Genomic DNA, 72,089 nt, shown 5'->3' with positions numbered 1-72,089 from the left:
ATAAGGCTGACGCTAACCCTAACCCAAACATTAATTAGAGAATCATGGAATCGGAAGGTTGGAAAAGACCTCTGAGATCATCAAGTCCAACCGTTGACCCGACACCACCATGTCTACTAAACCATGTCCCAAAGTGCCACGTCTACGCGTCTTTTGAACGCCTCCAGGGATGGTGACTCCAGCACCTCTCTGGGCAGCCTGTTCCAACGCCTGACCACTCTGTCGGTGAAGAAATTTTTCCTCATAGCCAATCTAAACCTCCCCTGACGCAACTTGAGACCGTTTTCTCTTGTCCGTTTGCTAGTTAGTTGGGTGAAGAGACCAACGCCCACCTCACTACCACCTCCTTTGAGGGAGCTGTAGAGAGCCATCAGGTCTCCCCTCAGCCTCCTCTTCTCCGGGCTAAACAACCCCAGTTCCCTCAGCCGCTCCTCATCAGACTTCTTCTCTAGACCCTTCACCCGCTGCATTGCCCTTCTCTGGACGTGCTCCAGCACCTCCATGTCGTTCTTCTAGCAAGGGGCCCAAAACTGAACACAGGTGTTCTCGAGGTGCGGCCTCACCAGTGCCGAGTACGGGGGGACGATCACTGCCCTAGTCCCGCTGGCCACACGATTTCTGCTACAAGCCAGGGTGCTGTTGGCCACCTTGGCCACCTGGGCACGCTGCTGGCTCATCCTCAGCCGGCGCTCGACCAACAGCCCCAGGTCCTTTTCCGCCAGGCAGCTTTCCAGCCGCTCTTCTTTCCCAAGCCTGTAGCGTTGCCTGGGGTTGCTGTGAGCCAAGTGCAGGACCCGGCACTGAGCCTTGGTAAACCTCATAGAGCTGGTCTCAGCCCATCGATCCAGCCTGTGCAGATCCCTCTGCAGACCCTTCCTACCTTTCAGCAGATCAACACTCCCACACAACTTGGTGTCGTCTGCGAACTTACTGAGGGCACACTCGAGCCCCTCGTCCAGATCATTGATAAAGATATTAAGGAGACCTGGCCCCAGTACTGAGCCCTGGGAAACACCGCTTCTGGGACTGGCCACCAAATGGATTCAAGTCCATTCACCAGAACTCTTTGGACCCGCCCATCCAGACCGTTGGGTTTTGGGGTTTTTTGGGTTTTGGTTTTTTTTTTACACAACCTGGTTTCTTGGGTATGTAGAATTTCCACTGACATTGTGTTGGAAGTATTTGATCTTTCAGCTGATGAAAAGGCAGTCCTTTTTTTCAAATATTAAAAATATCTTAGGTTTTCAGGCAGAGTTCCTCTGTCTGACCGTAACCCCCAGTGCCACCCCGAGAACTTCACCTGAGGTACTTGCCTGGGACTGCCAGCCATCGGCTAGGACCTGCAGGGAGAACAGAGTCCTTCAGGAGCTGCAGATGGAGCCCGAGCAGAGGGACGAGGGCACCGAAACTGCAATCAGATGTCTTGGGTCCCTGTAGTAACAAAACATAACCTGAGCCTAACCAAAACCTCAATCTTACAAACCATAGGGTCAAAGAGAAAATACCCTAAGCCTGACACTCAACCTAATCCCAACCCTAAACTTACAACCCTTACAGTCCAAGCAAAAATACCCAAAGCCTGACCCTAATCCTAACCCTAAGATTAACCCTAACCCTGAACAGAACCCAAATGGATTCCTAGCCCAAACATTAACCTAGAGAGTAAACCTAACCCAAACCCTGACCCTAATCCCAACCCTAACCCTAACCCTGACCCTTACTCTAAACCCGACTCGGATCCTAATCCTAACCCCCAACCCCAACAAAAATGCTAACCTTAACAGGAAATCTAACCCTAGCCCGAAACCTATCCTAAGCCTAATCTTAACCCTAACCCTAAGCCTAAATTTACAATCCTTATGGCCCAATCAATCAAAAATACCGTCAAACTGAACCTCACCCTAAGCCTAACACTAACCATAAGGCTGACCCTAACCATAACCCAAGACCTAACCCTGACCCTAAAACCAACCCGAAATCCAATCCTAAACCTAACCCCAACACTAACCATACCCTGACCCTAACCCTGCGCCTAAACCTGATCCTTGCCCTAACTCTAACCATTACCCTAAACCTAACCCTAACCCTTGACCTAACCCTACCCTGACCCTAACCCGAACCCTAACCCTAAATTTACAAACTTGATGGTCTCATCAAAAATACCCTAAGCCTGACTCTAATCCTAATCCGAACCATAACCCAAACCCTAGGCATAACCCGAACCCACGTCCTAACCTTATCCTGACCCTAAACCCAAACCATGACCTAATGAAAAAGAGCCTGAAAAAGACTTGAGCCTTACCCCATTCTAACCAAAACCCTAACCCCTAACCACAACCGTGACGCTAAAACTAAACCAAACCCTCAACTTACAACCTTTATGGTGCAATCAAAAATACCCGAAGCCTGACCCTGACCCTGACCCTAACCCTAACCCTAAACCTGGCCCTAACCCTAACCCTAAACCGGAACCTAATCCTTATCCTAACCCTAACCTTAAACTTACAAGCCTTACGGTCCAATCAAAAATACCCTAAGCCTGACCCTAACCCTAACCCTAGCCATAATCCTACCCTGACTCTAAACCTAGCTCTAACCCTAACCCTAACTGTAAGACTGACCCTAAAATTTCAACCATTCCAGTCCAATCACAAATAGCCGAAGCCTAACCCTGATCCTAACCCTGAAGCCTACACTAACCCTAACCCTCACAGTTTAAGTAAAAATAACCTAAGCCTGACCCTAACTGTGACCCTGGGCCTAACCCTAACCATAAGCCTGACCCTAACCTTAACACTAACCTTAAGCCTGAAACCTAACCCGGCCCTAACCCCAACCCTAAAGCTAACCCTAACCCTAAGTCTAACCCAAAGGCTGATCCAAACACTAATCCGAGGCCTAACCTGAACCCTAACGCTTACGATACTTACGGTCAACCAAAGATAGCCTAAGCGTCCCCCTGACTGCTACCCTGGGCCTGACCCTAACCCTAATCCGAACCAGAAGGCTTACCCTTAAACTAACCCGAACCTTAAGGCTGACCCTAACCATAATCAAACCCTAACCTATAACCCAAACCCCAAGCTGACCCTTACCCAAACCTGAGGCCAAATCCGAAGCCTCACCATTAAAAACCTAACAGTCAGCCAAAAATAGCCTAAGTCTGACCATAACCCTAGCCCTAACTCCGACCCTCACCCTAACAAGATCCCTGACCCTAACCCAAATGCTAACCACAATCCTGACCATAACCCTAAGACTAACTCCATGAAAAATAGACTAAGATTTAACCGGAGGCTGACCCCATTCCTAACCTCTAACCCTAACGCTGACACTGAACTTAACCCCAACCATGAACCTAACCCTAACCCTAATCCTAACCCTAACCCTAAACTTACAACGCTTATGGGCCAATCAAAAATACCCTAAACCTGACCCTAACCCGAATCCTAATGCTAACCCTAACACAGAGACTCAACGTAACCCCAGGCCAAACCCCAACCCCTAACCCTGACACTAAACCTGACCCCAATGCTGAACCGAATCCAAACCCTAATCATTACACTAGCCCTAAATTTACAAACCTTACGGTCCAATCAAAAACACCCAAAACCTTACCCTAACAGTCCAATCAAAAACAGCCGAAGCCTGACCCTAACCTTAACCATAAGGCTGACGCTAACCCTAACCCAAACATTAATTAGAGAATCATGGAATCGGAAGGTTGGAAAAGACCTCTGAGATCATCAAGTCCAACCGTTGACCCGACACCACCATGTCTACTAAACCACGTCCCAAAGTGCCACGTCTATGCGTCTTTTGAACGCCTCCAGGGATGGTGACTCCAGCACCTCTCTGGGCAGCCTGTTCCAACGCCTGACCACTCTGTCGGTGAAGAAATTTTTCCTCATAGCCAATCTAAACCTCCCCTGACGCAACTTGAGACCGTTTTCTCTTGTCCGTTTGCTAGTTAGTTGGGTGAAGAGACCAACGCCCACCTCACTACCACCTCCTTTGAGGGAGCTGTAGAGAGCCATCAGGTCTCCCCTCAGCCTCCTCTTCTCCGGGCTAAACAACCCCAGTTCCCTCAGCCGCTCCTCATCAGACTTCTTCTCTAGACCCTTCACCCGCTGCATTGCCCTTCTCTGGACGTGCTCCAGCACCTCCATGTCGTTCTTCTAGCAAGGGGCCCAAAACTGAACACAGGTGTTCTCGAGGTGCGGCCTCACCAGTGCCGACTACGGGGGGACGATCACTGCCCTAGTCCCGCTGGCCACACGATTTCTGCTACAAGCCAGGGTGCTGTTGGCCACCTTGGCCACCTGGGCACGCTGCTGGCTCATCCTCAGCCGGCGCTCGACCAACAGCCCCAGGTCCTTTTCCGCCAGGCAGCTTTCCAGCCGCTCTTCTTTCCCAAGCCTGTAGCGTTGCCTGGGGTTGCTGTGAGCCAAGTGCAGGACCCGGCACTGAGCCTTGGTAAACCTCATAGAGCTGGTCTCAGCCCATCGATCCAGCCTGTGCAGATCCCTCTGCAGACCCTTCCTACCTTTCAGCAGATCAACACTCCCACACAACTTGGTGTCGTCTGCGAACTTACTGAGGGCACACTCGAGCCCCTCGTCCAGATCATTGATAAAGATATTAAGGAGACCTGGCCCCAGTACTGAGCCCTGGGAAACACCGCTTCTGGGACTGGCCACCAAATGGATTCAAGTCCATTCACCAGAACTCTTTGGACCCGCCCATCCAGACCGTTGGGTTTTGGGTTTTTTTGGGTTTTGGTTTTTTTTTTTACACAACCTGGTTTCTTGGGTATGTAGAATTTCCACTGACATTGTGTTGGAAGTATTTGATCTTTCAGCTGATGAAAAGGCAGTCCTTTTTTTCAAATATTAAAAATATCTTAGGTTTTCAGGCAGAGTTCCTCTGTCTGACCGTAACCCCCAGTGCCACCCCGAGAACTTCACCTGAGGTACTTGCCTGGGACTGCCAGCCATCGGCTAGGACCTGCAGGGAGAACAGAGTCCTTCAGGAGCTGCAGATGGAGCCCGAGCAGAGGGACGAGGGCACCGAAACTGCAATCAGATGTCTTGGGTCCCTGTAGTAACAAAACATAACCTGAGCCTAACCAAAACCTCAATCTTACAAACCATAGGGTCAAAGAGAAAATACCCTAAGCCTGACACTCAACCTAATCCCAACCCTAAACTTACAACCCTTACAGTCCAAGCAAAAATACCCAAAGCCTGACCCTAATCCTAACCCTAAGATTAACCCTAACCCTGAACAGAACCCAAATGGATTCCTAGCCCAAACATTAACCTAGAGAGTAAACCTAACCCAAACCCTGACCCTAATCCCAACCCTAACCCTAACCCTGACCCTTACTCTAAACCCGACTCGGATCCTAATCCTAACCCCCAACCCCAACAAAAATGCTAACCTTAACAGGAAATCTAACCCTAGCCCGAAACCTATCCTAAGCCTAATCTTAACCCTAACCCTAAGCCTAAATTTACAATCCTTATGGCCCAATCAATCAAAAATACCGTCAAACTGAACCTCACCCTAAGCCTAACACTAACCATAAGGCTGACCCTAACCATAACCCAAGACCTAACCCTGACCCTAAAACCAACCCGAAATCCAATCCTAAACCTAACCCCAACACTAACCATACCCTGACCCTAACCCTGCGCCTAAACCTGATCCTTGCCCTAACTCTAACCATTACCCTAAACCTAACCCTAACCCTTGACCTAACCCTACCCTGACCCTAACCCGAACCCTAACCCTAAATTTACAAACTTGATGGTCTCATCAAAAATACCCTAAGCCTGACTCTAATCCTAATCCGAACCATAACCCAAACCCTAGGCATAACCCGAACCCACGTCCTAACCTTATCCTGACCCTAAACCCAAACCATGACCTAATGAAAAAGAGCCTGAAAAAGACTTGAGCCTTACCCCATTCTAACCAAAACCCTAACCCCTAACCACAACCGTGACGCTAAAACTAAACCAAACCCTCAACTTACAACCTTTATGGTGCAATCAAAAATACCCGAAGCCTGACCCTGACCCTGACCCTAACCCTAACCCTAAACCTGGCCCTAACCCTAAACCTAAACCGGAACCTAATCCTTATCCTAACCCTAACCTTAAACTTACAAGCCTTACGGTCCAATCAAAAATACCCTAAGCCTGACCCTAACCCTAACCCTAGCCATAATCCTACCCTGACTCTAAACCTAGCTCTAACCCTAACCCTAACTGTAAGACTGACCCTAAAATTTCAACCATTCCAGTCCAATCACAAATAGCCGAAGCCTAACCCTGATCCTAACCCTGAAGCCTACACTAACCCTAACCCTCACAGTTTAAGTAAAAATAACCTAAGCCTGACCCTAACTGTGACCCTGGGCCTAACCCTAACCATAAGCCTGACCCTAACCTTAACACTAACCTTAAGCCTGAAACCTAACCCGGCCCTAACCCCAACCCTAAAGCTAACCCTAACCCTAAGTCTAACCCAAAGGCTGATCCAAACACTAATCCGAGGCCTAACCTGAACCCTAACGCTTACGATACTTACGGTCAACCAAAGATAGCCTAAGCGTCCCCCTGACTGCTACCCTGGGCCTGACCCTAACCCTAATCCGAACCAGAAGGCTTACCCTTAAACTAACCCGAACCTTAAGGCTGACCCTAACCATAATCAAACCCTAACCTATAACCCAAACCCCAAGCTGACCCTTACCCAAACCTGAGGCCAAATCCGAAGCCTCACCATTAAAAACCTAACAGTCAGCCAAAAATAGCCTAAGTCTGACCATAACCCTAGCCCTAACTCCGACCCTCACCCTAACAAGATCCCTGACCCTAACCCAAATGCTAACCAGAATCCTGACCATAACCCTAAGACTAACTCCATGAAAAATAGACTAAGATTTAACCGGAGGCTGACCCCATTCCTAACCTCTAACCCTAACGCTGACACTGAACTTAACCCCAACCATGAACCTAACCCTAACCCTAATCCTAACCCTAACCCTAAACTTACAACGCTTATGGGCCAATCAAAAATACCCTAAACCTGACCCTAACCCGAATCCTAATGCTAACCCTAACACAGAGACTCAACGTAACCCCAGGCCAAACCCCAACCCCTAACCCTGACACTAAACCTGACCCCAATGCTGAACCGAATCCAAACCCTAATCATTACACTAGCCCTAAATTTACAAACCTTACGGTCCAATCAAAAACACCCAAAACCTTACCCTAACAGTCCAATCAAAAACAGCCGAAGCCTGACCCTAACCTTAACCATAAGGCTGACGCTAACCCTAACCCAAACATTAATTAGAGAATCATGGAATCGGAAGGTTGGAAAAGACCTCTGAGATCATCAAGTCCAACCGTTGACCCGACACCACCATGTCTACTAAACCACGTCCCAAAGTGCCACGTCTACGCGTCTTTTGAACGCCTCCAGGGATGGTGACTCCAGCACCTCTCTGGGCAGCCTGTTCCAACGCCTGACCACTCTGTCGGTGAAGAAATTTTTCCTCATAGCCAATCTAAACCTCCCCTGACGCAACTTGAGACCGTTTTCTCTTGTCCGTTTGCTAGTTAGTTGGGTGAAGAGACCAACGCCCACCTCACTACCACCTCCTTTGAGGGAGCTGTAGAGAGCCATCAGGTCTCCCCTCAGCCTCCTCTTCTCCGGGCTAAACAACCCCAGTTCCCTCAGCCGCTCCTCATCAGACTTCTTCTCTAGACCCTTCACCCGCTGCATTGCCCTTCTCTGGACGTGCTCCAGCACCTCCATGTCGTTCTTCTAGCAAGGGGCCCAAAACTGAACACAGGTGTTCTCGAGGTGCGGCCTCACCAGTGCCGACTACGGGGGGGACGATCACTGCCCTAGTCCCGCTGGCCACACGATTTCTGCTACAAGCCAGGGTGCTGTTGGCCACCTTGGCCACCTGGGCACGCTGCTGGCTCATCCTCAGCCGGCGCTCGACCAACAGCCCCAGGTCCTTTTCCGCCAGGCAGCTTTCCAGCCGCTCTTCTTTCCCAAGCCTGTAGCGTTGCCTGGGGTTGCTGTGAGCCAAGTGCAGGACCCGGCACTGAGCCTTGGTAAACCTCATAGAGCTGGTCTCAGCCCATCGATCCAGCCTGTGCAGATCCCTCTGCAGACCCTTCCTACCTTTCAGCAGATCAACACTCCCACACAACTTGGTGTCGTCTGCGAACTTACTGAGGGCACACTCGAGCCCCTCGTCCAGATCATTGATAAAGATATTAAGGAGACCTGGCCCCAGTACTGAGCCCTGGGAAACACCGCTTCTGGGACTGGCCACCAAATGGATTCAAGTCCATTCACCAGAACTCTTTGGACCCGCCCATCCAGACCGTTGGGTTTTGGGTTTTTTTGGGTTTTGGTTTTTTTTTTACACAACCTGGTTTCTTGGGTATGTAGAATTTCCACTGACATTGTGTTGGAAGTATTTGATCTTTCAGCTGATGAAAAGGCAGTCCTTTTTTTCAAATATTAAAAATATCTTAGGTTTTCAGGCAGAGTTCCTCTGTCTGACCGTAACCCCCAGTGCCACCCCGAGAACTTCACCTGAGGTACTTGCCTGGGACTGCCAGCCATCGGCTAGGACCTGCAGGGAGAACAGAGTCCTTCAGGAGCTGCAGATGGAGCCCGAGCAGAGGGACGAGGGCACCGAAACTGCAATCAGATGTCTTGGGTCCCTGTAGTAACAAAACATAACCTGAGCCTAACCAAAACCTCAATCTTACAAACCATAGGGTCAAAGAGAAAATACCCTAAGCCTGACACTCAACCTAATCCCAACCCTAAACTTACAACCCTTACAGTCCAAGCAAAAATACCCAAAGCCTGACCCTAATCCTAACCCTAAGATTAACCCTAACCCTGAACAGAACCCAAATGGATTCCTAGCCCAAACATTAACCTAGAGAGTAAACCTAACCCAAACCCTGACCCTAATCCCAACCCTAACCCTAACCCTGACCCTTACTCTAAACCCGACTCGGATCCTAATCCTAACCCCCAACCCCAACAAAAATGCTAACCTTAACAGGAAATCTAACCCTAGCCCGAAACCTATCCTAAGCCTAATCTTAACCCTAACCCTAAGCCTAAATTTACAATCCTTATGGCCCAATCAATCAAAAATACCGTCAAACTGAACCTCACCCTAAGCCTAACACTAACCATAAGGCTGACCCTAACCATAACCCAAGACCTAACCCTGACCCTAAAACCAACCCGAAATCCAATCCTAAACCTAACCCCAACACTAACCATACCCTGACCCTAACCCTGCGCCTAAACCTGATCCTTGCCCTAACTCTAACCATTACCCTAAACCTAACCCTAACCCTTGACCTAACCCTACCCTGACCCTAACCCGAACCCTAACCCTAAATTTACAAACTTGATGGTCTCATCAAAAATACCCTAAGCCTGACTCTAATCCTAATCCGAACCATAACCCAAACCCTAGGCATAACCCGAACCCACGTCCTAACCTTATCCTGACCCTAAACCCAAACCATGACCTAATGAAAAAGAGCCTGAAAAAGACTTGAGCCTTACCCCATTCTAACCAAAACCCTAACCCCTAACCACAACCGTGACGCTAAAACTAAACCAAACCCTCAACTTACAACCTTTATGGTGCAATCAAAAATACCCGAAGCCTGACCCTGACCCTGACCCTAACCCTAACCCTAAACCTGGCCCTAACCCTAAACCTAAACCGGAACCTAATCCTTATCCTAACCCTAACCTTAAACTTACAAGCCTTACGGTCCAATCAAAAATACCCTAAGCCTGACCCTAACCCTAACCCTAGCCATAATCCTACCCTGACTCTAAACCTAGCTCTAACCCTAACCCTAACTGTAAGACTGACCCTAAAATTTCAACCATTCCAGTCCAATCACAAATAGCCGAAGCCTAACCCTGATCCTAACCCTGAAGCCTACACTAACCCTAACCCTCACAGTTTAAGTAAAAATAACCTAAGCCTGACCCTAACTGTGACCCTGGGCCTAACCCTAACCATAAGCCTGACCCTAACCTTAACACTAACCTTAAGCCTGAAACCTAACCCGGCCCTAACCCCAACCCTAAAGCTAACCCTAACCCTAAGTCTAACCCAAAGGCTGATCCAAACACTAATCCGAGGCCTAACCTGAACCCTAACGCTTACGATACTTACGGTCAACCAAAGATAGCCTAAGCGTCCCCCTGACTGCTACCCTGGGCCTGACCCTAACCCTAATCCGAACCAGAAGGCTTACCCTTAAACTAACCCGAACCTTAAGGCTGACCCTAACCATAATCAAACCCTAACCTATAACCCAAACCCCAAGCTGACCCTTACCCAAACCTGAGGCCAAATCCGAAGCCTCACCATTAAAAACCTAACAGTCAGCCAAAAATAGCCTAAGTCTGACCATAACCCTAGCCCTAACTCCGACCCTCACCCTAACAAGATCCCTGACCCTAACCCAAATGCTAACCAGAATCCTGACCATAACCCTAAGACTAACTCCATGAAAAATAGACTAAGATTTAACCGGAGGCTGACCCCATTCCTAACCTCTAACCCTAACGCTGACACTGAACTTAACCCCAACCATGAACCTAACCCTAACCCTAATCCTAACCCTAACCCTAAACTTACAACGCTTATGGGCCAATCAAAAATACCCTAAACCTGACCCTAACCCGAATCCTAATGCTAACCCTAACACAGAGACTCAACGTAACCCCAGGCCAAACCCCAACCCCTAACCCTGACACTAAACCTGACCCCAATGCTGAACCGAATCCAAACCCTAATCATTACACTAGCCCTAAATTTACAAACCTTACGGTCCAATCAAAAACACCCAAAACCTTACCCTAACAGTCCAATCAAAAACAGCCGAAGCCTGACCCTAACCTTAACCATAAGGCTGACGCTAACCCTAACCCAAACATTAATTAGAGAATCATGGAATCGGAAGGTTGGAAAAGACCTCTGAGATCATCAAGTCCAACCGTTGACCCGACACCACCATGTCTACTAAACCACGTCCCAAAGTGCCACGTCTACGCGTCTTTTGAACGCCTCCAGGGATGGTGACTCCAGCACCTCTCTGGGCAGCCTGTTCCAACGCCTGACCACTCTGTCGGTGAAGAAATTTTTCCTCATAGCCAATCTAAACCTCCCCTGACGCAACTTGAGACCGTTTTCTCTTGTCCGTTTGCTAGTTAGTTGGGTGAAGAGACCAACGCCCACCTCACTACCACCTCCTTTGAGGGAGCTGTAGAGAGCCATCAGGTCTCCCCTCAGCCTCCTCTTCTCCGGGCTAAACAACCCCAGTTCCCTCAGCCGCTCCTCATCAGACTTCTTCTCTAGACCCTTCACCCGCTGCATTGCCCTTCTCTGGACGTGCTCCAGCACCTCCATGTCGTTCTTCTAGCAAGGGGCCCAAAACTGAACACAGGTGTTCTCGAGGTGCGGCCTCACCAGTGCCGACTACGGGGGGGACGATCACTGCCCTAGTCCCGCTGGCCACACGATTTCTGCTACAAGCCAGGGTGCTGTTGGCCACCTTGGCCACCTGCGCACGCTGCTGGCTCATCCTCAGCCGGCGCTCGACCAACAGCCCCAGGTCCTTTTCCGCCAGGCAGCTTTCCAGCCGCTCTTCTTTCCCAAGCCTGTAGCGTTGCCTGGGGTTGCTGTGAGCCAAGTGCAGGACCCGGCACTGAGCCTTGGTAAACCTCATAGAGCTGGTCTCAGCCCATCGATCCAGCCTGTGCAGATCCCTCTGCAGACCCTTCCTACCTTTCAGCAGATCAACACTCCCGCACAACTTGGTGTCGTCTGCGAACTTACTGAGGGCACACTCGAGCCCCTCGTCCAGATCATTGATAAAGATATTAAGGAGACCTGGCCCCAGTACTGAGCCCTGGGAAACACCGCTTCTGGGACTGGCCACCAAATGGATTCAAGTCCATTCACCAGAACTCTTTGGACCCGCCCATCCAGACCGTTGGGTTTTGGGTTTTTTTGGGTTTTGGTTTTTTTTTTACACAACCTGGTTTCTTGGGTATGTAGAATTTCCACTGACATTGTGTTGGAAGTATTTGATCTTTCAGCTGATGAAAAGGCAGTCCTTTTTTTCAAATATTAAAAATATCTTAGGTTTTCAGGCAGAGTTCCTCTGTCTGACCGTAACCCCCAGTGCCACCCCGAGAACTTCACCTGAGGTACTTGCCTGGGACTGCCAGCCATCGGCTAGGACCTGCAGGGAGAACAGAGTCCTTCAGGAGCTGCAGATGGAGCCCGAGCAGAGGGACGAGGGCACCGAAACTGCAATCAGATGTCTTGGGTCCCTGTAGTAACAAAACATAACCTGAGCCTAACCAAAACCTCAATCTTACAAACCATAGGGTCAAAGAGAAAATACCCTAAGCCTGACACTCAACCTAATCCCAACCCTAAACTTACAACCCTTACAGTCCAAGCAAAAATACCCAAAGCCTGACCCTAATCCTAACCCTAAGATTAACCCTAACCCTGAACAGAACCCAAATGGATTCCTAGCCCAAACATTAACCTAGAGAGTAAACCTAACCCAAACCCTGACCCTAATCCCAACCCTAACCCTAACCCTGACCCTTACTCTAAACCCGACTCGGATCCTAATCCTAACCCCCAACCCCAACAAAAATGCTAACCTTAACAGGAAATCTAACCCTAGCCCGAAACCTATCCTAAGCCTAATCTTAACCCTAACCCTAAGCCTAAATTTACAATCCTTATGGCCCAATCAATCAAAAATACCGTCAAACTGAACCTCACCCTAAGCCTAACACTAACCATAAGGCTGACCCTAACCATAACCCAAGACCTAACCCTGACCCTAAAACCAACCCGAAATCCAATCCTAAACCTAACCCCAACACTAACCATACCCTGACCCTAACCCTGCGCCTAAACCTGATCCTTGCCCTAACTCTAACCATTACCCTAAACCTAACCCTAACCCTTGACCTAACCCTACCCTGACCCTAACCCGAACCCTAACCCTAAATTTACAAACTTGATGGTCTCATCAAAAATACCCTAAGCCTGACTCTAATCCTAATCCGAACCATAACCCAAACCCTAGGCATAACCCGAACCCACGTCCTAACCTTATCCTGACCCTAAACCCAAACCATGACCTAATGAAAAAGAGCCTGAAAAAGACTTGAGCCTTACCCCATTCTAACCAAAACCCTAACCCCTAACCACAACCGTGACGCTAAAACTAAACCGAACCCTCAACTTACAACCTTTATGGTGCAATCAAAAATACCCGAAGCCTGACCCTGACCCTGACCCTAACCCTAACCCTAAACCTGGCCCTAACCCTAACCCTAAACCGGAACCTAATCCTTATCCTAACCCTAACCTTAAACTTACAAGCCTTACGGTCCAATCAAAAATACCCTAAGCCTGACCCTAACCCTAACCCTAGCCATAATCCTACCCTGACTCTAAACCTAGCTCTAACCCTAACCCTAACTGTAAGACTGACCCTAAAATTTCAACCATTCCAGTCCAATCACAAATAGCCGAAGCCTAACCCTGATCCTAACCCTGAAGCCTACACTAACCCTAACCCTCACAGTTTAAGTAAAAATAACCTAAGCCTGACCCTAACTGTGACCCTGGGCCTAACCCTAACCATAAGCCTGACCCTAACCTTAACACTAACCTTAAGCCTGAAACCTAACCCGGCCCTAACCCCAACCCTAAAGCTAACCCTAACCCTAAGTCTAACCCAAAGGCTGATCCAAACACTAATCCGAGGCCTAACCTGAACCCTAACGCTTACGATACTTACGGTCAACCAAAGATAGCCTAAGCGTCCCCCTGACTGCTACCCTGGGCCTGACCCGAACACTAATCCGAACCAGAAGGCTTACCCTTAAACTAACCCGAACCTTAAGGCTGACCCTAACCATAATCAAACCCTAACCTATAACCCAAACCCCAAGCTGACCCTTACCCAAACCTGAGGCCAAATCCGAAGCCTCACCATTAAAAACCTAACAGTCAGCCAAAAATAGCCTAAGTCTGACCATAACCCTAGCCCTAACTCCGACCCTCACCCTAACAAGATCCCTGACCCTAACCCAAATGCTAACCACAATCCTGACCATAACCCTAAGACTAACTCCATGAAAAATAGACTAAGATTTAACCGGAGGCTGACCCCATTCCTAACCTCTAACCCTAACGCTGACACTGAACTTAACCCCAACCATGAACCTAACCCTAACCCTAATCCTAACCCTAACCCTAAACTTACAACGCTTATGGGCCAATCAAAAATACCCTAAACCTGACCCTAACCCGAATCCTAATGCTAACCCTAACACAGAGACTCAACGTAACCCCAGGCCAAACCCCAACCCCTAACCCTGACACTAAACCTGACCCCAATGCTGAACCGAATCCAAACCCTAATCATTACACTAGCCCTAAATTTACAAACCTTACGGTCCAATCAAAAACACCCAAAACCTTACCCTAACAGTCCAATCAAAAACAGCCGAAGCCTGACCCTAACCTTAACCATAAGGCTGACGCTAACCCTAACCCAAACATTAATTAGAGAATCATGGAATCGGAAGGTTGGAAAAGACCTCTGAGATCATCAAGTCCAACCGTTGACCCGACACCACCATGTCTACTAAACCACGTCCCAAAGTGCCACGTCTACGCGTCTTTTGAACGCCTCCAGGGATGGTGACTCCAGCACCTCTCTGGGCAGCCTGTTCCAACGCCTGACCACTCTGTCGGTGAAGAAATTTTTCCTCATAGCCAATCTAAACCTCCCCTGACGCAACTTGAGACCGTTTTCTCTTGTCCGTTTGCTAGTTAGTTGGGTGAAGAGACCAACGCCCACCTCACTACCACCTCCTTTGAGGGAGCTGTAGAGAGCCATCAGGTCTCCCCTCAGCCTCCTCTTCTCCGGGCTAAACAACCCCAGTTCCCTCAGCCGCTCCTCATCAGACTTCTTCTCTAGACCCTTCACCCGCTGCATTGCCCTTCTCTGGACGTGCTCCAGCACCTCCATGTCGTTCTTCTAGCAAGGGGCCCAAAACTGAACACAGGTGTTCTCGAGGTGCGGCCTCACCAGTGCCGACTACGGGGGGACGATCACTGCCCTAGTCCCGCTGGCCACACGATTTCTGCTACAAGCCAGGGTGCTGTTGGCCACCTTGGCCACCTGGGCACGCTGCTGGCTCATCCTCAGCCGGCGCTCGACCAACAGCCCCAGGTCCTTTTCCGCCAGGCAGCTTTCCAGCCGCTCTTCTTTCCCAAGCCTGTAGCGTTGCCTGGGGTTGCTGTGAGCCAAGTGCAGGACCCGGCACTGAGCCTTGGTAAACCTCATAGAGCTGGTCTCAGCCCATCGATCCAGCCTGTGCAGATCCCTCTGCAGACCCTTCCTACCTTTCAGCAGATCAACACTCCCGCACAACTTGGTGTCGTCTGCGAACTTACTGAGGGCACACTCGAGCCCCTCGTCCAGATCATTGATAAAGATATTAAGGAGACCTGGCCCCAGTACTGAGCCCTGGGAAACACCGCTTCTGGGACTGGCCACCAAATGGATTCAAGTCCATTCACCAGAACTCTTTGGACCCGCCCATCCAGACCGTTGGGTTTTGGGTTTTTTTGGGTTTTGTTGTTTTTTTTACACAACCTGGTTTCTTGGGTATGTAGAATTTCCACTGACATTGTGTTGGAAGTATTTGATCTTTCAGCTGATGAAAAGGCAGTCCTTTTTTTCAAATATTAAAAATATCTTAGGTTTTCAGGCAGAGTTCCTCTGTCTGACCGTAACCCCCAGTGCCACCCCGAGAACTTCACCTGAGGTACTTGCCTGGGACTGCCAGCCATCGGCTAGGACCTGCAGGGAGAACAGAGTCCTTCAGGAGCTGCAGATGGAGCCCGAGCAGAGGGACGAGGGCACCGAAACTGCAATCAGATGTCTTGGGTCCCTGTAGTAACAAAACATAACCTGAGCCTAACCAAAACCTCAATCTTACAAACCATAGGGTCAAAGAGAAAATACCCTAAGCCTGACACTCAACCTAATCCCAACCCTAAACTTACAACCCTTACAGTCCAAGCAAAAATACCCAAAGCCTGACCCTAATCCTAACCCTAAGATTAACCCTAACCCTGAACAGAACCCAAATGGATTCCTAGCCCAAACATTAACCTAGAGAGTAAACCTAACCCAAACCCTGACCCTAATCCCAACCCTAACCCTAACCCTGACCCTTACTCTAAACCCGACTCGGATCCTAATCCTAACCCCCAACCCCAACAAAAATGCTAACCTTAACAGGAAATCTAACCCTAGCCCGAAACCTATCCTAAGCCTAATCTTAACCCTAACCCTAAGCCTAAATTTACAATCCTTATGGCCCAATCAATCAAAAATACCGTCAAACTGAACCTCACCCTAAGCCTAACACTAACCATAAGGCTGACCCTAACCATAACCCAAGACCTAACCCTGACCCTAAAACCAACCCGAAATCCAATCCTAAACCTAACCCCAACACTAACCATACCCTGACCCTAACCCTGCGCCTAAACCTGATCCTTGCCCTAACTCTAACCATTACCCTAAACCTAACCCTAACCCTTGACCTAACCCTACCCTGACCCTAACCCGAACCCTAACCCTAAATTTACAAACTTGATGGTCTCATCAAAAATACCCTAAGCCTGACTCTAATCCTAATCCGAACCATAACCCAAACCCTAGGCATAACCCGAACCCACGTCCTAACCTTATCCTGACCCTAAACCCAAACCATGACCTAATGAAAAAGAGCCTGAAAAAGACTTGAGCCTTACCCCATTCTAACCAAAACCCTAACCCCTAACCACAACCGTGACGCTAAAACTAAACCGAACCCTCAACTTACAACCTTTATGGTGCAATCAAAAATACCCGAAGCCTGACCCTGACCCTGACCCTAACCCTAACCCTAAACCTGGCCCTAACCCTAACCCTAAACCGGAACCTAATCCTTATCCTAACCCTAACCTTAAACTTACAAGCCTTACGGTCCAATCAAAAATACCCTAAGCCTGACCCTAACCCTAACCCTAGCCATAATCCTACCCTGACTCTAAACCTAACTCTAACCCTAACCCTAACTGTAAGACTGACCCTAAAATTTCAACCATTCCAGTCCAATCACAAATAGCCGAAGCCTAACCCTGATCCTAACCCTAAAGCCTACACTAACCCTAACCCTCACAGTTTAAGTAAAAATAACCTAAGCCTGACCCTAACTGTGACCCTGGGCCTAACCCTAACCATAAGCCTGACCCTAACCTTAACACTAACCTTAAGCCTGAAACCTAACCCGGCCCTAACCCCAACCCTAAAGCTAACCCTCACCCTAAGTCTAACCCAAAGGCTGATCCAAACACTAATCCGAGGCCTAACCTGAACCCTAACGCTTACGATACTTACGGTCAACCAAAGATAGCCTAAGCGTCCCCCTGACTGCTACCCTGGGCCTGACCCGAACACTAATCCGAACCAGAAGGCTTACCCTTAAACTAACCCGAACCTTAAGGCTGACCCTAACCATAATCAAACCCTAACCTATAACCCAAACCCCAAGCTGACCCTTACCCAAACCTGAGGCCAAATCCGAAGCCTCACCATTAAAAACCTAACAGTCAGCCAAAAATAGCCTAAGTCTGACCATAACCCTAGCCCTAACTCCGACCCTCACCCTAACAAGATCCCTGACCCTAACCCAAATGCTAACCAGAATCCTGACCATAACCCTAAGACTAACTCCATGAAAAATAGACTAAGATTTAACCGGAGGCTGACCCCATTCCTAACCTCTAACCCTAACGCTGACACTGAACTTAACCCCAACCATGAACCTAACCCTAACCCTAATCCTAACCCTAACCCTAAACTTACAACGCTTATGGGCCAATCAAAAATACCCTAAACCTGACCCTAACCCGAATCCTAATGCTAACCCTAACACAGAGACTCAACGTAACCCCAGGCCAAACCCCAACCCCTAACCCTGACACTAAACCTGACCCCAATGCTGAACCGAATCCAAACCCTAATCATTACACTAGCCCTAAATTTACAAACCTTACGGTCCAATCAAAAACACCCAAAACCTTACCCTAACAGTCCAATCAAAAACAGCCGAAGCCTGACCCTAACCTTAACCATAAGGCTGACGCTAACCCTAACCCAAACATTAATTAGAGAATCATGGAATCGGAAGGTTGGAAAAGACCTCTGAGATCATCAAGTCCAACCGTTGACCCGACACCACCATGTCTACTAAACCACGTCCCAAAGTGCCACGTCTACGCGTCTTTTGAACGCCTCCAGGGATGGTGACTCCAGCACCTCTCTGGGCAGCCTGTTCCAACGCCTGACCACTCTGTCGGTGAAGAAATTTTTCCTCATAGCCAATCTAAACCTCCCCTGACGCAACTTGAGACCGTTTTCTCTTGTCCGTTTGCTAGTTAGTTGGGTGAAGAGACCAACGCCCACCTCACTACCACCTCCTTTGAGGGAGCTGTAGAGAGCCATCAGGTCTCCCCTCAGCCTCCTCTTCTCCGGGCTAAACAACCCCAGTTCCCTCAGCCGCTCCTCATCAGACTTCTTCTCTAGACCCTTCACCCGCTGCATTGCCCTTCTCTGGACGTGCTCCAGCACCTCCATGTCGTTCTTCTAGCAAGGGGCCCAAAACTGAACACAGGTGTTCTCGAGGTGCGGCCTCACCAGTGCCGACTACGGGGGGACGATCACTGCCCTAGTCCCGCTGGCCACACGATTTCTCCTACAAGCCAGGGTGCTGTTGGCCACCTTGGCCACCTGCGCACGCTGCTGGCTCATCCTCAGCCGGCGCTCGACCAACAGCCCCAGGTCCTTTTCCGCCAGGCAGCTTTCCAGCCGCTCTTCTTTCCCAAGCCTGTAGCGTTGCCTGGGGTTGCTGTGAGCCAAGTGCAGGACCCGGCACTGAGCCTTGGTAAACCTCATAGAGCTGGTCTCAGCCCATCGATCCAGCCTGTGCAGATCCCTCTGCAGACCCTTCCTACCTTTCAGCAGATCAACACTCCCACACAACTTGGTGTCGTCTGCGAACTTACTGAGGGCACACTCGAGCCCCTCGTCCAGATCATTGATAAAGATATTAAGGAGACCTGGCCCCAGTACTGAGCCCTGGGAAACACCGCTTCTGGGACTGGCCACCAAATGGATTCAAGTCCATTCACCAGAACTCTTTGGACCCGCCCATCCAGACCGTTGGGTTTTGGGGTTTTTTGGGTTTTGGTTTTTTTTTTACACAACCTGGTTTCTTGGGTATGTAGAATTTCCACTGACATTGTGTTGGAAGTATTTGATCTTTCAGCTGATGAAAAGGCAGTCCTTTTTTTCAAATATTAAAAATATCTTAGGTTTTCAGGCAGAGTTCCTCTGTCTGACCGTAACCCCCAGTGCCACCCCGAGAACTTCACCTGAGGTACTTGCCTGGGACTGCCAGCCATCGGCTAGGACCTGCAGGGAGAACAGAGTCCTTCAGGAGCTGCAGATGGAGCCCGAGCAGAGGGACGAGGGCACCGAAACTGCAATCAGATGTCTTGGGTCCCTGTAGTAACAAAACATAACCTGAGCCTAACCAAAACCTCAATCTTACAAACCATAGGGTCAAAGAGAAAATACCCTAAGCCTGACACTCAACCTAATCCCAACCCTAAACTTACAACCCTTACAGTCCAAGCAAAAATACCCAAAGCCTGACCCTAATCCTAACCCTAAGATTAACCCTAACCCTGAACAGAACCCAAATGGATTCCTAGCCCAAACATTAACCTAGAGAGTAAACCTAACCCAAACCCTGACCCTAATCCCAACCCTAACCCTAACCCTGACCCTTACTCTAAACCCGACTCGGATCCTAATCCTAACCCCCAACCCCAACAAAAATGCTAACCTTAACAGGAAATCTAACCCTAGCCCGAAACCTATCCTAAGCCTAATCTTAACCCTAACCCTAAGCCTAAATTTACAATCCTTATGGCCCAATCAATCAAAAATACCGTCAAACTGAACCTCACCCTAAGCCTAACACTAACCATAAGGCTGACCCTAACCATAACCCAAGACCTAACCCTGACCCTAAAACCAACCCGAAATCCAATCCTAAACCTAACCCCAACACTAACCATACCCTGACCCTAACCCTGCGCCTAAACCTGATCCTTGCCCTAACTCTAACCATTACCCTAAACCTAACCCTAACCCTTGACCTAACCCTACCCTGACCCTAACCCGAACCCTAACCCTAAATTTACAAACTTGATGGTCTCATCAAAAATACCCTAAGCCTGACTCTAATCCTAATCCGAACCATAACCCAAACCCTAGGCATAACCCGAACCCACATCCTAACCTTATCCTGACCCTAAACCCAAACCATGACCTAATGAAAAAGAGCCTGAAAAAGACTTGAGCCTTACCCCATTCTAACCAAAACCCTAACCCCTAACCACAACCGTGACGCTAAAACTAAACCGAACCCTCAACTTACAACCTTTATGGTGCAATCAAAAATACCCGAAGCCTGACCCTGACCCTGACCCTAACCCTAACCCTAAACCTGGCCCTAACCCTAAACCTAAACCGGAACCTAATCCTTATCCTAACCCTAACCTTAAACTTACAAGCCTTACGGTCCAATCAAAAATACCCTAAGCCTGACCCTAACCCTAACCCTAGCCATAATCCTACCCTGACTCTAAACCTAACTCTAACCCTAACCCTAACTGTAAGACTGACCCTAAAATTTCAACCATTCCAGTCCAATCACAAATAGCCGAAGCCTAACCCTGATCCTAACCCTAAAGCCTACACTAACCCTAACCCTCACAGTTTAAGTAAAAATAACCTAAGCCTGACCCTAACTGTGACCCTGGGCCTAACCCTAACCATAAGCCTGACCCTAACCTTAACACTAACCTTAAGCCTGAAACCTAACCCGGACCTAACCCCAACCCTAAAGCTAACCCTAACCCTAAGTCTAACCCAAAGGCTGATCCAAACACTAATCCGAGGCCTAACCTGAACCCTAACGCTTACGATACTTACGGTCAACCAAAGATAGCCTAAGCGTCCCCCTGACTGCTACCCTGGGCCTGACCCTAACCCTAATCCGAACCAGAAGGCTTACCCTTAAACTAACCCGAACCTTAAGGCTGACCCTAACCATAATCAAACCCTAACCTATAACCCAAACCCCAAGCTGACCCTTACCCAAACCTGAGGCCAAATCCGAAGCCTCACCATTAAAAACCTAACAGTCAGCCAAAAATAGCCTAAGTCTGACCATAACCCTAGCCCTAACTCCGACCCTCACCCTAACAAGATCCCTGACCCTAACCCAAATGCTAACCAGAATCCTGACCATAACCCTAAGACTAACTCCATGAAAAATAGACTAAGATTTAACCGGAGGCTGACCCCATTCCTAACCTCTAACCCTAACGCTGACACTGAACTTAACCCCAACCATGAACCTAACCCTAACCCTAATCCTAACCCTAACCCTAAACTTACAACGCTTATGGGCCAATCAAAAATACCCTAAACCTGACCCTAACCCGAATCCTAATGCTAACCCTAACACAGAGACTCAACGTAACCCCAGGCCAAACCCCAACCCCTAACCCTGACACTAAACCTGACCCCAATGCTGAACCGAATCCAAACCCTAATCATTACACTAGCCCTAAATTTACAAACCTTACGGTCCAATCAAAAACACCCAAAACCTTACCCTAACAGTCCAATCAAAAACAGCCGAAGCCTGACCCTAACCTTAACCATAAGGCTGACGCTAACCCTAACCCAAACATTAATTAGAGAATCATGGAATCGGAAGGTTGGAAAAGACCTCTGAGATCATCAAGTCCAACCGTTGACCCGACACCACCATGTCTACTAAACCACGTCCCAAAGTGCCACGTCTACGCGTCTTTTGAACGCCTCCAGGGATGGTGACTCCAGCACCTCTCTGGGCAGCCTGTTCCAACGCCTGACCACTCTGTCGGTGAAGAAATTTTTCCTCATAGCCAATCTAAACCTCCCCTGACGCAACTTGAGACCGTTTTCTCTTGTCCGTTTGCTAGTTAGTTGGGTGAAGAGACCAACGCCCACCTCACTACCACCTCCTTTGAGGGAGCTGTAGAGAGCCATCAGGTCTCCCCTCAGCCTCCTCTTCTCCGGGCTAAACAACCCCAGTTCCCTCAGCCGCTCCTCATCAGACTTCTTCTCTAGACCCTTCACCCGCTGCATTGCCCTTCTCTGGACGTGCTCCAGCACCTCCATGTCGTTCTTCTAGCAAGGGGCCCAAAACTGAACACAGGTGTTCTCGAGGTGCGGCCTCACCAGTGCCGAGTACGGGGGGACGATCACTGCCCTAGTCCCGCTGGCCACACGATTTCTCCTACAAGCCAGGGTGCTGTTGGCCACCTTGGCCACCTGCGCACGCTGCTGGCTCATCCTCAGCCGGCGCTCGACCAACAGCCCCAGGTCCTTTTCCGCCAGGCAGCTTTCCAGCCGCTCTTCTTTCCCAAGCCTGTAGCGTTGCCTGGGGTTGCTGTGAGCCAAGTGCAGGACCCGGCACTGAGCCTTGGTAAACCTCATAGAGCTGGTCTCAGCCCATCGATCCAGCCTGTGCAGATCCCTCTGCAGACCCTTCCTACCTTTCAGCAGATCAACACTCCCGCACAACTTGGTGTTGTCTGCGAACTTACTGAGGGCACACTCGAGCCCCTCGTCCAGATCATTGATAAAGATATTAAGGAGACCTGGCCCCAGTACTGAGCCCTGGGAAACACCGCTTCTGGGACTGGCCACCAAATGGATTCAAGTCCATTCACCAGAACTCTTTGGACCCGCCCATCCAGACCGTTGGGTTTTGGGGTTTTTTGGGTTTTGGTTTTTTTTTTTACACAACCTGGTTTCTTGGGTATGTAGAATTTCCACTGACATTGTGTTGGAAGTATTTGATCTTTCAGCTGATGAAAAGGCAGTCCTTTTTTTCAAATATTAAAAATATCTTAGGTTGTCAGGCAGAGTTCCTCTGTCTGACCGTAACCCCCAGTGCCACCCCGAGAACTTCACCTGAGGTACTTGCCTGGGACTGCCAGCCATCGGCTAGGACCTGCAGGGAGAACAGAGTCCTTCAGGAGCTGCAGATGGAGCCCGAGCAGAGGGACGAGGGCACCGAAACTGCAATCAGATGTCTTGGGTCCCTGTAGTAACAAAACATAACCTGAGCCTAACCAAAACCTCAATCTTACAAACCATAGGGTCAAAGAGAAAATACCCTAAGCCTGACACTCAACCTAATCCCAACCCTAAACTTACAACCCTTACAGTCCAAGCAAAAATACCCAAAGCCTGACCCTAATCCTAACCCTAAGATTAACCCTAACCCTGAACAGAACCCAAATGGATTCCTAGCCCAAACATTAACCTAGAGAGTAAACCTAACCCAAACCCTGACCCTAATCCCAACCCTAACCCTAACCCTGACCCTTACTCTAAACCCGACTCGGATCCTAATCCTAACCCCCAACCCCAACAAAAATGCTAACCTTAACAGGAAATCTAACCCTAGCCCGAAACCTATCCTAAGCCTAATCTTAACCCTAACCCTAAGCCTAAATTTACAATCCTTATGGCCCAATCAATCAAAAATACCGTCAAACTGAACCTCACCCTAAGCCTAACACTAACCATAAGGCTGACCCTAACCATAACCCAAGACCTAACCCTGACCCTAAAACCAACCCGAAATCCAATCCTAAACCTAACCCCAACACTAACCATACCCTGACCCTAACCCTGCGCCTAAACCTGATCCTTGCCCTAACTCTAACCATTACCCTAAACCTAACCCTAACCCTTGACCTAACCCTACCCTGACCCTAACCCGAACCCTAACCCTAAATTTACAAACTTGATGGTCTCATCAAAAATACCCTAAGCCTGACTCTAATCCTAATCCGAACCATAACCCAAACCCTAGGCATAACCCGAACCCACGTCCTAACCTTATCCTGACCCTAAACCCAAACCATGACCTAATGAAAAAGAGCCTGAAAAAGACTTGAGCCTTACCCCATTCTAACCAAAACCCTAACCCCTAACCACAACCGTGACGCTAAAACTAAACCGAACCCTCAACTTACAACCTTTATGGTGCAATCAAAAATACCCGAAGCCTGACCCTGACCCTGACCCTAACCCTAACCCTAAACCTGGCCCTAACCCTAACCCTAAACCGGAACCTAATCCTTATCCTAACCCGAACCTTAAACTTACAAGCCTTACGGTCCAATCAAAAATACCCTAAGCCTGACCCTAACCCTAACCCTAGCCATAATCCTACCCTGACTCTAAACCTAACTCTAACCCTAACCCTAACTGTAAGACTGACCCTAAAATTTCAACCATTCCAGTCCAATCACAAATAGCCGAAGCCTAACCCTGATCCTAACCCTAAAGCCTACACTAACCCTAACCCTCACAGTTTAAGTAAAAATAACCTAAGCCTGACCCTAACTGTGACCCTGGGCCTAACCCTAACCATAAGCCTGACCCTAACCTTAACACTAACCTTAAGCCTGAAACCTAACCCGGCCCTAACCCCAACCCTAAAGCTAACCCTAACCCTAAGTCTAACCCAAAGGCTGATCCAAACACTAATCCGAGGCCTAACCTGAACCCTAACGCTTACGATACTTACGGTCAACCAAAGATAGCCTAAGCGTCCCCCTGACTGGTACCCTGGGCCTGACCCGAACACTAATCCGAACCAGAAGGCTTACCCTTAAACTAACCCGAACCTTAAGGCTGACCCTAACCATAATCAAACCCTAACCTATAACCCAAACCCCAAGCTGACCCTTACCCAAACCTGAGGCCAAATCCTAAGCCTCACCATTAAAAACCTAACAGTCAGCCAAAAATAGCCTGTCTGACCATAACCCTAGCCCTAACTCTGACCCTCACCCTAACAAGATCCCTGACCCTAACCCAAATGCTAACCACAATCCTGACCATAACCCTAAGACTAACTCCATGAAAAATAGACTAAGATTTAACCGGAGGCTGACCCCATTCCTAACCTCTAACCCTAACGCTGACACTGAACTTAACCCCAACCATGAACCTGTAATAAGGAATTGGAGGTAATTTGGTGATCAAAATGGGTTAGATGAGAAAAAGCAATCTTTCTGCACCATGCTGCACCAGAGAACATCCTGTTTGGCGAGGCTTAACCAAAATGTTGCAAATTGCAGTGCTATGTTACTATGACAACTTGTATCTCTGTAACAAACTACCCAGACTTGGAGGAGCCACGATAACCCAAGAAGCCGAAAGGCACAAAAATCAACCTATAAAGGGGGCTGTTTAGCTTGTTTGAATTCGCGAGCCCTTGGCGGAGCCGCGGCTCCCCGGCCGCCCAGCGCTGCTTTTGCTTTCCTACCTTAATAAATACAGATTGAATTTACTTTGGACTCTATTTGTCTCAATTCAACTATAACAAACCTAACCCTAACCCTAATCCTAACCCTAACCCTAAACTTACAACGCTTATGGGCCAATCAAAAATACCCTAAACCTGACCCTAACCCGAATCCTAATGCTAACCCTAACACAGAGACTCACCGTAACCCCAGGCCAAACCCCAACCCCTAACCCTGACACTAAACCTGACCCCAATGCTGAACCGAATCCAAACCCTAATCATTACACTAGCCCTAAATTTACAAACCTTACGGTCCAATCAAAAACACCCAAAACCTTACCCTAACAGTCCAATCAAAAACAGCCGAAGCCTGACCCTAACCTTAACCATAAGGCTGACGCTAACCCTAACCCAAACATTAATTAGAGAATCATGGAATCGGAAGGTTGGAAAAGACCTCTGAGATCATCAAGTCCAACCGTTGACCCGACACCACCATGTCTACTAAACCATGTCCCAAAGTGCCACGTCTACGCGTCTTTTGAACGCCTCCAGGGATGGTGACTCCAGCACCTCTCTGGGCAGCCTGTTCCAACGCCTGACCACTCTGTCGGTGAAGAAATTTTTCCTCATAGCCAATCTAAACCTCCCCTGACGCAACTTGAGACCGTTTTCTCTTGTCCGTTTGCTAGTTAGTTGGGTGAAGAGACCAACGCCCACCTCACTACCACCTCCTTTGAGGGAGCTGTAGAGAGCCATCAGGTCTCCCCTCAGCCTCCTCTTCTCCGGGCTAAACAACCCCAGTTCCCTCAGCCGCTCCTCATCAGACTTCTTCTCTAGACCCTTCACCCGCTGCATTGCCCTTCTCTGGACGTGCTCCAGCACCTCCATGTCGTTCTTCTAGCAAGGGGCCCAAAACTGAACACAGGTGTTCTCGAGGTGCGGCCTCACCAGTGCCGACTACGGGGGGACGATCACTGCCCTAGTCCCGCTGGCCACACGATTTCTCCTACAAGCCAGGGTGCTGTTGGCCACCTTGGCCACCTGCGCACGCTGCTGGCTCATCCTCAGCCGGCGCTCGACCAACAGCCCCAGGTCCTTTTCCGCCAGGCAGCTTTCCAGCCGCTCTTCTTTCCCAAGCCTGTAGCGTTGCCTGGGGTTGCTGTGAGCCAAGTGCAGGACCCGGCACTGAGCCTTGGTAAACCTCATAGAGCTGGTCTCAGCCCATCGATCCAGCCTGTGCAGATCCCTCTGCAGACCCTTCCTACCTTTCAGCAGATCAACACTCCCGCACAACTTGGTGTCGTCTGCGAACTTACTGAGGGCACACTCGAGCCCCTCGTCCAGATCATTGATAAAGATATTAAGGAGACCTGGCCCCAGTACTGAGCCCTGGGAAACACCGCTTCTGGGACTGGCCACCAAATGGATTCAAGTCCATTCACCAGAACTCTTTGGACCCGCCCATCCAGACCGTTGGGTTTTGGGGTTTTTTGGGTTTTGGTTTTTTTTTTACACAACCTGGTTTCTTGGGTATGTAGAATTTCCACTGACATTGTGTTGGAAGTATTTGATCTTTCAGCTGATGAAAAGGCAGTCCTTTTTTTCAAATATTAAAAATATCTTAGGTTTTCAGGCAGAGTTCCTCTGTCTGACCGTAACCCCCAGTGCCACCCCGAGAACTTCACCTGAGGTACTTGCCTGGGACTGCCAGCCATCGGCTAGGACCTGCAGGGAGAACAGAGTCCTTCAGGAGCTGCAGATGGAGCCCGAGCAGAGGGACGAGGGCACCGAAACTGCAATCAGATGTCTTGGGTCCCTGTAATAACAAAAAATAACCTGAGCCTAACCAAAACCTCAATCTTACAAACCATAGGGTCAAAGAGAAAATACCCTAAGCCTGACACTCAACCTAATCCCAACCCTAAACTTACAACCCTTACAGTCCAAGCAAAAATACCCAAAGCCTGACCCTAATCCTAACCCTAAGATTAACCCTAACCCTGAACAGAACCCAAATGGATTCCTAGCCCAAACATTAACCTAGAGAGTAAACCTAACCCAAACCCTGACCCTAATCCCAACCCTAACCCTAACCCTGACCCTTACTCTAAACCCGACTCGGATCCTAATCCTAACCCCCAACCCCAACAAAAATGCTAACCTTAACAGGAAATCTAACCCTAGCCCGAAACCTATCCTAAGCCTAATCTTAACCCTAACCCTAAGCCTAAATTTACAATCCTTATGGCCCAATCAATCAAAAATACCGTCAAACTGAACCTCACCCTAAGCCTAACACTAACCATAAGGCTGACCCTAACCATAACCCAAGACCTAACCCTGACCCTAAAACCAACCCGAAATCCAATCCTAAACCTAACCCCAACACTAACCATACCCTGACCCTAACCCTGCGCCTAAACCTGATCCTTGCCCTAACTCTAACCATTACCCTAAACCTAACCCTAACCCTTGACCTAACCCTACCCTGACCCTAACCCGAACCCTAACCCTAAATTTACAAACTTGATGGTCTCATCAAAAATACCCTAAGCCTGACTCTAATCCTAATCCGAACCATAACCCAAACCCTAGGCATAACCCGAACCCACGTCCTAACCTTATCCTGACCCTAAACCCAAACCATGACCTAATGAAAAAGAGCCTGAAAAAGACTTGAGCCTTACCCCATTCTAACCAAAACCCTAACCCCTAACCACAACCGTGACGCTAAAACTAAACCGAACCCTCAACTTACAACCTTTATGGTGCAATCAAAAATACCCGAAGCCTGACCCTGACCCTGACCCTAACCCTAACCCTAAACCTGGCCCTAACCCTAACCCTAAACCGGAACCTAATCCTTATCCTAACCCTAACCTTAAACTTACAAGCCTTACGGTCCAATCAAAAATACCCTAAGCCTGACCCTAACCCTAACCCTAGCCATAATCCTACCCTGACTCTAAACCTAGCTCTAACCCTAACCCTAACTGTAAGACTGACCCTAAAATTTCAACCATTCCAGTCCAATCACAAATAGCCGAAGCCTAACCCTGATCCTAACCCTAAAGCCTACACTAACCCTAACCCTCACAGTTTAAGTAAAAATAACCTAAGCCTGACCCTAACTGTGACCCTGGGCCTAACCCTAACCATAAGCCTGACCCTAACCTTAACACTAACCTTAAGCCTGAAACCTAACCCGGACCTAACCCCAACCCTAAAGCTAACCCTAACCCTAAGTCTAACCCAAAGGCTGATCCAAACACTAATCCGAGGCCTAACCTGAACCCTAACGCTTACGATACTTACGGTCAACCAAAGATAGCCTAAGCGTCCCCCTGACTGCTACCCTGGGCCTGACCCGAACACTAATCCGAACCAGAAGGCTTACCCTTAAACTAACCCGAACCTTAAGGCTGACCCTAACCATAATCAAACCCTAACCTATAACCCAAACCCCAAGCTGACCCTTACCCAAACCTGAGGCCAAATCCTAAGCCTCACCATTAAAAACCTAACAGTCAGCCAAAAATAGCCTGTCTGACCATAACCCTAGCCCTAACTCTGACCCTCACCCTAACAAGATCCCTGACCCTAACCCAAATGCTAACCACAATCCTGACCATAACCCTAAGACTAACTCCATGAAAAATAGACTAAGATTTAACCGGAGGCTGACCCCATTCCTAACCTCTAACCCTAACGCTGACACTGAACTTAACCCCAACCATGAACCTGTAATAAGGAATTGGAGGTAATTTGGTGATCAAAATGGGTTAGATGAGAAAAAGCAATCTTTCTGCACCATGCTGCACCAGAGAACATCCTGTTTGGCGAGGCTTAACCAAAATGTTGCAAATTGCAGTGCTATGTTACTATGACAACTTGTATCTCTGTAACAAACTACCCAGACTTGGAGGAGCCACGATAACCCAAGAAGCCGAAAGGCACAAAAATCAACCTATAAAGGGGGCTGTTTAGCTTGTTTGAATTCGCGAGCCCTTGGCGGAGCCGCGGCTCCCCGGCCGCCCAGCGCTGCTTTTGCTTTCCTACCTTAATAAATACAGATTGAATTTACTTTGGACTCTATTTGTCTCAATTCAACTATAACAAACCTAACCCTAACCCTAATCCTAACCCTAACCCTAAACTTACAACGCTTATGGGCCAATCAAAAATACCCTAAACCTGACCCTAACCCGAATCCTAATGCTAACCCTAACACAGAGACTCACCGTAACCCCAGGCCAAACCCCAACCCCTAACCCTGACACTAAACCTGACCCCAATGCTGAACCGAATCCAAACCCTAATCATTACACTAGCCCTAAATTTACAAACCTTACGGTCCAATCAAAAACACCCAAAACCTTACCCTAACAGTCCAATCAAAAACAGCCGAAGCCTGACCCTAACCTTAACCATAAGGCTGACGCTAACCCTAACCCAAACATTAATTAGAGAATCATGGAATCGGAAGGTTGGAAAAGACCTCTGAGATCATCAAGTCCAACCGTTGACCCGACACCACCATGTCTACTAAACCATGTCCCAAAGTGCCACGTCTACGCGTCTTTTGAACGCCTCCAGGGATGGTGACTCCAGCACCTCTCTGGGCAGCCTGTTCCAACGCCTGACCACTCTGTCGGTGAAGAAATTTTTCCTCATAGCCAATCTAAACCTCCCCTGACGCAACTTGAGACCGTTTTCTCTTGTCCGTTTGCTAGTTAGTTGGGTGAAGAGACCAACGCCCACCTCACTACCACCTCCTTTGAGGGAGCTGTAGAGAGCCATCAGGTCTCCCCTCAGCCTCCTCTTCTCCGGGCTAAACAACCCCAGTTCCCTCAGCCGCTCCTCATCAGACTTCTTCTCTAGACCCTTCACCCGCTGCATTGCCCTTCTCTGGACGTGCTCCAGCACCTCCATGTCGTTCTTCTAGCAAGGGGCCCAAAACTGAACACAGGTGTTCTCGAGGTGCGGCCTCACCAGTGCCGACTACGGGGGGACGATCACTGCCCTAGTCCCGCTGGCCACACGATTTCTCCTACAAGCCAGGGTGCTGTTGGCCACCTTGGCCACCTGCGCACGCTGCTGGCTCATCCTCAGCCGGCGCTCGACCAACAGCCCCAGGTCCTTTTCCGCCAGGCAGCTTTCCAGCCGCTCTTCTTTCCCAAGCCTGTAGCGTTGCCTGGGGTTGCTGTGAGCCAAGTGCAGGACCCGGCACTGAGCCTTGGTAAACCTCATAGAGCTGGTCTCAGCCCATCGATCCAGCCTGTGCAGATCCCTCTGCAGACCCTTCCTACCTTTCAGCAGATCAACACTCCCGCACAACTTGGTGTCGTCTGCGAACTTACTGAGGGCACACTCGAGCCCCTCGTCCAGATCATTGATAAAGATATTAAGGAGACCTGGCCCCAGTACTGAGCCCTGGGAAACACCGCTTCTGGGACTGGCCACCAAATGGATTCAAGTCCATTCACCAGAACTCTTTGGACCCGCCCATCCAGACCGTTGGGTTTTGGGGTTTTTTGGGTTTTGGTTTTTTTTTTTACACAACCTGGTTTCTTGGGTATGTAGAATTTCCACTGACATTGTGTTGGAAGTATTTGATCTTTCAGCTGATGAAAAGGCAGTCCTTTTTTTCAAATATTAAAAATATCTTAGGTTTTCAGGCAGAGTTCCTCTGTCTGACCGTAACCCCCAGTGCCACCCCGAGAACTTCACCTGAGGTACTTGCCTGGGACTGCCAGCCATCGGCTAGGACCTGCAGGGAGAACAGAGTCCTTCAGGAGCTGCAGATGGAGCCCGAGCAGAGGGACGAGGGCACCGAAACTGCAATCAGATGTCTTGGGTCCCTGTAATAACAAAAAATAACCTGAGCCTAACCAAAACCTCAATCTTACAAACCATAGGGTCAAAGAGAAAATACCCTAAGCCTGACACTCAACCTAATCCCAACCCTAAACTTACAACCCTTACAGTCCAAGCAAAAATACCCAAAGCCTGACCCTAATCCTAACCCTAAGATTAACCCTAACCCTGAACAGAACCCAAATGGATTCCTAGCCCAAACATTAACCTAGAGAGTAAACCTAACCCAAACCCTGACCCTAATCCCAACCCTAACCCTAACCCTGACCCTTACTCTAAACCCGACTCGGATCCTAATCCTAACCCCCAACCCCAACAAAAATGCTAACCTTAACAGGAAATCTAACCCTAGCCCGAAACCTATCCTAAGCCTAATCTTAACCCTAACCCTAAGCCTAAATTTACAATCCTTATGGCCCAATCAATCAAAAATACCGTCAAACTGAACCTCACCCTAAGCCTAACACTAACCATAAGGCTGACCCTAACCATAACCCAAGACCTAACCCTGACCCTAAAACCAACCCGAAATCCAATCCTAAACCTAACCCCAACACTAACCATACCCTGACCCTAACCCTGCGCCTAAACCTGATCCTTGCCCTAACTCTAACCATTACCCTAAACCTAACCCTAACCCTTGACCTAACCCTACCCTGACCCTAACCCGAACCCTAACCCTAAATTTACAAACTTGATGGTCTCATCAAAAATACCCTAAGCCTGACTCTAATCCTAATCCGAACCATAACCCAAACCCTAGGCATAACCCGAACCCACGTCCTAACCTTATCCTGACCCTAAACCCAAACCATGACCTAATGAAAAAGAGCCTGAAAAAGACTTGAGCCTTACCCCATTCTAACCAAAACCCTAACCCCTAACCACAACCGTGACGCTAAAACTAAACCGAACCCTCAACTTACAACCTTTATGGTGCAATCAAAAATACCCGAAGCCTGACCCTGACCCTGACCCTAACCCTAACCCTAAACCTGGCCCTAACCCTAACCCTAAACCGGAACCTAATCCTTATCCTAACCCTAACCTTAAACTTACAAGCCTTACGGTCCAATCAAAAATACCCTAAGCCTGACCCTAACCCTAACCCTAGCCATAATCCTACCCTGACTCTAAACCTAGCTCTAACCCTAACCCTAACTGTAAGACTGACCCTAAAATTTCAACCATTCCAGTCCAATCACAAATAGCTGAAGCCTAACCCTGATCCTAACCCTAAAGCCTACACTAACCCTAACCCTCACAGTTTAAGTAAAAATAACCTAAGCCTGACCCTAACTGTGACCCTGGGCCTAACCCTAACCATAAGCCTGACCCTAACCTTAACACTAACCTTAAGCCTGAAACCTAACCCGGACCTAACCCCAACCCTAAAGCTAACCCTAACCCTAAGTCTAACCCAAAGGCTGATCCAAACACTAATCCGAGGCCTAACCTGAACCCTAACGCTTACGATACTTACGGTCAACCAAAGATAGCCTAAGCGTCCCCCTGACTGGTACCCTGGGCCTGACCCGAACACTAATCCGAACCAGAAGGCTTACCCTTAAACTAACCCGAACCTTAAGGCTGACCCTAACCATAATCAAACCCTAACCTATAACCCAAACCCCAAGCTGACCCTTACCCAAACCTGAGGCCAAATCCTAAGCCTCACCATTAAAAACCTAACAGTCAGCCAAAAATAGCCTAAGTCTGACCATAACCCTAGCCCTAACTCCGACCCTCACCCTAACAAGATCCCTGACCCTAACCCAAATGCTAACCACAATCCTGACCATAACCCTAAGACTAACTCCATGAAAAATAGACTAAGATTTAACCGGAGGCTGACCCCATTCCTAACCTCTAACCCTAACGCTGACACTGAACTTAACCCCAACCATGAACCTAACCCTAATCCTAACCCTAACCCTAAACTTACAACGCTTATGGGCCAATCAAAAATACCCTAAACCTGACCCTAACCCGAATCCTAATGCTAACCCTAACACAGAGACTCACCGTAACCCCAGGCCAAACCCCAACCCCTAACCCTGACACTAAACCTGACCCCAATGCTGAACCGAATCCAAACCCTAATCATTACACTAGCCCTAAATTTACAAACCTTACGGTCCAATCAAAAACACCCAAAACCTTACCCTAACAGTCCAATCAAAAACAGCCGAAGCCTGACCCTAACCTTAACCATAAGGCTGACGCTAACCCTAACCCAAACATTAATTAGAGAATCATGGAATCGGAAGGTTGGAAAAGACCTCTGAGATCATCAAGTCCAACCGTTGACCCGACACCACCATGTCTACTAAACCATGTCCCAAAGTGCCACGTCTACGCGTCTTTTGAACGCCTCCAGGGATGGTGACTCCAGCACCTCTCTGGGCAGCCTGTTCCAACGCCTGACCACTCTGTCGGTGAAGAAATTTTTCCTCATAGCCAATCTAAACCTCCCCTGACGCAACTTGAGACCGTTTTCTCTTGTCCGTTTGCTAGTTAGTTGGGTGAAGAGACCAACGCCCACCTCACTACCACCTCCTTTGAGGGAGCTGTAGAGAGCCATCAGGTCTCCCCTCAGCCTCCTCTTCTCCGGGCTAAACAACCCCAGTTCCCTCAGCCGCTCCTCATCAGACTTCTTCTCTAGACCCTTCACCCGCTGCATTGCCCTTCTCTGGACGTGCTCCAGCACCTCCATGTCGTTCTTCTAGCAAGGGGCCCAAAACTGAACACAGTTCTCGAGGTGCGGCCTCACCAGTGCTGACTACGGGGGGACGATCACTGCCCTAGTCCCGCTGGCCACACGATTTCTCCTACAAGCCAGGGTGCTGTTGGCCACCTGGGCCACCTGCGCACGCTGCTGGCTCATCCTCAGCCGGCGCTCGACCAACAGCCCCAGGTCCTTTTCCGCCAGGCAGCTTTCCAGCCGCTCTTCTTTCCCAAGCCTGTAGCGTTGCCTGGGGTTGCTGTGAGCCAAGTGCAGGACCCGGCACTGAGCCTTGGTAAACCTCATAGAGCTGGTCTCAGCCCATCGATCCAGCCTGTGCAGATCCCTCTGCAGACCCTTCCTACCTTTCAGCAGATCAACACTCCCGCACAACTTGGTGTCGTCTGCGAACTTACTGAGGGCACACTCGAGCCCCTCGTCCAGATCATTGATAAAGATATTAAGGAGACCTGGCCCCAGTACTGAGCCCTGGGAAACACCGCTTCTGGGACTGGCCACCAAATGGATTCAAGTCCATTCACCAGAACTCTTTGGACCCGCCCATCCAGACCGTTGGGTTTGGGGTTTTTTGGTTTTGGTTTTTTTTTTTACACAACCTGGTTTCTTGGGTATGTAGAATTTCCACTGACATTGTGTTGGAAGTATTTGATCTTTCAGCTGATGAAAAGGCAGTCCTTTTTTTCAAATATTAAAAATATCTTAGGTTTTCAGGCAGAGTTCCTCTGTCTGACCGTAACCCCCAGTGCCACCCCGAGAACTTCACCTGAGGTACTTGCCTGGGACTGCCAGCCATCGGCTAGGACCTGCAGGGAGAACAGAGTCCTTCAGGAGCTGCAGATGGAGCCCGAGCAGAGGGACGAGGGCACCGAAACTGCAATCAGATGTCTTGGGTCCCTGTAATAACAAAAAATAACCTGAGCCTAACCAAAACCTCAATCTTACAAACCATAGGGTCAAAGAGAAAATACCCTAAGCCTGACACTCAACCTAATCCCAACCCTAAACTTACAACCCTTACAGTCCAAGCAAAAATACCCAAAGCCTGACCCTAATCCTAACCCTAAGATTAACCCTAACCCTGAACAGAACCCAAATGGATTCCTAGCCCAAACATTAACCTAGAGAGTAAACCTAACCCAAACCCTGACCCTAATCCCAACCCTAACCCTAACCCTGACCCTTACTCTAAACCCGACTCGGATCCTAATCCTAACCCCCAACCCCAACAAAAATGCTAACCTTAACAGGAAATCTAACCCTAGCCCGAAACCTATCCTAAGCCTAATCTTAACCCTAACCCTAAGCCTAAATTTACAATCCTTATGGCCCAATCAATCAAAAATACCGTCAAACTGAACCTCACCCTAAGCCTAACACTAACCATAAGGCTGACCCTAACCATAACCCAAGACCTAACCCTGACCCTAAAACCAACCCGAAATCCAATCCTAAACCTAACCCCAACACTAACCATACCCTGACCCTAACCCTGCGCCTAAACCTGATCCTTGCCCTAACTCTAACCATTACCCTAAACCTAACCCTAACCCTTGACCTAACCCTACCCTGACCCTAACCCGAACCCTAACCCTAAATTTACAAACTTGATGGTCTCATCAAAAATACCCTAAGCCTGACTCTAATCCTAATCCGAACCATAACCATAACCCAAACTCTAGGCATAACCCGAACCCACGTCCTAACCTTATCCTGACCCTAAACCCAAACCATGACCTAATGAAAAAGAGCCTGAAAAAGACTTGAGCCTTACCCCATTCTAACCAAAACCCTAACCCCTAACCACAACCGTGACGCTAAAACTAAACCGAACCCTCAACTTACAACCTTTATGGTGCAATCAAAAATACCCGAAGCCTGACCCTGACCCTGACCCTAACCCTAAACCTGGCCCTAACCCTAAACCGGAACCTAATCCTTATCCTAACCCTAACCTTAAACTTACAAGCCTTACGGTCCAATCAAAAATACCCTAAGCCTGACCCTAACCCTAACCCTAGCCATAATCCTACCCTGACTCTAAACCTAGCTCTAACCCTAACCCTAACTGTAAGACTGACCCTAAAATTTCAACCATTCCAGTCCAATCACAAATAGCCGAAGCCTAACCCTGATCCTAACCCTAAAGCCTACACTAACCCTAACCCTCACAGTTTAAGTAAAAATAACCTAAGCCTGACCCTAACTGTGACCCTGGGCCTAACCCTAACCATAAGCCTGACCCTAACCTTAACACTAACCTTAAGCCTGAAACCTAACCCGGCCCTAACCCCAACCCTAAAGCTAACCCTAACCCTAAGTCTAACCCAAAGGCTGATCCAAACACTAATCCGAGGCCTAACCTGAACCCTAACGCTTACGATACTTACGGTCAACCAAAGATAGCCTAAGCGTCCCCCTGACTGGTACCCTGGGCCTGACCCGAACACTAATCCGAACCAGAAGGCTTACCCTTAAACTAACCCGAACCTTAAGGCTGACCCTAACCATAATCAAACCCTAACCTATAACCCAAACCCCAAGCTGACCCTTACCCAAACCTGAGGCCAAATCCTAAGCCTCACCATTAAAAACCTAACAGTCAGCCAAAAATAGCCTAAGTCTGACCATAACCCTAGCCCTAACTCCGACCCTCACCCTAACAAGATCCCTGACCCTAACCCAAATGCTAACCAGAATCCTGACCATAACCCTAAGACTAACTCCATGAAAAATAGACTAAGATTTAACCGGAGGCTGACCCCATTCCTAACCTCTAACCCTAACGCTGACACTGAACTTAACCCCAACCATGAACCTAACCCTAACCCTAATCCTAACCCTAACCCTAAACTTACAACGCTTATGGGCCAATCAAAAATACCCTAAACCTGACCCTAACCCGAATCCTAATGCTAACCCTAACACAGAGACTCACCGTAACCCCAGGCCAAACCCCAACCCCTAACCCTGACACTAAACCTGACCCCAATGCTGAACCGAATCCAAACCCTAATCATTACACTAGCCCTAAATTTACAAACCTTACGGTCCAATCAAAAACACCCAAAACCTTACCCTAACAGTCCAATCAAAAACAGCCGAAGCCTGACCCTAACCTTAACCATAAGGCTGACGCTAACCCTAACCCAAACATTAATTAGAGAATCATGGAATCGGAAGGTTGGAAAAGACCTCTGAGATCATCAAGTCCAACCGTTGACCCGACACCACCATGTCTACTAAACCATGTCCCAAAGTGCCACGTCTACGCGTCTTTTGAACGCCTCCAGGGATGGTGACTCCAGCACCTCTCTGGGCAGCCTGTTCCAACGCCTGACCACTCTGTCGGTGAAGAAATTTTTCCTCATAGCCAATCTAAACCTCCCCTGACGCAACTTGAGACCGTTTTCTCTTGTCCGTTTGCTAGTTAGTTGGGTGAAGAGACCAACGCCCACCTCACTACCACCTCCTTTGAGGGAGCTGTAGAGAGCCATCAGGTCTCCCCTCAGCCTCCTCTTCTCCGGGCTAAACAACCCCAGTTCCCTCAGCCGCTCCTCATCAGACTTCTTCTCTAGACCCTTCACCCGCTGCATTGCCCTTCTCTGGACGTGCTCCAGCACCTCCATGTCGTTCTTCTAGCAAGGGGCCCAAAACTGAACACAGTTCTCGAGGTGCGGCCTCACCAGTGCTGACTACGGGGGGACGATCACTGCCCTAGTCCCGCTGGCCACACGATTTCTCCTACAAGCCAGGGTGCTGTTGGCCACCTGGGCCACCTGCGCACGCTGCTGGCTCATCCTCAGCCGGCGCTCGACCAACAGCCCCAGGTCCTTTTCCGCCAGGCAGCTTTCCAGCCGCTCTTCTTTCCCAAGCCTGTAGCGTTGCCTGGGGTTGCTGTGAGCCAAGTGCAGGACCCGGCACTGAGCCTTGGTAAACCTCATAGAGCTGGTCTCAGCCCATCGATCCAGCCTGTGCAGATCCCTCTGCAGACCCTTCCTACCTTTCAGCAGATCAACACTCCCGCACAACTTGGTGTCGTCTGCGAACTTACTGAGGGCACACTCGAGCCCCTCGTCCAGATCATTGATAAAGATATTAAGGAGACCTGGCCCCAGTACTGAGCCCTGGGAAACACCGCTTCTGGGACTGGCCACCAAATGGATTCAAGTCCATTCACCAGAACTCTTTGGACCCGCCCATCCAGACCATTGGGTTTGGGGTTTTTTTTTTTGTTTTTTTTTTTTACACAACCTGGTTTCTTGGGTATGTAGAATTTCCACTGACATTGTGTTGGAAGTATTTGATCTTTCAGCTGATGAAAAGGCAGTCCTTTTTTTCAAATATTAAAAATATCTTAGGTTTTCAGGCAGAGTTCCTCTGTCTGACCGTAACCCCCAGTGCCACCCCGAGAACTTCATCTGAGGTACTTGCCTGGGACTGCCAGCCATCGGCTAGGACCTGCAGGGAGAACAGAGTCCTTCAGGAGCTGCAGATGGAGCCCGAGCAGAGGGACGAGGGCACCGAAACTGCAATCAGATGTCTTGGGTCCCTGTAATAACAAAAAATAACCTGAGCCTAACCAAAACCTCAATCTTACAAACCATAGGGTCAAAGAGAAAATACCCTAAGCCTGACACTCAACCTAATCCCAACCCTAAACTTACAACCCTTACAGTCCAAGCAAAAATACCCAAAGCCTGACCCTAATCCTAACCCTAAGATTAACCCTAACCCTGAACAGAACCCAAATGGATTCCTAGCCCAAACATTAACCTAGAGAGTAAACCTAACCCAAACCCTGACCCTAATCCCAACCCTAACCCCTAACCCTGACCCTTACTCTAAACCCGACTCGGATCCTAATCCTAACCCCCAACCCCAACAAAAATGCTAACCTTAACAGGAAATCTAACCCTAGCCCGAACCCTATCCTAAGCCTAATCTTAACCCTAACCCTAAGCCTAAATTTACAATCCTTATGGCCCAATCAATCAAAAATACCGTCAAACTGAACCTCACCCTAAGCCTAACACTAACCATAAGGCTGACCCTAACCATAACCCAAGACCTAACCCTGACCCTAAAACCAACCCGAAATCCAATCCTAAACCTAACCCCCAACACTAACCATACCCTGACCCTAACCCTGCGCCTAAACCTGATCCTTGCCCTAACTCTAACCATTACCCTAAACCTAACCCTAACCCTTGACCTAACCCTACCCTGACCCTAACCCTAACCCTAACCCTAAATTTACAAACTTGATGGTCTCATCAAAAATACCCTAAGCCTGACTCTAATCCTAATCCGAACCATAACCATAACCCAAACTCTAGGCATAACCCGAACCCACGTCCTAACCTTATCCTGACCCTAAACCCAAACCATGACCTAATGAAAAAGAGCCTGAAAAAGACTTGAGCCTTACCCCATTCTAACCAAAACCCTAACCCCTAACCACAACCGTGACGCTAAAACTAAACCGAACCCTCAACTTACAACCTTTATGGTGCAATCAAAAATACCCGAAGCCTGACCCTGACCCTAACCCTAAACCTGGCCCTAACCCTAAACCGGAACCTAATCCTTATCCTAACCCTAACCTTAAACTTACAAGCCTTACGGTCCAATCAAAAATACCCTAAGCCTGACCCTAACCCTAACCCAAGCCATAATCCTACCCTGACTCTAAACCTAGCTCTAACCCTAACCCTAACTGTAAGACTGACCCTAAAATTTCAACCATTCCAGTCCAATCACAAATAGCCGAAGCCTAACCCTGATCCTAACCCTAAAGCCTACACTAACCCTAACCCTCACAGTTTAAGTAAAAATAACCTAAGCCTGACCCTAACTGTGACCCTGGGCCTAACCCTAACCATAAGCCTGACCCTAACCTTAACACTAACCTTAAGCCTGAAACCTAACCCGGCCCTAACCCCAACCCTAAAGCTAACCCTAACCCTAAGTCTAACCCAAAGGCTGATCCAAACACTAATCCGAGGCCTAACCTGAACCCTAACGCTTACGATACTTACGGTCAACCAAAGATAGCCTAAGCGTCCCCCTGACTGGTACCCTGGGCCTGACCCGAACACTAATCCGAACCAGAAGGCTTACCCTTAAACTAACCCGAACCTTAAGGCTGACCCTAACCATAATCAAACCCTAACCTATAACCCAAACCCCAAGCTGACCCTTACCCAAACCTGAGGCCAAATCCTAAGCCTCACCATTAAAAACCTAACAGTCAGCCAAAAAATAGCCTAAGTCTGACCATAACCCTAGCCCTAACTCCGACCCTCACCCTAACAAGATCCCTGACCCTAACCCAAATGCTAACCAGAATCCTGACCATAACCCTAAGACTAACTCCATGAAAAATAGACTAAGATTTAACCGGAGGCTGAACCCATTCCTAACCTCTAACCCTAACGCTGACACTGAACTTAACCCCAACCATGAACCTAACCCTAACCCTAATCCTAACCCTAACCCTAAACTTACAACGCTTATGGGCCAATCAAAAATACCCTAAACCTGACCCTAACCCGAATCCTAATGCTAACCCTAACACAGAGACTCACCGTAACCCCAGGCCAAACCCCAACCCCTAACCCTGACACTAAACCTGACCCCAATGCTGAACCGAATCCAAACCCTAATCATTACACTAGCCCTAAATTTACAAACCTTACGGTCCAATCAAAAACACCCAAAACCTTACCCTAACAGTCCAATCAAAAACAGCCGAAGCCTGACCCTAACCTTAACCATAAGGCTGACGCTAACCCTAACCCAAACATTAATTAGAGAATCATGGAATCGGAAGGTTGGAAAAGACCTCTGAGATCATCAAGTCCAACCGTTGACCCGACACCACCATGTCTACTAAACCATGTCCCAAAGTGCCACGTCTACGCGTCTTTTGAACGCCTCCAGGGATGGTGACTCCAGCACCTCTCTGGGCAGCCTGTTCCAACGCCTGACCACTCTGTCGGTGAAGAAATTTTTCCTCATAGCCAATCTAAACCTCCCCTGACGCAACTTGAGACCGTTTTCTCTTGTCCGTTTGCTAGTTAGTTGGGTGAAGAGACCAACGCCCACCTCACTACCACCTCCTTTGAGGGAGCTGTAGAGAGCCATCAGGTCTCCCCTCAGCCTCCTCTTCTCCGGGCTAAACAACCCCAGTTCCCTCAGCCGCTCCTCATCAGACTTCTTCTCTAGACCCTTCACCCGCTGCATTGCCCTTCTCTGGACGTGCTCCAGCAGCTCCATGTCGTTCTTCTAGCAAGGGGCCCAAAACTGAACACAGTTCTCGAGGTGCGGCCTCACCAGTGCCGAGTACGGGGGGACGATCACTGCCCTAGTCCCGCTGGCCACACGATTTCTGCTACAAGCCAGGGTGCTGTTGGCCACCTTGGCCACCTGCGCACGCTGCTGGCTCATCCTCAGCCGGCGCTCGACCAACAGCCCCAGGTCCTTTTCCGCCAGGCAGCTTTCCAGCCGCTCTTCTTTCCCAAGCCTGTAGCGTTGCCTGGGGTTGCTGTGAGCCAAGTGCAGGACCCGGCACTGAGCCTTGGTAAACCTCATAGAGCTGGTCTCAGCCCATCGATCCAGCCTGTGCAGATCCCTCTGCAGACCCTTCCTACCTTTCAGCAGATCAACACTCCCGCACAACTTGGTGTCGTCTGCGAACTTACTGAGGGCACACTCGAGCCCCTCGTCCAGATCATTGATAAAGATATTAAGGAGACCTGGCCCCAGTACTGAGCCCTGGGAAACACCGCTTCTGGGACTGGCCACCAAATGGATTCAAGTCCATTCACCAGAACTCTTTGGACCCGCCCATCCAGACCGTTGGGTTTGGGGTTTTTTTGGTTTGTTTTTTTTTTTTACACAACCTGCTTTCTTGGGTATGTAGAATTTCCACTGACATTGTGTTGGAAGTATTTGATCTTTCAGCTGATGAAAAGGCAGTCCTTTTTTTCAAATATTAAAAATTTCTTAGGTTTTCAGGCAGAGTTCCTCTGTCTGACCGTAACCCCCAGTGCCACCCCGAGAACTTCATCTGAGGTACTTGCCTGGGACTGCCAGCCATCGGCTAGGACCTGCAGGGAGAACAGAGTCCTTCAGGAGCTGCAGATGGAGCCCGAGCAGAGGGACGAGGGCACCGAAACTGCAATCAGATGTCTTGGGTCCCTGTAATAACAAAAATAACCTGAGCCTAACCAAAACCTCAATCTTACAAACCATAGGGTCAAAGAGAAAATACCCTAAGCCTGACACTCAACCTAATCCCAACCCTAAACTTACAACCCTTACAGTCCAAGCAAAAATACCCAAAGCCTGACCCTAATCCTAACCCTAAGATTAACCCTAACCCTGAACAGAACCCAAATGGATTCCTAGCCCAAACATTAACCTAGAGAGTAAACCTAACCCAAACCCTGACCCTAATCCCAACCCTAACCCTAACCCTGACCCTTACTCTAAACCCGACTCGGATCCTAATCCTAACCCCCAACCCCAACAAAAATGCTAACCTTAACAGGAAATCTAACCCTAGCCCGAAACCTATCCTAAGCCTAATCTTAACCCTAACCCTAAGCCTAAATTTACAATCCTTATGGCCCAATCAATCAAAAATACCGTCAAACTGAACCTCACCCTAAGCCTAACACTAACCATAAGGCTGACCCTAACCATAACCCAAGACCTAACCCTGACCCTAAAACCAACCCGAAATCCAATCCTAAACCTAACCCCAACACTAACCATACCCTGACCCTAACCCTGCGCCTAAACCTGATCCTTGCCCTAACTCTAACCATTACCCTAAACCTAACCCTAACCCTTGACCTAACCCTACCCTGACCCTAACCCGAACCCTAACCCTAAATTTACAAACTTGATGGTCTCATCAAAAATACCCTAAGCCTGACTCTAATCCTAATCCGAACCCTAACCATAACCCAAACCCTAGGCATAACCCGAACCCACGTCCTAACCTTATCCTGACCCTAAACCCAAACCATGACCTAATGAAAAAGAGCCTGAAAAAGACTTGAGCCTTACCCCATTCTAACCAAAACCCTAACCCCTAACCACAACCGTGACGCTAAAACTAAACCGAACCCTAAACTTACAACCTTTATGGTGCAATCAAAAATACCCGAAGCCTGACCCTGACCCTGACCCTAACCCTAAACCTGGCCCTAACCCTAAACCTAAACCGGAACCTAATCCTTATCCTAACCCTAACCTTAAACTTACAAGCCTTACGGTCCAATCAAAAATACCCTAAGCCTGACCCTAACCCTAACCCTAGCCATAATCCTACCCTGACTCTAAACCTAACTCTAACCCTAACCCTAACTGTAAGACTGACCCTAAAATTTCAACCATTCCAGTCCAATCACAAATAGCCGAAGCCTAACCCTGATCCTAACCCTAAAGCCTACGCTAACCCTAACCCTCACAGTTTAAGTAAAAATAACCTAAGCCTGACCCTAACTGTGACCCTGGGCCTAACCCTAACCATAAGCCTGACCCTAACCTTAACACTAACCTTAAGCCTGAAACCTAAGCCGGCCCTAACCCCAACCCTAAAGCTAACCCTAACCCTAAGTCTAACCCAAGGGCTGATCCAAACACTAATCCGAGGCCTAACCTGAACCCTAACGCTTACGATACTTACGGTCAACCAAAGATAGCCTAAGCGTCCCCCTGACTGGTACCCTGGGCCTGACCCTAACACTAATCCGAACCAGAAGGCTTACCCTTAAACTAACCCGAACCTTAAGGCTGACCCTAACCATAATCAAACCCTAACCTATAACCCAAACCCCAAGCTGACCCTTACCCAAACCTGAGGCCAAATCCGAAGCCTCACCATTAAAAACCTAACAGTCAGCCAAAAATAGCCTAAGTCTGACCATAACCCTAGCCCTAACTCTGACCCTCACCCTAACAAGATCCCTGACCCTAACCCAAATGCTAACCACAATCCTGACCATAACCCTAAGACTAACTCCATGAAAAATAGACTAAGATTTAACCGGAGGCTGACCCCATTCCTAACCTCTAACCCTAACGCTGACACTGAACTTAACCCTAACCCTAATCCTCACCCTAACCCTAAACTTACAACGCTTATGGGCCAATCAAAAATACCCTAAACCTGACCCTAACCCGAATCCTAATGCTAACCCTAACACAGAGACTCACCGTAACCCCAGGCCAAACCCCAACCCCTAACCCTGACACTAAACCTGACCCCAATGCTGAACCGAATCCAAACCCTAATCATTACACTAGCCCTAAATTTACAAACCTTACGGTCCAATCAAAAACACCCAAAACCTTACCCTAACAGTCCAATCAAAAACAGCCGAAGCCTGACCCTAACCTTAACCATAAGGCTGACGCTAACCCTAACCCAAACATTAATTAGAGAATCATGGAATCGGAAGGTTGGAAAAGACCTCTGAGATCATCAAGTCCAACCGTTGACCCGACACCACCATGTCTACTAAACCATGTCCCAAAGTGCCACGTCTACGCGTCTTTTGAACGCCTCCAGGGATGGTGACTCCAGCACCTCTCTGGGCAGCCTGTTCCAACGCCTGACCACTCTGTCGGTGAAGAAATTTTTCCTCATAGCCAATCTAAACCTCCCCTGACGCAACTTGAGACCGTTTTCTCTTGTCCGTTTGCTAGTTAGTTGGGTGAAGAGACCAACGCCCACCTCACTACCACCTCCTTTGAGGGAGCTGTAGAGAGCCATCAGGTCTCCCCTCAGCCTCCTCTTCTCCGGGCTAAACAACCCCAGTTCCCTCAGCCGCTCCTCATCAGACTTCTTCTCTAGACCCTTCACCCGCTGCATTGCCCTTCTCTGGACGTGCTCCAGCAGCTCCATGTCGTTCTTCTAGCAAGGGGCCCAAAACTGAACACAGTTCTCGAGGTGCGGCCTCACCAGTGCCGAGTACGGGGGGACGATCACTGCCCTAGTCCCGCTGGCCACACGATTTCTGCTACAAGCCAGGGTGCTGTTGGCCACCTTGGCCACCTGCGCACGCTGCTGGCTCATCCTCAGCCGGCGCTCGACCAACAGCCCCAGGTCCTTTTCCGCCAGGCAGCTTTCCAGCCGCTCTTCTTTCCCAAGCCTGTAGCGTTGCCTGGGGTTGCTGTGAGCCAAGTGCAGGACCCGGCACTGAGCCTTGGTAAACCTCATAGAGCTGGTCTCAGCCCATCGATCCAGCCTGTGCAGATCCCTCTGCAGACCCTTCCTACCTTTCAGCAGATCAACACTCCCGCACAACTTGGTGTCGTCTGCGAACTTACTGAGGGCACACTCGAGCCCCTCGTCCAGATCATTGATAAAGATATTAAGGAGACCTGGCCCCAGTACTGAGCCCTGGGAAACACCGCTTCTGGGACTGGCCACCAAATGGATTCAAGTCCATTCACCAGAACTCTTTGGACCCGCCCATCCAGACCATTGGGTTTGGGGTTTTTTTGGTTTGTTTTTTTTTTTTTTCACAACCTGCTTTCTTGGGTATGTAGAATTTCCACTGACATTGTGTTGGAAGTATTTGATCTTTCAGCTGATGAAAAGGCAGTCCTTTTTTTCAAATATTAAAAATTTCTTAGGTTTTCAGGCAGAGTTCCTCTGTCTGACCGTAACCCCCAGTGCCACCCCGAGAACTTCATCTGAGGTACTTGCCTGGGACTGCCAGCCATCGGCTAGGACCTGCAGGGAGAACAGAGTCCTTCAGGAGCTGCAGATGGAGCCCGAGCAGAGGGACGAGGGCACCGAAACTGCAATCAGATGTCTTGGGTCCCTGTAATAACAAAAAATAACCTGAGCCTAACCAAAACCTCAATCTTACAAACCATAGGGTCAAAGAGAAAATACCCTAAGCCTGACACTCAACCTAATCCCAACCCTAAACTTACAACCCTTACAGTCCAATCAAAAATACCCAAAGCCTGACCCTAATCCTAACCCTAAGATTAACCCTAACCCTGAACAGAACCCAAATGGATTCCTAGCCCAAACATTAACCTAGAGAGTAAACCTAACCCAAACCCTGACCCTAATCCCAACCCTAACCCTAACCCTGACCCTTACTCTAAACCCGACTCGGATCCTAATCCTAACCCCCAACCCCAACAAAAATGCTAACCTTAACAGGAAATCTAACCCTAGCCCGAAACCTATCCTAAGCCTAATCTTAACCCTAACCCTAAGCCTAAATTTACAATCCTTATGGCCCAATCAATCAAAAATACCGTCAAACTGAACCTCACCCTAAGCCTAACACTAACCATAAGGCTGACCCTAACCATAACCCAAGACCTAACCCTGACCCTAAAACCAACCCGAAATCCAATCCTAAACCTAACCCCAACACTAACCATACCCTGACCCTAACCCTGCGCCTAAACCTGATCCTTGCCCTAACTCTAACCATTACCCTAAACCTAACCCTAACCCTTGACCTAACCCTACCCTGACCCTAACCCGAACCCTAACCCTAAATTTACAAACTTGATGGTCTCATCAAAAATACCCTAAGCCTGACACTCAACCTAATCCCAACCCTAACCATAACCCAAACCCTAGGCATAACCCGAACCCACGTCCTAACCTTATCCTGACCCTAAACCCAAACCATGACCTAATGAAAAAGAGCCTGAAAAAGACTTGAGCCTTACCCCATTCTAACCAAAACCCTAACCCCTAACCACAACCGTGACGCTAAAACTAAACCGAACCCTCAACTTACAACCTTTATGGTGCAATCAAAAATACCCGAAGCCTGACCCTGACCCTGACCCTAACCCTAAACCTGGCCCTAACCCTAAACCTAAACCGGAACCTAATCCTTATCCTAACCCTAACCTTAAACTTACAAGCCTTACGGTCCAATCAAAAATACCCTAAGCCTGACCCTAACCCTAACCCTAGCCATAATCCTACCCTGACTCTAAACCTAACTCTAACCCTAACCCTAACTGTAAGACTGACCCTAAAATTTCAACCATTCCAGTCCAATCACAAATAGCCGAAGCCTAACCCTGATCCTAACCCTAAAGCCTACACTAACCCTAACCCTCACAGTTTAAGTAAAAATAACCTAAGCCTGACCCTAACTGTGACCCTGGGCCTAACCCTAACCATAAGCCTGACCCTAACCTTAACACTAACCTTAAGCCTGAAACCTAAGCCGGCCCTAACCCCAACCCTAAAGCTAACCCTAACCCTAAGTCTAACCCAAAGGCTGATCCAAACACTAATCCGAGGCCTAACCTGAACCCTAACGCTTACGATACTTACGGTCAACCAAAGATAGCCTAAGCGTCCCCCTGACTGGTACCCTGGGCCTGACCCGAACACTAATCCGAACCAGAAGGCTTACCCTTAAACTAACCCGAACCTTAAGGCTGACCCTAACCATAATCAAACCCTAACCTATAACCCAAACCCCAAGCTGACCCTTACCCAAACCTGAGGCCAAATCCGAAGCCTCACCATTAAAAACCTAACAGTCAGCCAAAAATAGCCTAAGTCTGACCATAACCCTAGCCCTAACTCTGACCCTCACCCTAACAAGATCCCTGACCCTAACCCAAATGCTAACCACAATCCTGACCATAACCCTAAGACTAACTCCATGAAAAATAGACTAAGATTTAACCGGAGGCTGACCCCATTCCTAACCTCTAACCCTAACGCTGACACTGAACTTAACCCCAACCCTAAAGCTAACCCTAACCCTAAACTTACAACGCTTATGGGCCAATCAAAAATACCCTAAACCTGACCCTAACCCGAATCCTAATGCTAACCCTAACACAGAGACTCAACGTAACCCCAGGCCAAACCCCAACCCCTAACCCTGACACTAAACCTGACCCCAATGCTGAACCGAATCCAAACCCTAATCATTACACTAGCCCTAAATTTACAAACCTTACGGTCCAATCAAAAACACCCAAAACCTTACCCTAACAGTCCAATCAAAAACAGCCGAAGCCTGACCCTAACCTTAACCATAAGGCTGACGCTAACCCTAACCCAAACATTAATTAGAGAATCATGGAATCGGAAGGTTGGAAAAGACCTCTGAGATCATCAAGTCCAACCGTTGACCCGACACCACCATGTCTACTAAACCATGTCCCAAAGTGCCACGTCTACGCGTCTTTTGAACGCCTCCAGGGATGGTGACTCCAGCACCTCTCTGGGCAGCCTGTTCCAACGCCTGACCACTCTGTCGGTGAAGAAATTTTTCCTCATAGCCAATCTAAACCTCCCCTGACGCAACTTGAGACCGTTTTCTCTTGTCCGTTTGCTAGTTAGTTGGGTGAAGAGACCAACGCCCACCTCACTACCACCTCCTTTGAGGGAGCTGTAGAGAGCCATCAGGTCTCCCCTCAGCCTCCTCTTCTCCGGGCTAAACAACCCCAGTTCCCTCAGCCGCTCCTCATCAGACTTCTTCTCTAGACCCTTCACCCGCTGCATTGCCCTTCTCTGGACGTGCTCCAGCAGCTCCATGTCGTTCTTCTAGCAAGGGGCCCAAAACTGAACACAGTTCTCGAGGTGCGGCCTCACCAGTGCCGAGTACGGGGGGACGATCACTGCCCTAGTCCCGCTGGCCACACGATTTCTGCTACAAGCCAGGGTGCTGTTGGCCACCTTGGCCACCTGCGCACGCTGCTGGCTCATCCTCAGCCGGCGCTCGACCAACAGCCCCAGGTCCTTTTCCGCCAGGCAGCTTTCCAGCCGCTCTTCTTTCCCAAGCCTGTAGCGTTGCCTGGGGTTGCTGTGAGCCAAGTGCAGGACCCGGCACTGAGCCTTGGTAAACCTCATAGAGCTGGTCTCAGCCCATCGATCCAGCCTGTGCAGATCCCTCTGCAGACCCTTCCTACCTTTCAGCAGATCAACACTCCCGCACAACTTGGTGTCGTCTGCGAACTTACTGAGGGCACACTCGAGCCCCTCGTCCAGATCATTGATAAAGATATTAAGGAGACCTGGCCCCAGTACTGAGCCCTGGGAAACACCGCTTCTGGGACTGGCCACCAAATGGATTCAAGTCCATTCACCAGAACTCTTTGGACCCGCCCATACAGACAGTTGGGTTTTGGGGTTTTTTGGTTTGTTTTTTTTTTTTTACACAACCTGCTTTCTTGGGTATGTAGAATTTCCACTGACATTGTGTTGGAAGTATTTGATCTTTCAGCTGATGAAAAGGCAGTCCTTTTTTTCAAATATTAAAAATTTCTTAGGTTTTCAGGCAGAGTTCCTCTGTCTGACCGTAACCCCCAGTGCCACCCCGAGAACTTCATCTGAGGTACTTGCCTGGGACTGCCAGCCATCGGCTAGGACCTGCAGGGAGAACAGAGTCCTTCAGGAGCTGCAGATGGAGCCCGAGCAGAGGGACGAGGGCACCGAAACTGCAATCAGATGTCTTGGGTCCCTGTAATAACAAAAAATAACCTGAGCCTAACCAAAACCTCAATCTTACAAACCATAGGGTCAAAGAGAAAATACCCTAAGCCTGACACTCAACCTAATCCCAACCCTAAACTTACAACCCTTACAGTCCAATCAAAAATACCCAAAGCCTGACCCTAATCCTAACCCTAAGATTAACCCTAACCCTGAACAGAACCCAAATGGATTCCTAGCCCAAACATTAACCTAGAGAGTAAACCTAACCCAAACCCTGACCCTAATCCCAACCCTAACCCTAACCCTGACCCTTACTCTAAACCCGACTCGGATCCTAATCCTAACCCCCAACCCCAACAAAAATGCTAACCTTAACAGGAAATCTAACCCTAGCCCGAAACCTATCCTAAGCCTAATCTTAACCCTAACCCTAAGCCTAAATTTACAATCCTTATGGCCCAATCAATCAAAAATACCGTCAAACTGAACCTCACCCTAAGCCTAACACTAACCATAAGGCTGACCCTAACCATAACCCAAGACCTAACCCTGACCCTAAAACCAACCCGAAATCCAATCCTAAACCTAACCCCAACACTAACCATACCCTGACCCTAACCCTGCGCCTAAACCTGATCCTTGCCCTAACTCTAACCATTACCCTAAACCTAACCCTAACCCTTGACCTAACCCTACCCTGACCCTAACCCGAACCCTAACCCTAAATTTACAAACTTGATGGTCTCATCAAAAATACCCTAAGCCTGACTCTAATCCTAATCCGAACCATAACCATAACCCAAACCCTAGGCATAACCCGAACCCACGTCCTAACCTTATCCTGACCCTAAACCCAAACCATGACCTAATGAAAAAGAGCCTGAAAAAGACTTGAGCCTTACCCCATTCTAACCAAAACCCTAACCCCTAACCACAACCGTGACGCTAAAACTAAACCGAACCCTCAACTTACAACCTTTATGGTGCAATCAAAAATACCCGAAGCCTGACCCTGACCCTGACCCTAACCCTAAACCTGGCCCTAACCCTAAACCTAAACCGGAACCTAATCCTTATCCTAACCCTAACCTTAAACTTACAAGCCTTACGGTCCAATCAAAAATACCCTAAGCCTGACCCTAACCCTAACCCTAGCCATAATCCTACCCTGACTCTAAACCTAACTCTAACCCTAACCCTAACTGTAAGACTGACCCTAAAATTTCAACCATTCCAGTCCAATCACAAATAGCCGAAGCCTAACCCTGATCCTAACCCTAAAGCCTACACTAACCCTAACCCTCACAGTTTAAGTAAAAATAACCTAAGCCTGACCCTAACTGTGACCCTGGGCCTAACCCTAACCATAAGCCTGACCCTAACCTTAACACTAACCTTAAGCCTGAAACCTAAGCCGGCCCTAACCCCAACCCTAAAGCTAACCCTAACCCTAAGTCTAACCCAAGGGCTGATCCAAACACTAATCCGAGGCCTAACCTGAACCCTAACGCTTACGATACTTACGGTCAACCAAAGATAGCCTAAGCGTCCCCCTGACTGGTACCCTGGGCCTGACCCGAACACTAATCCGAACCAGAAGGCTTACCCTTAAACTAACCCGAACCTTAAGGCTGACCCTAACCATAATCAAACCCTAACCTATAACCCAAACCCCAAGCTGACCCTTACCCAAACCTGAGGCCAAATCCGAAGCCTCACCATTAAAAACCTAACAGTCAGCCAAAAATAGCCTAAGTCTGACCATAACCCTAGCCCTAACTCTGACCCTCACCCTAACAAGATCCCTGACCCTAACCCAAATGCTAACCACAATCCTGACCATAACCCTAAGACTAACTCCATGAAAAATAGACTAAGATTTAACCGGAGGCTGACCCCATTCCTAACCTCTAACCCTAACGCTGACACTGAACTTAACCCTAACCTAATAACCCTAATCCTACCCTAACCCTAAACTTACAACGCTTATGGGCCAATCAAAAATACCCTAAACCTGACCCTAACCCGAATCCTAATGCTAACCCTAACACAGAGACTCAACGGAACCCCAGGCCAAACCCCAACCCCTAACCCTGACACTAAACCTGACCCCAATGCTGAACCGAATCCAAACCCTAATCATTACACTAGCCCTAAATTTACAAACCTTACGGTCCAATCAAAAACACCCAAAACCTTACCCTAACAGTCCAATCAAAAACAGCCGAAGCCTGACCCTAACCTTAACCATAAGGCTGACGCTAACCCTAACCCAAACATTAATTAGAGAATCATGGAATCGGAAGGTTGGAAAAGACCTCTGAGATCATCAAGTCCAACCGTTGACCCGACACCACCATGTCTACTAAACCATGTCCCAAAGTGCCACGTCTACGCGTCTTTTGAACGCCTCCAGGGATGGTGACTCCAGCACCTCTCTGGGCAGCCTGTTCCAACGCCTGACCACTCTGTCGGTGAAGAAATTTTTCCTCATAGCCAATCTAAACCTCCCCTGACGCAACTTGAGACCGTTTTCTCTTGTCCGTTTGCTAGTTAGTTGGGTGAAGAGACCAACGCCCACCTCACTACCACCTCCTTTGAGGGAGCTGTAGAGAGCCATCAGGTCTCCCCTCAGCCTCCTCTTCTCCGGGCTAAACAACCCCAGTTCCCTCAGCCGCTCCTCATCAGACTTCTTCTCTAGACCCTTCACCCGCTGCATTGCCCTTCTCTGGACGTGCTCCAGCAGCTCCATGTCGTTCTTCTAGCAAGGGGCCCAAAACTGAACACAGTTCTCGAGGTGCGGCCTCACCAGTGCCGAGTACGGGGGGACGATCACTGCCCTAGTCCCGCTGGCCACACGATTTCTGCTACAAGCCAGGGTGCTGTTGGCCACCTTGGCCACCTGCGCACGCTGCTGGCTCATCCTCAGCCGGCGCTCGACCAACAGCCCCAGGTCCTTTTCCGCCAGGCAGCTTTCCAGCCGCTCTTCTTTCCCAAGCCTGTAGCGTTGCCTGGGGTTGCTGTGAGCCAAGTGCAGGACCCGGCACTGAGCCTTGGTAAACCTCATAGAGCTGGTCTCAGCCCATCGATCCAGCCTGTGCAGATCCCTCTGCAGACCCTTCCTACCTTTCAGCAGATCAACACTCCCGCACAACTTGGTGTCGTCTGCGAACTTACTGAGGGCACACTCGAGCCCCTCGTCCAGATCATTGATAAAGATATTAAGGAGACCTGGCCCCAGTACTGAGCCCTGGGAAACACCGCTTCTGGGACTGGCCACCAAATGGATTCAAGTCCATTCACCAGAACTCTTTGGACCCGCCCATCCAGACCGTTGGGTTTGGGGTTTTTTTGGTTTGTTTTTTTTTTTTACACAACCTGCTTTCTTGGGTATGTAGAATTTCCACTGACATTGTGTTGGAAGTATTTGATCTTTCAGCTGATGAAAAGGCAGTCCTTTTTTTCAAATATTAAAAATTTCTTAGGTTTTCAGGCAGAGTTCCTCTGTCTGACCGTAACCCCCAGTGCCACCCCGAGAACTTCATCTGAGGTACTTGCCTGGGACTGCCAGCCATCGGCTAGGACCTGCAGGGAGAACAGAGTCCTTCAGGAGCTGCAGATGGAGCCCGAGCAGAGGGACAAGGGCACCGAAACTGCAATCAGATGTCTTGGGTCCCTGTAATAACAAAAAATAACCTGAGCCTAACCAAAACCTCAATCTTACAAACCATAGGGTCAAAGAGAAAATACCCTAAGCCTGACACTCAACCTAATCCCAACCCTAAATTTACAACCCTTACAGTCCAATCAAAAATACCCAAAGCCTGACCCTAATCCTAACCCTAAGATTAACCCTAACCCTGAACAGAACCCAAATGGATTCCTAGCCCAAACATTAACCTAGAGAGTAAACCTAACCCAAACCCTGACCCTAATCCCAACCCTAACCCTAACCCTGACCCTTACTCTAAACCCGACTCGGATCCTAATCCTAACCCCCAACCCCAACAAAAATGCTAACCTTAACAGGAAATCTAACCCTAGCCCGAAACCTATCCTAAGCCTAATCTTAACCCTAACCCTAAGCCTAAATTTACAATCCTTATGGCCCAATCAATCAAAAATACCGTCAAACTGAACCTCACCCTAAGCCTAACACTAACCATAAGGCTGACCCTAACCATAACCCAAGACCTAACCCTGACCCTAAAACCAACCCGAAATCCAATCCTAAACCTAACCCCAACACTAACCATACCCTGACCCTAACCCTGCGCCTAAACCTGATCCTTGCCCTAACTCTAACCATTACCCTAAACCTAACCCTAACCCTTGACCTAACCCTACCCTGACCCTAACCCGAACCCTAACCCTAAATTTACAAACTTGATGGTCTCATCAAAAATACCCTAAGCCTGACTCTAATCCTAATCCGAACCATAACCCAAACCCTAGGCATAACCCGAACCCACGTCCTAACCTTATCCTGACCCTAAACCCAAACCATGACCTAATGAAAAAGAGCCTGAAAAAGACTTGAGCCTTACCCCATTCTAACCAAAACCCTAACCCCTAACCACAACCGTGACGCTAAAACTAAACCGAACCCTCAACTTACAACCTTTATGGTGCAATCAAAAATACCCGAAGCCTGACCCTGACCCTGACCCTAACCCTAAACCTGGCCCTAACCCTAAACCTAAACCGGAACCTAATCCTTATCCTAACCCTAACCTTAAACTTACAAGCCTTACGGTCCAATCAAAAATACCCTAAGCCTGACCCTAACCCTAACCCTAGCCATAATCCTACCCTGACTCTAAACCTAACTCTAACCCTAACCCTAACTGTAAGACTGACCCTAAAATTTCAACCATTCCAGTCCAATCACAAATAGCCGAAGCCTAACCCTGATCCTAACCCTAAAGCCTACGCTAACCCTAACCCTCACAGTTTAAGTAAAAATAACCTAAGCCTGACCCTAACTGTGACCCTGGGCCTAACCCTAACCATAAGCCTGACCCTAACCTTAACACTAACCTTAAGCCTGAAACCTAAGCCGGCCCTAACCCCAACCCTAAAGCTAACCCTAACCCTAAGTCTAACCCAAGGGCTGATCCAAACACTAATCCGAGGCCTAACCTGAACCCTAACGCTTACGATACTTACGGTCAACCAAAGATAGCCTAAGCGTCCCCCTGACTGGTACCCTGGGCCTGACCCGAACACTAATCCGAACCAGAAGGCTTACCCTTAAACTAACCCGAACCTTAAGGCTGACCCTAACCATAATCAAACCCTAACCTATAACCCAAACCCCAAGCTGACCCTTACCCAAACCTGAGGCCAAATCCGAAGCCTCACCATTAAAAACCTAACAGTCAGCCAAAAATAGCCTAAGTCTGACCATAACCCTAGCCCTAACTCTGACCCTCACCCTAACAAGATCCCTGACCCTAACCCAAATGCTAACCACAATCCTGACCATAACCCTAAGACTAACTCCATGAAAAATAGACTAAGATTTAACCGGAGGCTGACCCCATTCCTAACCTCTAACCCTAACGCTGACACTGAACTTAACCCTAACCCTAATCCTAATCCTACCCTAACCCTAAACTTACAACGCTTATGGGCCAATCAAAAATACCCTAAACCTGACCCTAACCCGAATCCTAATGCTAACCCTAACACAGAGACTCAACGTAACCCCAGGCCAAACCCCAACCCCTAACCCTGACACTAAACCTGACCCCAATGCTGAACCGAATCCAAACCCTAATCATTACACTAGCCCTAAATTTACAAACCTTACGGTCCAATCAAAAACACCCAAAACCTTACCCTAACAGTCCAATCAAAAACAGCCGAAGCCTGACCCTAACCTTAACCATAAGGCTGACGCTAACCCTAACCCAAACATTAATTAGAGAATCATGGAATCGGAAGGTTGGAAAAGACCTCTGAGATCATCAAGTCCAACCGTTGACCCGACACCACCATGTCTACTAAACCATGTCCCAAAGTGCCACGTCTACGCGTCTTTTGAACGCCTCCAGGGATGGTGACTCCAGCACCTCTCTGGGCAGCCTGTTCCAACGCCTGACCACTCTGTCGGTGAAGAAATTTTTCCTCATAGCCAATCTAAACCTCCCCTGACGCAACTTGAGACCGTTTTCTCTTGTCCGTTTGCTAGTTAGTTGGGTGAAGAGACCAACGCCCACCTCACTACCACCTCCTTTGAGGGAGCTGTAGAGAGCCATCAGGTCTCCCCTCAGCCTCCTCTTCTCCGGGCTAAACAACCCCAGTTCCCTCAGCCGCTCCTCATCAGACTTCTTCTCTAGACCCTTCACCCGCTGCATTGCCCTTCTCTGGACGTGCTCCAGCAGCTCCATGTCGTTCTTCTAGCAAGGGGCCCAAAACTGAACACAGTTCTCGAGGTGCGGCCTCACCAGTGCCGAGTACGGGGGGACGATCACTGCCCTAGTCCCGCTGGCCACACGATTTCTGCTACAAGCCAGGGTGCTGTTGGCCACCTTGGCCACCTGCGCACGCTGCTGGCTCATCCTCAGCCGGCGCTCGACCAACAGCCCCAGGTCCTTTTCCGCCAGGCAGCTTTCCAGCCGCTCTTCTTTCCCAAGCCTGTAGCGTTGCCTGGGGTTGCTGTGAGCCAAGTGCAGGACCCGGCACTGAGCCTTGGTAAACCTCATAGAGCTGGTCTCAGCCCATCGATCCAGCCTGTGCAGATCCCTCTGCAGACCCTTCCTACCTTTCAGCAGATCAACACTCCCGCACAACTTGGTGTCGTCTGCGAACTTACTGAGGGCACACTCGAGCCCCTCGTCCAGATCATTGATAAAGATATTAAGGAGACCTGGCCCCAGTACTGAGCCCTGGGAAACACCGCTTCTGGGACTGGCCACCAAATGGATTCAAGTCCATTCACCAGAACTCTTTGGACCCGCCCATCCAGACCGTTGGGTTTTGGGGTTTTTTTGGTTTGTTTTTTTTTTTACACAACCTGCTTTCTTGGGTATGTAGAATTTCCACTGACATTGTGTTGGAAGTATTTGATCTTTCAGCTGATGAAAAGGCAGTCCTTTTTTTCAAATATTAAAAATTTCTTAGGTTTTCAGGCAGAGTTCCTCTGTCTGACCGTAACCCCCAGTGCCACCCCGAGAACTTCATCTGAGGTACTTGCCTGGGACTGCCAGCCATCGGCTAGGACCTGCAGGGAGAACAGAGTCCTTCAGGAGCTGCAGATGGAGCCCGAGCAGAGGGACGAGGGCACCGAAACTGCAATCAGATGTCTTGGGTCCCTGTAATAACAAAAAATAACCTGAGCCTAACCAAAACCTCAATCTTACAAACCATAGGGTCAAAGAGAAAATACCCTAAGCCTGACACTCAACCTAATCCCAACCCTAAACTTACAACCCTTACAGTCCAATCAAAAATACCCAAAGCCTGACCCTAATCCTAACCCTAAGATTAACCCTAACCCTGAACAGAACCCAAATGGATTCCTAGCCCAAACATTAACCTAGAGAGTAAACCTAACCCAAACCCTGACCCTAATCCCAACCCTAACCCTAACCCTGACCCTTACTCTAAACCCGACTCGGATCCTAATCCTAACCCCCAACCCCAACAAAAATGCTAACCTTAACAGGAAATCTAACCCTAGCCCGAAACCTATCCTAAGCCTAATCTTAACCCTAACCCTAAGCCTAAATTTACAATCCTTATGGCCCAATCAATCAAAAATACCGTCAAACTGAACCTCACCCTAAGCCTAACACTAACCATAAGGCTGACCCTAACCATAACCCAAGACCTAACCCTGACCCTAAAACCAACCCGAAATCCAATCCTAAACCTAACCCCAACACTAACCATACCCTGACCCTAACCCTGCGCCTAAACCTGATCCTTGCCCTAACTCTAACCATTACCCTAAACCTAACCCTAACCCTTGACCTAACCCTACCCTGACCCTAACCCGAACCCTAACCCTAAATTTACAAACTTGATGGTCTCATCAAAAATACCCTAAGCCTGACTCTAATCCTAATCCGAACCATAACCCAAACCCTAGGCATAACCCGAACCCACGTCCTAACCTTATCCTGACCCTAAACCCAAACCATGACCTAATGAAAAAGAGCCTGAAAAAGACTTGAGCCTTACCCCATTCTAACCAAAACCCTAACCCCTAACCACAACCGTGACGCTAAAACTAAACCGAACCCTCAACTTACAACCTTTATGGTGCAATCAAAAATACCCGAAGCCTGACCCTGACCCTGACCCTAACCCTAAACCTGGCCCTAACCCTAAACCTAAACCGGAACCTAATCCTTATCCTAACCCTAACCTTAAACTTACAAGCCTTACGGTCCAATCAAAAATACCCTAAGCCTGACCCTAACCCTAACCCTAGCCATAATCCTACCCTGACTCTAAACCTAACTCTAACCCTAACCCTAACTGTAAGACTGACCCTAAAATTTCAACCATTCCAGTCCAATCACAAATAGCCGAAGCCTAACCCTGATCCTAACCCTGAAGCCTACACTAACCCTAACCCTCACAGTTTAAGTAAAAATAACCTAAGCCTGACCCTAACTGTGACCCTGGGCCTAACCCTAACCATAAGCCTGACCCTAACCTTAACACTAACCTTAAGCCTGAAACCTAAGCCGGCCCTAACCCCAACCCTAAAGCTAACCCTAACCCTAAGTCTAACCCAAGGGCTGATCCAAACACTAATCCGAGGCCTAACCTGAACCCTAACGCTTACGATACTTACGGTCAACCAAAGATAGCCTAAGCGTCCCCCTGACTGGTACCCTGGGCCTGACCCGAACACTAATCCGAACCAGAAGGCTTACCCTTAAACTAACCCGAACCTTAAGGCTGACCCTAACCATAATCAAACCCTAACCTATAACCCAAACCCCAAGCTGACCCTTACCCAAACCTGAGGCCAAATCCGAAGCCTCACCATTAAAAACCTAACAGTCAGCCAAAAATAGCCTAAGTCTGACCATAACCCTAGCCCTAACTCTGACCCTCACCCTAACAAGATCCCTGACCCTAACCCAAATGCTAACCACAATCCTGACCATAACCCTAAGACTAACTCCATGAAAAATAGACTAAGATTTAACCGGAGGCTGACCCCATTCCTAACCTCTAACCCTAACGCTGACACTGAACTTAACCCCAACCATGAACCTAACCCTAATCCTAACCCTAAACTTACAACGCTTATGGGCCAATCAAAAATACCCTAAACCTGACCCTAACCCGAATCCTAATGCTAACCCTAACACAGAGACTCAACGTAACCCCAGGCCAAACCCCAACCCCTAACCCTGACACTAAACCTGACCCCAATGCTGAACCGAATCCAAACCCTAATCATTACACTAGCCCTAAATTTACAAACCTTACGGTCCAATCAAAAACACCCAAAACCTTACCCTAACAGTCCAATCAAAAACAGCCGAAGCCTGACCCTAACCTTAACCATAAGGCTGACGCTAACCCTAACCCAAACATTAATTAGAGAATCATGGAATCGGAAGGTTGGAAAAGACCTCTGAGATCATCAAGTCCAACCGTTGACCCGACACCACCATGTCTACTAAACCATGTCCCAAAGTGCCACGTCTACGCGTCTTTTGAACGCCTCCAGGGATGGTGACTCCAGCACCTCTCTGGGCAGCCTGTTCCAACGCCTGACCACTCTGTCGGTGAAGAAATTTTTCCTCATAGCCAATCTAAACCTCCCCTGACGCAACTTGAGACCGTTTTCTCTTGTCCGTTTGCTAGTTAGTTGGGTGAAGAGACCAACGCCCACCTCACTACCACCTCCTTTGAGGGAGCTGTAGAGAGCCATCAGGTCTCCCCTCAGCCTCCTCTTCTCCGGGCTAAACAACCCCAGTTCCCTCAGCCGCTCCTCATCAGACTTCTTCTCTAGACCCTTCACCCGCTGCATTGCCCTTCTCTGGACGTGCTCCAGCAGCTCCATGTCGTTCTTCTAGCAAGGGGCCCAAAACTGAACACAGTTCTCGAGGTGCGGCCTCACCAGTGCCGAGTACGGGGGGACGATCACTGCCCTAGTCCCGCTGGCCACACGATTTCTGCTACAAGCCAGGGTGCTGTTGGCCACCTTGGCCACCTGCGCACGCTGCTGGCTCATCCTCAGCCGGCGCTCGACCAACAGCCCCAGGTCCTTTTCCGCCAGGCAGCTTTCCAGCCGCTCTTCTTTCCCAAGCCTGTAGCGTTGCCTGGGGTTGCTGTGAGCCAAGTGCAGGACCCGGCACTGAGCCTTGGTAAACCTCATAGAGCTGGTCTCAGCCCATCGATCCAGCCTGTGCAGATCCCTCTGCAGACCCTTCCTACCTTTCAGCAGATCAACACTCCCGCACAACTTGGTGTCGTCTGCGAACTTACTGAGGGCACACTCGAGCCCCTCGTCCAGATCATTGATAAAGATATTAAGGAGACCTGGCCCCAGTACTGAGCCCTGGGAAACACCGCTTCTGGGACTGGCCACCAAATGGATTCAAGTCCATTCACCAGAACTCTTTGGACCCGCCCATCCAGACCGTTGGGTTTTGGGTTTTTTGGTTTGTTTTTTTTTTTTACACAACCTGCTTTCTTGGGTATGTAGAATTTCCACTGACATTGTGTTGGAAGTATTTGATCTTTCAGCTGATGAAAAGGCAGTCCTTTTTTTCAAATATTAAAAATTTCTTAGGTTTTCAGGCAGAGTTCCTCTGTCTGACCGTAACCCCCAGTGCCACCCCGAGAACTTCATCTGAGGTACTTGCCTGGGACTGCCAGCCATCGGCTAGGACCTGCAGGGAGAACAGAGTCCTTCAGGAGCTGCAGATGGAGCCCGAGCAGAGGGACGAGGGCACCGAAACTGCAATCAGATGTCTTGGGTCCCTGTAATAACAAAAAATAACCTGAGCCTAACCAAAACCTCAATCTTACAAACCATAGGGTCAAAGAGAAAATACCCTAAGCCTGACACTCAACCTAATCCCAACCCTAAACTTACAACCCTTACAGTCCAATCAAAAATACCCAAAGCCTGACCCTAATCCTAACCCTAAGATTAACCCTAACCCTGAACAGAACCCAAATGGATTCCTAGCCCAAACATTAACCTAGAGAGTAAACCTAACCCAAACCCTGACCCTAATCCCAACCCTAACCCTAACCCTGACCCTTACTCTAAACCCGACTCGGATCCTAATCCTAACCCCCAACCCCAACAAAAATGCTAACCTTAACAGGAAATCTAACCCTAGCCCGAAACCTATCCTAAGCCTAATCTTAACCCTAACCCTAAGCCTAAATTTACAATCCTTATGGCCCAATCAATCAAAAATACCGTCAAACTGAACCTCACCCTAAGCCTAACACTAACCATAAGGCTGACCCTAACCATAACCCAAGACCTAACCCTGACCCTAAAACCAACCCGAAATCCAATCCTAAACCTAACCCCAACACTAACCATACCCTGACCCTAACCCTGCGCCTAAACCTGATCCTTGCCCTAACTCTAACCATTACCCTAAACCTAACCCTAACCCTTGACCTAACCCTACCCTGACCCTAACCCGAACCCTAACCCTAAATTTACAAACTTGATGGTCTCATCAAAAATACCCTAAGCCTGACTCTAATCCTAATCCGAACCATAACCCAAACCCTAGGCATAACCCGAACCCACGTCCTAACCTTATCCTGACCCTAAACCCAAACCATGACCTAATGAAAAAGAGCCTGAAAAAGACTTGAGCCTTACCCCATTCTAACCAAAACCCTAACCCCTAACCACAACCGTGACGCTAAAACTAAACCGAACCCTCAACTTACAACCTTTATGGTGCAATCAAAAATACCCGAAGCCTGACCCTGACCCTGACCCTAACCCTAAACCTGGCCCTAACCCTAAACCTAAACCGGAACCTAATCCTTATCCTAACCCTAACCTTAAACTTACAAGCCTTACGGTCCAATCAAAAATACCCTAAGCCTGACCCTAACCCTAACCCTAGCCATAATCCTACCCTGACTCTAAACCTAACTCTAACCCTAACCCTAACTGTAAGACTGACCCTAAAATTTCAACCATTCCAGTCCAATCACAAATAGCCGAAGCCTAACCCTGATCCTAACCCTAAAGCCTACGCTAACCCTAACCCTCACAGTTTAAGTAAAAATAACCTAAGCCTGACCCTAACTGTGACCCTGGGCCTAACCCTAACCATAAGCCTGACCCTAACCTTAACACTAACCTTAAGCCTGAAACCTAAGCCGGCCCTAACCCCAACCCTAAAGCTAACCCTAACCCTAAGTCTAACCCAAGGGCTGATCCAAACACTAATCCGAGGCCTAACCTGAACCCTAACGCTTACGATACTTACGGTCAACCAAAGATAGCCTAAGCGTCCCCCTGACTGGTACCCTGGGCCTGACCCGAACACTAATCCGAACCAGAAGGCTTACCCTTAAACTAACCCGAACCTTAAGGCTGACCCTAACCATAATCAAACCCTAACCTATAACCCAAACCCCAAGCTGACCCTTACCCAAACCTGAGGCCAAATCCGAAGCCTCACCATTAAAAACCTAACAGTCAGCCAAAAATAGCCTAAGTCTGACCATAACCCTAGCCCTAACTCTGACCCTCACCCTAACAAGATCCCTGACCCTAACCCAAATGCTAACCACAATCCTGACCATAACCCTAAGACTAACTCCATGAAAAATAGACTAAGATTTAACCGGAGGCTGACCCCATTCCTAACCTCTAACCCTAACGCTGACACTGAACTTAACCCCAACCATGACCTAACCCTAACCCTAATCCTAACCCTAACCCTAAACTTACAACGCTTATGGGCCAATCAAAAATACCCTAAACCTGACCCTAACCCGAATCCTAATGCTAACCCTAACACAGAGACTCAACGTAACCCCAGGCCAAACCCCAACCCCTAACCCTGACACTAAACCTGACCCCAATGCTGAACCGAATCCAAACCCTAATCATTACACTAGCCCTAAATTTACAAACCTTACGGTCCAATCAAAAACACCCAAAACCTTACCCTAACAGTCCAATCAAAAACAGCCGAAGCCTGACCCTAACCTTAACCATAAGGCTGACGCTAACCCTAACCCAAACATTAATTAGAGAATCATGGAATCGGAAGGTTGGAAAAGACCTCTGAGATCATCAAGTCCAACCGTTGACCCGACACCACCATGTCTACTAAACCATGTCCCAAAGTGCCACGTCTACGCGTCTTTTGAACGCCTCCAGGGATGGTGACTCCAGCACCTCTCTGGGCAGCCTGTTCCAACGCCTGACCACTCTGTCGGTGAAGAAATTTTTCCTCATAGCCAATCTAAACCTCCCCTGACGCAACTTGAGACCGTTTTCTCTTGTCCGTTTGCTAGTTAGTTGGGTGAAGAGACCAACGCCCACCTCACTACCACCTCCTTTGAGGGAGCTGTAGAGAGCCATCAGGTCTCCCCTCAGCCTCCTCTTCTCCGGGCTAAACAACCCCAGTTCCCTCAGCCGCTCCTCATCAGACTTCTTCTCTAGACCCTTCACCCGCTGCATTGCCCTTCTCTGGACGTGCTCCAGCAGCTCCATGTCGTTCTTCTAGCAAGGGGCCCAAAACTGAACACAGTTCTCGAGGTGCGGCCTCACCAGTGCCGAGTACGGGGGGACGATCACTGCCCTAGTCCCGCTGGCCACACGATTTCTGCTACAAGCCAGGGTGCTGTTGGCCACCTTGGCCACCTGCGCACGCTGCTGGCTCATCCTCAGCCGGCGCTCGACCAACAGCCCCAGGTCCTTTTCCGCCAGGCAGCTTTCCAGCCGCTCTTCTTTCCCAAGCCTGTAGCGTTGCCTGGGGTTGCTGTGAGCCAAGTGCAGGACCCGGCACTGAGCCTTGGTAAACCTCATAGAGCTGGTCTCAGCCCATCGATCCAGCCTGTGCAGATCCCTCTGCAGACCCTTCCTACCTTTCAGCAGATCAACACTCCCGCACAACTTGGTGTCGTCTGCGAACTTACTGAGGGCACACTCGAGCCCCTCGTCCAGATCATTGATAAAGATATTAAGGAGACCTGGCCCCAGTACTGAGCCCTGGGAAACACCGCTTCTGGGACTGGCCACCAAATGGATTCAAGTCCATTCACCAGAACTCTTTGGACCCGCCCATCCAGACCGTTGGGTTTTGGGTTTTTTGGGTTGTTTTTTTTTTTTTTACACAACCTGCTTTCTTGGGTATGTAGAATTTCCACTGACATTGTGTTGGAAGTATTTGATCTTTCAGCTGATGAAAAGGCAGTCCTTTTTTTCAAATATTAAAAATTTCTTAGGTTTTCAGGCAGAGTTCCTCTGTCTGACCGTAACCCCCAGTGCCACCCCGAGAACTTCATCTGAGGTACTTGCCTGGGACTGCCAGCCATCGGCTAGGACCTGCAGGGAGAACAGAGTCCTTCAGGAGCTGCAGATGGAGCCCGAGCAGAGGGACGAGGGCACCGAAACTGCAATCAGATGTCTTGGGTCCCTGTAATAACAAAAAATAACCTGAGCCTAACCAAAACCTCAATCTTACAAACCATAGGGTCAAAGAGAAAATACCCTAAGCCTGACACTCAACCTAATCCCAACCCTAAACTTACAACCCTTACAGTCCAATCAAAAATACCCAAAGCCTGACCCTAATCCTAACCCTAAGATTAACCCTAACCCTGAACAGAACCCAAATGGATTCCTAGCCCAAACATTAACCTAGAGAGTAAACCTAACCCAAACCCTGACCCTAATCCCAACCCTAACCCTAACCCTGACCCTTACTCTAAACCCGACTCGGATCCTAATCCTAACCCCCAACCCCAACAAAAATGCTAACCTTAACAGGAAATCTAACCCTAGCCCGAAACCTATCCTAAGCCTAATCTTAACCCTAACCCTAAGCCTAAACTTACAATCCTTATGGCCCAATCAATCAAAAATACCGTCAAACTGAACCTCACCCTAAGCCTAACACTAACCATAAGGCTGACCCTAACCATAACCCAAGACCTAACCCTGACCCTAAAACCAACCCGAAATCCAATCCTAAACCTAACCCCAACACTAACCATACCCTGACCCTAACCCTGCGCCTAAACCTGATCCTTGCCCTAACTCTAACCATTACCCTAAACCTAACCCTAACCCTTGACCTAACCCTACCCTGACCCTAACCCTAACCCTAACCCTAAATTTACAAACTTGATGGTCTCATCAAAAATACCCTAAGCCTGACTCTAATCCTAATCCGAACCATAACCCAAACCCTAGGCATAACCCGAACCCACGTCCTAACCTTATCCTGACCCTAAACCCAAACCATGACCTAATGAAAAAGAGCCTGAAAAAGACTTGAGCCTTACCCCATTCTAACCAAAACCCTAACCCCTAACCACAACCGTGACGCTAAAACTAAACCGAACCCTCAACTTACAACCTTTATGGTGCAATCAAAAATACCCGAAGCCTGACCCTGACCCTGACCCTGACCCTAAACCTGGCCCTAACCCTAAACCTAAACCGGAACCTAATCCTTATCCTAACCCTAACCTTAAACTTACAAGCCTTACGGTCCAATCAAAAATACCCTAAGCCTGACCCTAACCCTAACCCTAGCCATAATCCTACCCTGACTCTAAACCTAACTCTAACCCTAACCCTAACTGTAAGACTGACCCTAAAATTTCAACCATTCCAGTCCAATCACAAATAGCCGAAGCCTAACCCTGATCCTAACCCTAAAGCCTACGCTAACCCTAACCCTCACAGTTTAAGTAAAAATAACCTAAGCCTGACCCTAACTGTGACCCTGGGCCTAACCCTAACCATAAGCCTGACCCTAACCTTAACACTAACCTTAAGCCTGAAACCTAAGCCGGCCCTAACCCCAACCCTAAAGCTAACCCTAACCCTAAGTCTAACCCAAGGGCTGATCCAAACACTAATCCGAGGCCTAACCTGAACCCTAACGCTTACGATACTTACGGTCAACCAAAGATAGCCTAAGCGTCCCCCTGACTGGTACCCTGGGCCTGACCCGAACACTAATCCGAACCAGAAGGCTTACCCTTAAACTAACCCGAACCTTAAGGCTGACCCTAACCATAATCAAACCCTAACCTATAACCCAAACCCCAAGCTGACCCTTACCCAAACCTGAGGCCAAATCCGAAGCCTCACCATTAAAAACCTAACAGTCAGCCAAAAATAGCCTAAGTCTGACCATAACCCTAGCCCTAACTCTGACCCTCACCCTAACAAGATCCCTGACCCTAACCCAAATGCTAACCACAATCCTGACCATAACCCTAAGACTAACTCCATGAAAAATAGACTAAGATTTAACCGGAGGCTGACCCCATTCCTAACCTCTAACCCTAACGCTGACACTGAACTTAACCCTAACCCTAATCCTCACCCTAACCCTAAACTTACAACGCTTATGGGCCAATCAAAAATACCCTAAACCTGACCCTAACCCGAATCCTAATGCTAACCCTAACACAGGGACTCAACGTAACCCCAGGCCAAACCCCAACCCCTAACCCTGACACTAAACCTGACCCCAATGCTGAACCGAATCCAAACCCTAATCATTACACTAGCCCTAAATTTACAAACCTTACGGTCCAATCAAAAACACCCAAAACCTTACCCTAACAGTCCAATCAAAAACAGCCGAAGCCTGACCCTAACCTTAACCATAAGGCTGACGCTAACCCTAACCCAAACATTAATTAGAGAATCATGGAATCGGAAGGTTGGAAAAGACCTCTGAGATCATCAAGTCCAACCGTTGACCCGACACCACCATGTCTACTAAACCATGTCCCAAAGTGCCACGTCTACGCGTCTTTTGAACGCCTCCAGGGATGGTGACTCCAGCACCTCTCTGGGCAGCCTGTTCCAACGCCTGACCACTCTGTCGGTGAAGAAATTTTTCCTCATAGCCAATCTAAACCTCCCCTGACGCAACTTGAGACCGTTTTCTCTTGTCCGTTTGCTAGTTAGTTGGGTGAAGAGACCAACGCCCACCTCACTACCACCTCCTTTGAGGGAGCTGTAGAGAGCCATCAGGTCTCCCCTCAGCCTCCTCTTCTCCGGGCTAAACACCCCAGTTCCCTCAGCCGCTCCTCATCAGACTTCTTCTCTAGACCCTTCACCCGCTGCATTGCCCTTCTCTGGACGTGCTCCAGCACCTCCATGTCGTTCTTCTAGCAAGGGGCCCAAAACTGAACACAGTTCTCGAGGTGCGGCCTCACCAGTGCCGAGTACGGGGGGACGATCACTGCCCTAGTCCCGCTGGCCACACGATTTCTGCTACAAGCCAGGGTGCTGTTGGCCACCTTGGCCACCTGCGCACGCTGCTGGCTCATCCTCAGCCGGCGCTCGACCAACAGCCCCAGGTCCTTTTCCGCCAGGCAGCTTTCCAGCCGCTCTTCTTTCCCAAGCCTGTAGCGTTGCCTGGGGTTGCTGTGAGCCAAGTGCAGGACCCGGCACTGAGCCTTGGTAAACCTCATAGAGCTGGTCTCAGCCCATCGATCCAGCCTGTGCAGATCCCTCTGCAGACCCTTCCTACCTTTCAGCAGATCAACACTCCCGCACAACTTGGTGTCGTCTGCGAACTTACTGAGGGCACACTCGAGCCCCTCGTCCAGATCATTGATAAAGATATTAAGGAGACCTGGCCCCAGTACTGAGCCCTGGGAAACACCGCTTCTGGGACTGGCCACCAAATGGATTCAAGTCCATTCACCAGAACTCTTTGGACCCGCCCATCCAGACCGTTGGGTTTTGGGGTTTTTTGGGTTGTTTTTTTTTTTTACACAACCTGCTTTCTTGGGTATGTAGAATTTCCACTGACATTGTGTTGGAAGTATTTGATCTTTCAGCTGATGAAAAGGCAGTCCTTTTTTTCAAATATTAAAAATTTCTTAGGTTTTCAGGCAGAGTTCCTCTGTCTGACCGTAACCCCCAGTGCCACCCCGAGAACTTCATCTGAGGTACTTGCCTGGGACTGCCAGCCATCGGCTAGGACCTGCAGGGAGAACAGAGTCCTTCAGGAGCTGCAGATGGAGCCCGAGCAGAGGGACGAGGGCACCGAAACTGCAATCAGATGTCTTGGGTCCCTGTAACAACAAAAAATAACCTGAGCCTAACCAAAACCTCAATCTTACAAACCATAGGGTCAAAGAGAAAATACCCTAAGCCTGACACTCAACCTAATCCCAACCCTAAACTTACAACCCTTACAGTCCAATCAAAAATACCCAAAGCCTGACCCTAATCCTAACCCTAAGATTAACCCTAACCCTGAACAGAACCCAAATGGATTCCTAGCCCAAACATTAACCTAGAGAGTAAACCTAACCCAAACCCTGACCCTAATCCCAACCCTAACCCTAACCCTGACCCTTACTCTAAACCCGACTCGGATCCTAATCCTAACCCCCAACCCCAACAAAAATGCTAACCTTAACAGGAAATCTAACCCTAGCCCGAAACCTATCCTAAGCCTAATCTTAACCCTAACCCTAAGCCTAAATTTACAATCCTTATGGCCCAATCAATCAAAAATACCGTCAAACTGAACCTCACCCTAAGCCTAACACTAACCATAAGGCTGACCCTAACCATAACCCAAGACCTAACCCTGACCCTAAAACCAACCCGAAATCCAATCCTAAACCTAACCCCAACACTAACCATACCCTGACCCTAACCCTGCGCCTAAACCTGATCCTTGCCCTAACTCTAACCATTACCCTAAACCTAACCCTAACCCTTGACCTAACCCTACCCTGACCCTAACCCTAACCCTAACCCTAAATTTACAAACTTGATGGTCTCATCAAAAATACCCTAAGCCTGACTCTAATCCTAATCCGAACCCTAACCATAACCCAAACCCTAGGCATAACCCGAACCCACGTCCTAACCTTATCCTGACCCTAAACCCAAACCATGACCTAATGAAAAAGAGCCTGAAAAAGACTTGAGCCTTACCCCATTCTAACCAAAACCCTAACCCCTAACCACAACCGTGACGCTAAAACTAAACCGAACCCTCAACTTACAACCTTTATGGTGCAATCAAAAATACCCGAAGCCTGACCCTGACCCTGACCCTAACCCTAAACCTGGCCCTAACCCTAAACCTAAACCGGAACCTAATCCTTATCCTAACCCTAACCTTAAACTTACAAGCCTTACGGTCCAATCAAAAATACCCTAAGCCTGACCCTAACCCTAACCCTAGCCATAATCCTACCCTGACTCTAAACCTAACTCTAACCCTAACCCTAACTGTAAGACTGACCCTAAAATTTCAACCATTCCAGTCCAATCACAAATAGCCTAACCCTGATCCTAACCCTAAAGCCTACACTAACCCTAACCCTCACAGTTTAAGTAAAAATAACCTAAGCCTGACCCTAACTGTGACCCTGGGCCTAACCCTAACCATAAGCCTGACCCTAACCTTAACACTAACCTTAAGCCTGAAACCTAAGCCGGCCCTAACCCCAACCCTAAAGCTAACCCTAACCCTAAGTCTAACCCAAAGGCTGATCCAAACACTAATCCGAGGCCTAACCTGAACCCTAACGCTTACGATACTTACGGTCAACCAAAGATAGCCTAAGCGTCCCCCTGACTGGTACCCTGGGCCTGACCCGAACACTAATCCGAACCAGAAGGCTTACCCTTAAACTAACCCGAACCTTAAGGCTGACCCTAACCATAATCAAACCCTAACCTATAACCCAAACCCCAAGCTGACCCTTACCCAAACCTGAGGCCAAATCCGAAGCCTCACCATTAAAAACCTAACAGTCAGCCAAAAATAGCCTAAGTCTGACCATAACCCTAGCCCTAACTCTGACCCTCACCCTAACAAGATCCCTGACCCTAACCCAAATGCTAACCACAATCCTGACCATAACCCTAAGACTAACTCCATGAAAAATAGACTAAGATTTAACCGGAGGCTGACCCCATTCCTAACCTCTAACCCTAACGCTGACACTGAACTTAACCCTAACCCTAACCCTACCCTAACCCTAAAAACTTACAACGCTTATGGGCCAATCAAAAATACCCTAAACCTGACCCTAACCCGAATCCTAATGCTAACCCTAACACAGGGACTCAACGTAACCCCAGGCCAAACCCCAACCCCTAACCCTGACACTAAACCTGACCCCAATGCTGAACCGAATCCAAACCCTAATCATTACACTAGCCCTAAATTTACAAACCTTACGGTCCAATCAAAAACACCCAAAACCTTACCCTAACAGTCCAATCAAAAACAGCCGAAGCCTGACCCTAACCTTAACCATAAGGCTGACGCTAACCCTAACCCAAACATTAATTAGAGAATCATGGAATCGGAAGGTTGGAAAAGACCTCTGAGATCATCAAGTCCAACCGTTGACCCGACACCACCATGTCTACTAAACCATGTCCCAAAGTGCCACGTCTACGCGTCTTTTGAACGCCTCCAGGGATGGTGACTCCAGCACCTCTCTGGGCAGCCTGTTCCAACGCCTGACCACTCTGTCGGTGAAGAAATTTTTCCTCATAGCCAATCTAAACCTCCCCTGACGCAACTTGAGACCGTTTTCTCTTGTCCGTTTGCTAGTTAGTTGGGTGAAGAGACCAACGCCCACCTCACTACCACCTCCTTTGAGGGAGCTGTAGAGAGCCATCAGGTCTCCCCTCAGCCTCCTCTTCTCCGGGCTAAACAACCCCAGTTCCCTCAGCCGCTCCTCATCAGACTTCTTCTCTAGACCCTTCACCCGCTGCATTGCCCTTCTCTGGACGTGCTCCAGCAGCTCCATGTCGTTCTTCTAGCAAGGGGCCCAAAACTGAACACAGTTCTCGAGGTGCGGCCTCACCAGTGCCGAGTACGGGGGGACGATCACTGCCCTAGTCCCGCTGGCCACACGATTTCTGCTACAAGCCAGGGTGCTGTTGGCCACCTTGGCCACCTGCGCACGCTGCTGGCTCATCCTCAGCCGGCGCTCGACCAACAGCCCAGGTCCTTTTCCGCCAGGCAGCTTTCCAGCCGCTCTTCTTTCCCAAGCCTGTAGCGTTGCCTGGGGTTGCTGTGAGCCAAGTGCAGGACCCGGCACTGAGCCTTGGTAAACCTCATAGAGCTGGTCTCAGCCCATCGATCCAGCCTGTGCAGATCCCTCTGCAGACCCTTCCTACCTTTCAGCAGATCAACACTCCCGCACAATTGGTGTCGTCTGCGAACTTACTGAGGGCACACTCGAGCCCCTCGTCCAGATCATTGATAAAGATATTAAGGAGACCTGGCCCCAGTACTGAGCCCTGGGAAACACCGCTTCTGGGACTGGCCACCAAATGGATTCAAGTCCATTCACCAGAACTCTTTGGACCCGCCCATCCAGACCGTTGGGTTTGGGGTTTTTTGGTTTGTTTTTTTTTTTTACACAACCTGCTTTCTTGGGTATGTAGAATTTCCACTGACATTGTGTTGGAAGTATTTGATCTTTCAGCTGATGAAAAGGCAGTCCTTTTTTTCAAATATTAAAAATTTCTTAGGTTTTCAGGCAGAGTTCCTCTGTCTGACCGTAACCCCCAGTGCCACCCCGAGAACTTCATCTGAGGTACTTGCCTGGGACTGCCAGCCATCGGCTAGGACCTGCAGGGAGAACAGAGTCCTTCAGGAGCTGCAGATGGAGCCCGAGCAGAGGGACGAGGGCACCGAAACTGCAATCAGATGTCTTGGGTCCCTGTAATAACAAAACATAACCTGAGCCTAACCAAAACCTCAATCTTACAAACCATAGGGTCAAAGAGAAAATACCCTAAGCCTGACACTCAACCTAATCCCAACCCTAAACTTACAACCCTTACAGTCCAATCAAAAATACCCAAAGCCTGACCCTAATCCTAACCCTAAGATTAACCCTAACCCTGAACAGAACCCAAATGGATTCCTAGCCCAAACATTAACCTAGAGAGTAACCTAACCCAAACCCTGACCCTAATCCCAACCCTAACCCTAACCCTGACCCTTACTCTAAACCCGACTCGGATCCTAATCCTAACCCCCAACCCCAACAAAAAATGCTAACCTTAACAGGAAATCTAACCTTAAGCCCGAAACCTATCCTAAGCCTAATCTTAACCCTAACCCTAAGCCTAAATTTACAATCCTTATGGCCCAATCAATCAAAAAT

Source organism: Grus americana, chromosome 35, assembly GCF_028858705.1.
Source record: "Grus americana isolate bGruAme1 chromosome 35, bGruAme1.mat, whole genome shotgun sequence".
Lineage (NCBI taxonomy): Eukaryota > Metazoa > Chordata > Aves > Gruiformes > Gruidae > Grus > Grus americana.
Note: the sequence above shows the minus strand (reverse complement) of the source record.